Source organism: Sus scrofa, chromosome 4 (genome assembly GCF_000003025.6).
Source record: "Sus scrofa isolate TJ Tabasco breed Duroc chromosome 4, Sscrofa11.1, whole genome shotgun sequence".
Classification (NCBI taxonomy): Eukaryota; Metazoa; Chordata; class Mammalia; order Artiodactyla; family Suidae; genus Sus; species Sus scrofa.
The window spans coordinates 95,383,948-95,453,874 of NC_010446.5; the positions used below are offsets into that span (position 1 = coordinate 95,383,948).

Below are 69,927 nucleotides of genomic sequence, written 5' to 3' on the forward strand. Positions count from 1 at the left end.
TTCCCCTCATTGTCCTACATTCCACTTACCCTTAAAAGTTGGCTGGGATGTCTCCTCCAGGGAGGTGAGGTGTCTTCTCTCTTCCTTGCCTCCCTGGACGCCTATCATCTCCGAGGTCGGATTAGGTGGTCTGTCTCTGTGCCACCTCAGAACCCCACGCTGACTTTGTTCACCACCCCATTATCTGCACTGCTGAGCAGGGCGTGGTACATGGAGGGCATTTGTCTGGGATGTGGCCTTCCCTGGAATAGAGTATGGTCAAGCCCCACCTGAACTCTGCAACAGGTAGAGGTTCAAAATTCCTGAACCAACATTCCAGGCTGTGTTATGAAAAACACTGCTAAGCAAGAGAAGAAAGCCTATGTGCTCAATGCAGTCTGACCTGCCCTCTCCCAGACCTGGTTCCTGATGCCAGCCCCCTTGGGGGTCACCAGTGTTCCAGGAAGAGAAGACTCAGGAATGTGGGAGATAGAGACTTTTCTTTTTCTTTCTTTCTTTTTTTTTTTTTTTTTTGCTTTTAAGTCCGCACCTGCAACATATAGAAGTTCCTGGGCTAGGGATCCAATCAGAGCTGCAGCTGCCAGCCTTCGCCACAGCCACAGCAACGAGGGATCCCAGCCTCATCTGCAACCTACACCACAGCTCATGGCAACGCCAGATCCTTAACCCGCTGAGTGAGGCCAGGGATCAAACCCGCATCCTCATGGATACTAGTTGGGCTCATAACCCACTGAGCCACAGTGGGAACTCCTGGGGGGGGGGATATAGATTTGGTAAGAGCTCCGGGGTGAATTGCAGAGTGCGGATGAGGACATCAGGTCACCAGAAATTGGAAATGAGGACCAGACAGGACTGAAGCACCCTGGGGCCTGGGAAGTGAGACACCCTGCCGTGATCCTGCAGTCGAAGGGTCAGCGAGGACTTTAACCAGGGCACCTCTCTTGGGTAACTGTGCTGCTTACAAAGTGCTTTCACAACTGCTCTGAACTTTTTTTTTTTGGTCTTTTTGCCTTTTCCAGGGCCGCTCCTGTGGCGTATGGCGGTTCCCAGGCTAGGGGTCTAATGGGAGCTGTAGCTGCCGGCCTACACCATGGTCAGAGCAACACGGGATCCAAGCTGCATCTGCGACCTACACCACAGCTCAAGGCAACGCCAGATCCTTAACCCACTGAGCAAAGCCAGGGATCGAACCCTCAACCTCATGGCTCCTAGTTGGATTCGTTAACCACTGTGCTACGACGGGAACTCCAGAACTACTCTGAACTTCTTAACCCAGAAGGCTAGGAGATATTGTCCCCAGTGTTCAGAAGAGCACACTGAGGCACAGAGAAGTGAGGTGACTTTGTCCAGACTGCACAGCTGGTAAGTGGTACCTCTGGAGTGAGGACTGGCTCTTGACCCAAAACTCTCACTGAGGGAGGGTGCTGTGCGTGAAGGACCAAGGGCACCGCAGGACCAAGGGCACCGCAGGACGTCTGTCTACCCCATCCCAGCAAGGCTCCGGGGTAGGTGGGTTGGGAGGGGAGGGGGGCTGGGACACCGGCTTCTTGGGCCTCCCACACTCTCACCCACTCTGCGAGTGTCCTTGCTGTGGACCTGGTTTCCCCTAGAGGGGGAAGCTCTGAGCTGGTGTTGCTTTATCAGGCTCCTTCCCAGCAGGCAAGTCCTCGCTCACCTTTGACCTGAAGAGATTAAGCTTCTTAAAGTTTGCCACAGTCTGTTGGAGGCCCCATAGAATAAATGCATAGATTGTTTTGAATCCAAAAGGTACTTATTCATCACCTGCTCCTCCTCCCTCAGGCCTCCTGAGGTGGAGTGGTTTGCCAAAGGTGACACAGGCAGTGACAGCTGGTCAAGATCCCAGATAACCCGACTCAAAGGAGTCTTTTTTTTTTTTTTAATTTGCCCTGCCCTTAACCCCCCAGGCTTGGGCTGATGTGTCAGGGCGATTCTCTACTCTGAGAGTTGAGAACAATACCCTTTGTGCTCTATTCACCTTCATGGGCAATGACAGACTAAGAAGGGTAACAGGCTGACCTGCAGACCCCCCACCCCCACCCCAGCCTCTGGCCCTAACTCATCAATAATTACAGAAAGATGCTCCTTATTCCCCGAAGCCTTCCCTTTGCCTCTCTCCTCCGCAGAGAGGAGATTGATAGCAAGTGGGCAGCTGGGGTCTAATGTGGGAGTTCCCATCCTGGCTCAGCGGGTTAAAGAATCCAGCTGGTATCCATGAGGATGCGGGTTCCATCCCTGGGTGCGGAATTGCCACAAGCTGCGGTGTAGGTCACCCATGTGCTCAGATCTGACACTGCTGTGACGATGGCTCTGGCGTAGGCTGGCGGCTGCAGCTCCGACTCAACCCCTAAATATGTAAAAAAAGACACAAATAATAATAGTATAATAATAATATGGGGGCCCCCCTCTCATCAGCAGAACTCAGGCGAGCAGCACTCCCCAGTTGATTCTGGCACCCTTGGCCAGCCTGGGGAGAAATCTCCACTTCCACAGTAGGAGGAATGCAGCCTCCCAGCTCCAGCAAAACAGTGAGCCTCTCCCCATTCACCACCTGCAGCAGAGTTGAATACATTTTCTGTTCCATTTTTCATCACATCTCCAGCTGAGTTTACCCCAGAAGGGATTTTTTTTTTTAATTTTATGGCAGCACCTGCAGCATATGGAATTTCCTGGGCCAGGGGTCCAGTCACAGCTTTGACCTACACCACAACTGTGGCAACACCAGATACTTTAACCCACTGCACCAGGCAGGAGACTGAACCTGAGCCATTGCAGTCAGATGTTTAACCCACTGCACCAAGACAGGAAATCCAGAGAAGTGATTTTTTTTTTTTTTTTTTGGCTTTTTAGGGCTTCACCCGTGGCATATAGAGGTTCTCAGGCTAGGGGTCCAGTCAGAGCTGTAGCCGCAGGCCTATGCCACAGCCACAGCAACGTGGGATCTGAGTTGTGTCCACGACCACAGCTCAAGGCAACACCAGATCCTTAACCCACTGAGCGAGGCCAGGGATCAAACCCACATCCTCAGGGATCCTAGTCGGGTTTGTTAACCATTGAGCCACAACAAGAACTCTGTGATTTTTTTTTTAATTGAAGTATAGTTGATTTACAATATTGTGTTTTTCAGGTGTACAACATATGACTCAATATTTTTATATATTATAGTCCATTTAAAGTTATTATAAAATATTGGCTATATTCCCTGTGTTGTACAATATATCCCTGTAGCTTATTTATTTTACACATGATGGTTTGTACCTCTTAATCCCCTGCCCCCATCTTGCCCCTTCTCCCTTTCCTCTCCCCACTGGTATCCACTAGCTGTTCTCCATATCTGTGAGTCTATGTGTGTTTTGTTTGATTTTTTAGATTCCACCTATAAGTGATAATATACAGTATTTGTCCTTCTCTCTCTGACTTATTTCACTAAGCATAATACCCTCTAGCCCATCCATGTTGTTGCATATGATAGAATTTCATTCTTTTTTATGGCTGAGTAATATTCCATTGTGTGGGAGTTCCCATTGTAGCTCAGTGGGTTAAGAATCCAACTAGTATCCATGAGGATGCATGTTCAATCCCTGGCCTAGCTTGGTGGGTTAAAGGATCCAGTGTTGCCATGAGCTGTGACATAGGTTGTAGATGCTGCTTGGATCTGGCATGGCTGTGGCTATGGCATAGGCTGGCAGCTGCAGCTCCAATTCAGTCCCTAGCCTGGAAACTTCCATATGCCATGTGCAGCCCTAAAAAGACAAAAAAAATTTCACTGTATGGAGATTATTTATATATATATAATACTATAATATTATATTATTAATATTAATAATGTTATATTAAATATTACTATTGTATAAATAATAATATTGTTTAATGTATGAATATTAATAATATTTATGTTACATATAATGTAAATATTATATATACATATGAAATCTCACATCTTTGAGAAAGGATTTTGGTACCATTCTCAGAAAGGTGTTATTAAATCTCTTCTTGCAATATTTATAGAATGTTAAAATTTTATAACTATTAAAAGCAGCACAGTTAAATTAAATATAGAATTACCATATGATCTGGTAATGCTATTTCTGGGTATATGTACAAAAGAATTGAAAGCAGGGACTCAAAAGATATTTGCACGCCCACGTTCAAAGCAGCATTATTCACAATAACCAAAAAATAGAAGCAAGTGTCTATCTATGGATGAAGAGAGAAGCAAAATGTGGTATCGCTATGCAATGGAATATTATGCAGTCTTTAAAAGAGAGGCAATTCTGACACATGCTATGACAAAGACAATATGCTAAGCAAAACGAGCCAGACACAAAAGGACAAAAACTGTATGATTCCACTTATATGAAAAACCCAGAGAGGTCAAATTCATAGAGACAAAAAGTAAAGTGGTGTTTACCAGGGGTTGAGGGGAGACAAAATTGACATTATTGTTTATTTTTTTATTTATTTACTTTTATTTTATTAAAGTGTAGTTGATTTACAATGTTTCTTCAATTTCTGTTGTACAGCCAACTGACCCAATCACACATAGTTCCCTGTGCTGTACAGTAGGGCCCCATTGCCCATCCAGTCCAAATATAAGTTTGCTTCAAAAAACCCTGAATTGCCCATCCATCTCCCTCCCTCCCCTGGGAACCACAAGTCTTCTCTCCTTGGCCGTGATCTGTTTCTGTTTTGTAGATAGATCATCTGTGCCATATTTTAGATTCCACAAATAAGTGATATCATATGGTATTTGTCTTTTTCTTTCTGGCTTATTTCACTTAGTATAAGGATCTCTACTTCCATCCATGTTGCTGCAAGTGTCATTAGTTTATCTTTTTTATGGCTGAGTAGTATTCCATTGCATATGTATACCACATCTTCTTAATCCATTCATCTGTCAATGAACATTTAGGTTGTTTCCATGTCTTGGCTATTGTGACTAGTGCTGTGATGAACATAGGGGTACCTGTATTTTTTTCAATGAAAATTTTGGAAATTATTGTTTAATGGGTATGGAGCTTCAGTATTGCATGAAAAGAGTTCTGGAAATGGCTGGTGGCGATGGTTGCACAAAATGTGAATGTGCTTAATGTTACTGAACTGCAGACTTAATTATGGTTAAAATGGTAAATTTTATATCATATGCATTTTACCACTGTTTTGGTTTTCGGCCATGCCCACTGCATGCAGAGGTTCCTGAGCCAGGGATCAAACCCACACCACCACAGCAGTAACCAGAGCCACAGCAGTAACAATGCTGGGTCCTGGATCTGCTGAACCACCAGGGAACTCTCATTTTACACATTTTTTAAAAGCATCACAATTATGGAGTTCCCGTCGTGGCGCAGTGGTTAACGAATCCAACTAGGAACCATGAGGTTGCGGGTTCGGTCCCTGCCCTTGCTCAGTGGGTTAACGATCCGGCGTTGCCGTGAGTGAGCTGTGGTGTAGGTTGCAGACGCGGCTCGGATCCCGCGTTGCTGTGGCTCTGGCGTAGGCCGGTGGCTACAGCTCTGATTAGACCCCTAGCCTGGGAACCTCCATATGCCGCGGGAGCGGCCCAAGAAATAGCAACAACAACAACAACAACAACAACAACAAAAAGACAAAAAAAAGACAAAAAGACAAAAAAAAAAAAAGCATCACAATTATAACATTAAACAAACCAGGCTTTAAAGTTCAGATATGTAAAACAGATGCAATAAACAAAGTGGGGGGGAAATCTGTGCCCTCGAGGAGTTTACATGGTAGTATGGACAAGAGACAATAAAATAAAAGAGAAGAATATATAGTATGTTATCTGGTGATGATTACCTTAAAGGAAAAAAAGAAAGAGTAGGACAGGAAGTGGGGGAGGTAGGGTGATAATTTTAACTAGGGTCTCACTGAGAAGCGGGCACTGGAGTGAATAACCAACAAGTGAGCCTTGAGGGGGTGGCTGGGGGAGGCCTTCCAGGTAGAGGAACTAGCAAGTGCAAAAGCCCTGTGGTGGGAGGGGGCCTGGCCCATGTGGGTAATGGCAGAGTGGCCAGCTTACTGGAGGAAGTGAGTGAGAAGCAAAAGAGGGAACAGGATTCTAATGCATATAGGGCTCCATAGAATGACATAAAGTCTCAGGTTTTCACCCTGCAAGAGATGCTGAGCTTTGATGGGAGGCGTGGCAAGAACCAGCTTTTCAGAAGTGAGGGCTGGAGTACAGGGGAGAGAGGGAGACCAGTTGGAGGTTCTGCAATAATCTAGGCAAAAATGTTATGGTAAAGATTAGTCCAGCACCTAGTGTGAGGCCCGGCACAAAAGAGTCATTCAAATGAAGTCATTGTTAAGTGAAAAAGGTCATCTAGGAGTTTGCTGATGGCTCAACAGGTTACAGATCCAGAGGTGTCATTGCTTCGGCTGAGTCACAGCCATGGAGCCGGTTCTATCCCTGGTCTGGGAACCTCCGCATGCCTTGGGCGTGAGGCCAAAAAAATTTTTTTTCATCTAACATGATTTATTTTGTATGGTTTCTTTTCTTCCCAAAATAATTTTTAGAGAGTTCCCGCTGTGGCACAGTGGGTTAATGATCCGGCTTGTCTCTGTGGCGGTGCAGGTTCAATCCCCAGCTTGACATCGTGGGTTAAGGATCCAGCATTGCTGCAGGTGTGGCGTAGGTCACAGCTCTGGCTCAGATTCGATGCCTGGCCCGGGGGAACTTCCATGTGCCACAAGGGCAGCCAAAAAAGGAAAAACAAAAATAATTTTTTGGGGCCACGCCCTTGGCATGCAGAGGTTTCTAGGTGAGGAATGGAACCCAAGGCACAGCAGTGACCAGAGACGCTGCAGTGACAATGCTGGATCCTTAGCCTGCTGTGCTGGAGAACTCCCCAGATGATTTTCATTTCTCATAATTTTCAAGTCATTCGATGTATTTCATTGGGTCTCCCTAGGTTACTACTCTTTCTAGGATATTCTCTCAACTTTAAATCACGAAGCTTTCTTTTTGTATCCCACTAGTGTATAAATCTACTGAAAACACATGCATGTCTTTTCTTCAGTGTAAGAATTTTCAGAGCATTGCTATTTCTATTCTACTCTATTTCCAATATATGTTTTTATCTGGTTATATCGTCCAGGTACTAGATAATGCTCAAAAAAATAAAATACATGCATTATTGAGTAGGTGGGGAAGGGAGATGGCCCATGTTATTAAAGGATTTAATTTGAAACTCCTTAAGAGTGTGGACTTTTTAAAACGCAATATACAGGAGTTCCTGCTGTGGTACAGTGGGTTAAGAATTCAACTGCAGCAGCTCGGGTTGCTGAGAAGTGCGTGTTACATCCTCCATCCTGGAGAAGAGGGTTAGAGGATTGGGCATTGCTGCAGCTACAGAGTAGCTCACAAATGCAGCTCTGATTCAATCCCTAGCCCATGAACTTCCATATGCTGCAGATGTGGCCATTTTTTTTTTTTAATAATGGCAATATGCAATATAATTCTATGTACACCGACTCTGGAGCCAGACTGCCTGGGTTCACCCTCCAGCTCTGCCATTTATTAGCTGTGTGTCCTTAGACAAATTACTTAACATCACTGTGTTCCAATGTGTCCATCTGTAAGACAGAGGAAATAAAAGTACCCTGATAGGATTCACATGAGAATTAAGTTATAAAGGTAAAAGTAAATATTCCCAAAGTATATCTTTTTGTAGACCGAAGAGTCTATCTGAAAATGTTTTTAAATTGTATCTCATTAATATCACTCATAAAATGAACAGGTTGCAATAGAAATTTGTTATTAGGTGCTGAGTCCCCCTCTAGTGGGTTAAACAGTGTTCTGGATGAGAGAGCAATTTACCAGCAGACTTAAAGTTTCCAGCCAGGTCTGTCTCTGTTGTCAACAGTATTCCTTGTCCGGGCTGGGGCCCCTGCAGTTACTACCTCTGTCTGCCATTTCATCTTTCCTGGAAGATATTCTAAACTTGGATTTCATGAGTACGTGTGAGCTGTTTGTTCTTGCACTTCCCAGCAGAGGCTGCATTACCCTCTGGATTTTCACAGAAGGGTTGAGTAATGATTCTGCCTTGCGTCGCTGATTATTTGCTCCATTTGCGTCCATAAGCTGGCTCTTTAGCAATGATTCCTGTATGCATAGCTGTAGACATACGTGCAGACATACATGTGTAAGCAGATTCCTGAGCCAAATTGCCCGAGTTCAAATCCAGCTCTGCCATCAGCCGGCTGAGGACCTTGGACACTTCCCAAACCCCATTTCTCCAATCTCATTTTTATCTTTAAAATGAGAACAGGTAAGAGTTTCTATGGCACAAGGTTATTGTGAGGATTAACTGAGAAAATGATCTGAAGTACTGAACTCAGTCCTGGCCTCCAGTTAAGTGCTCAGTAACTGTTAACCTGATAATGATAAAAATCTACATGTGTGGTAACCTCGATCAGCCTGTGAAAATGGGTGTTAGTCGTGGAAGAAGGTGGGTGTTACTTCTATTTTATTTTCCTGCTACCTGGAAATTTCCCTCCAAGAAAAAAACCTTATATATATTGACCATTTTTGTAAGTCTCTTTGCTAAATATATTATACATTTTTGGGGGGATCATGTTGAATGTAATTCTATTAAATTTGAAATGACATATCAGACAGATTAAAAGCTAGACCTCTAGTGGCCAGAATTAAAAGTCAGATAACAAGTGTTGACAAGAATGTGAGGAAATCAGAACCTCATACACTTCTGGTGAGAAGGTAAAATGATACAGTCACTCTGGAAAACATTCTGGAAGTTCCCCAAATGATTTCACAAAGAGTTACCATATGACCCAGCAATTCCACTCCCAAATATATACCCAGAGAAATAAAAACATTTGTCCATACGAAAACTTGTACATATGTTTAAAGAGACATCATCCACGGTAAAAGGAAAAACAGCTCAAATGCCCATCGCCAGAAGAAGGGATAAACAAAATGTGCTATCTCCATACAATGGACTATAATTCAGCTATAAAAAGGAGTAAAGTAGTAATACATACTACAACATGAACGAACCTTGAAAACATTATGCTATTAACAGAAGACAGTCACAAACATCTATATACTGTTGGATTCCATTCATATGAAAGTCCAGAATAGGAGTTCCCTGGTGGCCTAGTAGGTTAAGGATCCACTGTTGTCACTGCTGTGGCATAGGTTCAATCCCTAGCCCAGGGACATCCGCATGCTGTGGGCATGGCAAAAAAAAAAAAAAAAAAGTCCAGAATATACTTCTTTTTTCTTTCTACAGCTGCACCTGCAGCATATGGAAATTCCCAGGCTAGGGGTCAAATTAGCTTGCAGCAATGCTGGATCCTCAACCCACTGAGCGAGGCCAGGGATCGAACCTGCATTCTCACAGACACTGTCAGGTTCTTAACCTGCTGAGCCACAAGGGGAATTCCCCAGAATACACTTTCTATTCTAGGAAATCTACAGCAATAAAAATTTAGTGGTTGCTTTGTGCTGGGGGCGTAGGGGATGGATGAAGAAATAGAGGGGTGATAGCTAAAGGTTATGGTGTTTCTTTTTGAGGTAATGAAAATGTTCTAAAATAGCCTGTGGTGATGGCTACACATATCTATGAATATACTAAAAACCCATTGAGTCATATACTTAAAATGGAAGAATTCTATGTTATGCAAATTATATCTCAATAAAGCTGTTTTGAAAAATAAATAGGGGGTTCCCTTCATGGCTCAGCAGAAACGAATCTGACTAGCATCATTGAGGACACAGATTTGATCCCTGACCTTGCTCAGTGGGTTAAGGATCCTATGTTGCCACAACCTGTGGTGCAGGTCAAAGACTAGGATCCTGCGTTGCTATAGCTGTGGTGTAAGCTGGCATCTGCAGCTCTGATTTGACCCCTAGCCTGGGAACGTCCATGTGCCTGCAGGTGTGGCTTTAAAAAGACAAGTAAATAGGAGTTGCTGTGGTGGCTCAGTGGTTAACGAATCCAACTAGGAACCATGAGGTTTCGGGTTCGATCCCTGACTTCGCTCAGTGAGTTAAGGATCCGGCGTTGCCATGAGCTGTGGTGTAGGTGGCAGATGGAGCTGGGATCCCAAGTTGCTGTGGCTCTGGTGAAGGCCGGCAGCTACAGCTCTGATTCGACCCCTAACCTGGGAACCTCCATATGCCACAAGAATGGCCCTAGAAATGGCAAAAAGACAGAAAATAAATAAATAAATAAATAAATAAAAATAAAAAGACAAATAAAACAAAATAAATTTTTTAAGCTTTTGAGCCAGATTCAGTCTGAAATCTTTGTATTATTTACTTAATCTTACCCAGTCTTGATTTCCTTGCCAGTAAAATAGGGCCACAGTAGGACCCAAATCACTGGGTGGACATGAGGATTACATGAGATAACATACTTGAATTTCTCAGCACAGTGCCGGGCGCGTAGTATTAACTCAGCATATTGCTAGGAAATATCATTACGTTTCTTTTTTTAAAAAATTTTTTTATCACTCAAATGAATTTATCACATCTGTAGTTGTATAATGATCATAACAATCTGATTTCACAGGATTTCCATCCCTATCATTATGTTTCTGACAGATATTTTGGGGATGCCGATCATGTGCCAAACATTGACATTGGTACTACAGCAAATTCAGAGATAGGTAAGACAGAGATTGTGCCCCTCTTGTCCTAAGCTAATACCCTCAAGGATCCCACCTTGCCTTCTCTGGAACCTTAGACCACCTCTTCTCCTGTGTCATCAACCTGTCCCTCTCCAACGGATCCCACCCACTACACGCAGCATGCTCTGCTCTCACCCACCTTGAGAAACAAAGAACTTCCCTACTCCTTTCCTCTCACTTCCCTGTCTCTTCTCTACTTTCAGCCAAACTGATAGTACTTGAAAGCCCCTTTTTCCCCATTTCCTTCCCATCCTATCTAACCTCTGCTTTGACACCCCTCTTCCCTGAAACTGCCTTTCTTTCTTTTTTGTTTGGTCTTTTTAGGGCCGCACCTGCGGCATATGGAGGTTCCCAGGCTGGGGGTCTAATCAGAGTTAGAGCTGCTGGCCTACACCACAGCCACAGCAACACCAGATCCGAGCCACATCTGCGACCTACACCACAGCTCACAGCAACGCCAGATTCTTAACCCGCTAATCGAGGCCAAGGATCAAACCCGAGTCGTCATGGACACGAGTCGGGTTCGTTAGGCACTGAGCCACAATGGGAACTCCGAAACTGCCCTTTCTAAAGGCACCATTCACCCTACAACCCTTCATGGAGGGCCACCTTAGCGGACAAGAGCAGCAGTGACGGAAACCAAAGACAATTAACACCCACAAAGGAACAAACTAAGCAAAAAAATCATCCCAATGGTGACAAGAGTCATGAAGAAATCTCCTCCAAGCCACTTAATTCAGTGGACAAAATCTTTTTTTCTTTCAAATGATTATCTTCAATCCTCTTCTTTTATCATTATTATTTTTAAACGGCCGCACCTGTGGCATGTGGCATTTCTCAGGCTAGAGCTCAGATCGGAGCAGCTGTGATCTCTGCCACAGCTTGCAACAATGCTGGATCCTGAACCCACTGAGGGAGGCCAGGAATCAAACCCACATCCTCACCGAGACAACCATCGTTCTGTAACCTGCTGAGCAACAGCAGGAACGCCTTCAATCCTCCTTTTTTGATGTTTCTAGAGATTCTTAATCCTGATTTTCTTTTCTTATATGCAATACTTAATATAGAAACATCAGGGAGCTCTCCTGTGGCAAAATGCATTAAGGATCTGGCATTGTTCACTGCAGTGGCTACAGGCCTGGCCAAAAAAACAAAACCCGTATATATATAAATGGTTAAACATCAATGATGTTTATGATATACAAACATAAATATAACCAATATATGGAGTTCCCGTCATTGTGGCTCAGCAGGTTAAGAATTCAACTAGTGGAATTCCCCTTGTGGCTCAGTGGTTAACGAATTCGACTAGGAACCATGAGGTTGTGGGTTCAATCCCTGACCTCGCTCAGTGAGTTGAGGATCCGGCGTTGCCGTGAGCTGTGGTGTAGGTTGCAGACACGGCTCAGATCCTGCATTGCTGTGGCTCTGGCGTAGGCCGGCGGCTATAGCTCTGATTCAACCCCTGGCCTGGGAGCCTCCATATGCTGCGGGAGCGGTCCCAGAGAAGGGGCCTCTGTCATCCAGTTCTTTACATTGCTGCGATCCAGAGCAGATCTCAAATCCATCTGCCCCTCTCTCATTCACCACACTGGTCCACATCTATCACATCTCGCTCGCTTTTTCTGTTTAAAACCCTTCACAGGCACTGTGTCTATCTGGTCATCACTGTATCCTCAGTACGCAAGACAAGTTCCCGGCACAGAGTGGACACGCCATCACTATGTATTGCATGAATAAACAGATGAATGTTCACGACCTTATTCAAGGAGTCTTTGTTTTCATGAAAGTGGAAGACGGAATGAAGGCCGTGTTTGAAAAACTCACAGCTAACATCATACTCAGTGGCGAAAGAATGAAAGCTTTTCCTTAAGATCGGGAATGAGATGAGGGTGCTCACTTTTGCCACTTTTTTTTTTCCTTTTTAGGGCTGCTCTTCCTGGGTTAGGGGTCAAATCAGAGCTGCAGAATGCCAGCCTACACCACAGGCACAGCAATGCTGGATACTTAACTCCCTGAGTAAGGCCAGGGATCGAACCCACATCTTCATGGACACTATGTCAGGTTCTTAATCTGCTAAGCCACAATGGGAACTCCCCAACATCATTTTTTGAAGACAGAGAAAAACCCACTCTAAAATTTACATAAAATTTCTGGAGTTCCCTTCATGGCTCAGTGGTTAACGAATCCAACTAGGAACCATGAGGTTGCGGGTTCGATCCCTGGCCTTGCTCAGTGGGTAAGGATCTGGCGTTGCCGTGAGCTGTGGTGTAGGTCGCAGACTCGGCTTGGATCCTGAGTTGCTGTGGCTCTGGTGTAGGCCGGTGGCTAAGACTCCGATTGGACTGCTAGCCTGGGAACCTCCATATGCTGGCGAGAGTGGCCCAAGAAATGGCAAAAGGACAAAAAATAAAATAAATTTCAAAGGATCCTGGATATTCAAAACACTCTTGAAAAAACAGAACACACTTGGAAATCTTAACCTTTTTTTTTCTTATGACCGTACCTGTGCATGTGCTAGTTACCAAGCCAAGGACTGAATCCAAGTCACAGCTAGGGCAATAGGAAATCCTTTAGCCTACTACACCAAGCCAGGGATTAAACCTGCGCCTCTGCCTAGACCCAAGCTGATGCAGTTGGATTCTAAAACCACTGTGCCATACAGCAGGAACTAAAGACTTACAGGGTTTTTTTGTTGTTTTTGTTTTGTCTTTTTGCCATTTCTTGAGCCGTTCCCGTGGCATATGGAGGTTCCCAGGCTAGTGGTTGAATCAGAGCTGTAGCCACCGGCCTACACCAGAGCAACAGCAATGCGGGATCCGAGCCGTGTCTGCAACCTACGCCACAGCTCACGGCAACGCCAGATCCTTAACCCACTGAGCAAGGCCAGGGATCAAACCCTCAACCTCATGGTTCCTAGTCGGATTCGTTAACCACTGAGCCATGATGGGAACTCCCAAGACTTACAGTTTTTTATTTTAAAATTTGCCAAAAAAAAAGATTTTTTTTAAAGCAATAAGCCAAGTTTATTAAGGGGAGTATGCTTGCAAGACTACTCGATTTTTTTCAACAATATTGAGGTAAACATAATTGATATGGCCAATTTCTTTGTTTCTTTCTTTTGCCTTTTTTTTAGAGCTGTATTCTCGGCAAATGGAAGTTCCCAGGCTAGAGGTCAAATCGGAGTGGCAGCTGCAGGCCTACACCACCGCCACAGCCATGCCAGATCTGAGCCAAGTCTGTAACCTACACCACAGCTCACTGCAACGCCAAATCCTTACCCACAGATCAAACCCACATCCTCATGGATACTCGTCAGGTTCATAATCCACTGAGCCACAATGGGAACTCATGCAAATTGATTTCTGACAAGGGTGCCAAGACCATTCAAAGGGGAAAGGACAGTCTTTTTTTTTGCAGTGGGCGGGGGGGTAGGCTCCACCCGAGGCATATGGAAGTTCCTGAGGCAGGGATCAAATCCAAGCTGGAGCTTTGACCTACACTACCAGCTCAGCAAAGCTGGATCCTTAACCCACTGCATCACAGTGGGAACTCCAGGGAGTCTTTTTTTTTTTTTTTTTTTTTGCTTTTTAGGGCCGCACCCATGGCATATGGAGGTTCTCAGGCTAGGGGTCCAATCAGATCTACAGCTGCTGGCCTACGCTACAGCCAGAGCAATGCAGGATCCAAGCCACATCTGCGGCCTACACCATTGCTCACAGCAATGCTAGATCCTTAACCCACTGAGCCAGGCTAGGGATCAAACCCACAACCTCATGGTTCCTAGTCAGATTTGTTTCCACTGCGCCACAATGGGAACTCCCTTTCCAGGACAGTCTTTTTAACAAATGTCTCAGGAAACACTGGATATCTACATGCAAAAGAAAGAAGGGTCATTACCTAGAAAGAACCATCTAGAAAAAATTAATTCAGTCTGGATCAAAGATCTTAATGTAAGAGCCAAAACTATAAAATTCTTGGAGTTCCTGCTGTGGTGCAGTGGGTTAAGAATCTGACTGCAGCAGCTTGGGTCACTATGGAGGTGTGGGTTCAATCCCTGGCCTGGGAACTTTCATATGCCATAGGTGTGGCCATTAAAGAAAAACTATAAAATTATTAGAAGAAAACATACAGAAAAATCTTCGTGATACTGGATTTGGATATGACACAAAAAAATAAGCTAACAAAAGAAAAAATAAATGAATTGGACTTCATCAAAATTAGAAACTTTTGGAGTTCCCGTCGTGGCACAGTGGTTAACGAATCCGACTAGGAACCATGAGGTTGCGGGTTCGATCCCTGCCCTTGCTCAGTGGGTTGAGGATCCGGCGTTGCCGTGAGCTATGGTGTAGGTCACAGATGCAGCTCGGATCCTGCGTTGCTGTGGCTCTGTCGTAGGCCGGTGGCTACAGCTCCGATTCGACCCCTAGCCTGGAAACCTCCATATGCCGCAGGAGCAGCCCAAGAAATGGCAAAAAAAAAAAAAAAAAAAAAAAAATTAAAAACTTTTGTGACAGGTTTGAGGGTGGGGGGATGCACTGAGGGTTTGGGATAGAAGTGCTGAAATATTTGGTTGTGATGACTGTTGTACATCTATAAATGTAACAAAATTCATTAAGTAATTTTTAAAAAGATAATGCACTAGGAAATGTTGAATAAAGAAATTAAAAACGTTTGTGCATCAAAAGGTACTATAAAAAGAATGAAAGGACAACCCACAGAATGAGAGAAGATATTTGTAAAGTATACATTTGATAAGGGATTAATATTCAGAATACACAAAGAACTCCGACAATGCAACAACAGAGAACCCGAGTTCCCTAGTGGTTTAGGGGTTAGGATCTGGCACTTTCACTGCTGCAGCCCAGATTCAATCCCTGGTCTGGGAGCTTAGATGCCACATCAAACCGCCACCTCTCCACCGCCCCCCTCTTCAAAATATGCAACACTCTCAGTCTCCCTCTTCTACCTTCTATTACAGGGACACTGACACCTGCAGGTTTAATTTTCTGAATGGGGCAAAACAGAGAGTCTCTAAACTGGGAGGATATTTGAGCGCCTAAGCATGGTATGGAGAAGAGGACTAACTGTGTGTGTGCTTAATGCTACAGCTTGAGGCCCCAGCCCTCTGCTCCTTTCGCAACAAGAACACTGGAGGCCAGACCAATGTTCTCTCCTGGAAGGGAACTGTTGGGATTCTTCTCCGGGAAATCTGACAAGCCTGAGAGGAAAGATCCATCCAGACATTTGGGACTTTTCCCAGCAAAGGGCCCCACCCAGACATCACTGCCCCCCACCACAGAGCTTCCAGTCAGCATTTTGTTCCTGTGTCACATTATTTCCCATCTGCTCCCCCAAAAGTCCTCTCAGCACTGCCCTCTGTCTGAGGAAGCTCCCAGGTATGGATGACGAGCTCCCCCACCTCCAACTTCTGGGCAGTTTGGCCAATGAAGAGGAAGAGAGGGGAGGGAAGAGAGTGAGGTCAGGCCGTTTGCTCTTCTGTTCCTATCTGATGTCACCTCAGGCTCCCTGTGTCTCTCCACCAGGGGCTCAGGTCCTCCACTCTGCCTTTGTAAACAGCCACTTTATTATAAATAAATCCCCCACACACACAAATTATCCTGAGTGAACCAATGTTTACCATTGCGACCTGAATGATAACAGTTTGCCTCTCAGAAATAGTCGGACAGAAATTCTCACTGTGAGAGTTCCTGTTGTGGTTCAGTGGGTATGAACCTGACGAGTAACCATGAGGACACAGGTTCCATCCCTGGCCTCACTCTGTAGATTAAGGATTCGTTATTGCCACGAGCTGTGGTGCAGGTCAGAGACACGGCTTGGATCCCGCCTTGGATCCCGCCTTGGATCCCGCCTTGCTGTGGCTGTGGCATAGGCAGCAACTGTAGCTCCAATTCAACCCCTAGCCTGGGGCTTCCATGTGCCAAAGGTGTGGCCCTTAAAAGGAAAAAAAATTAAAAAATAAAAAAGCAGTGGATTAAGGATCCGGTGTTATTGCTGCAGTGCAGCTGCAGCTCAGATTGGATCTCTGGCCCTTTCTCTTCCATATGCTGCAGGTGCGGCCAAAAAAAGTCAGACAATCAAGGATTACAGCCTCCAATGAGGAAGACAGAAACAAAAAACAGAATGAAAAGCAACTTGTAGAAACAGAGTCTGTGTAGGAAGAAGACTTCATTTGTTTGTTCTGGCCACACCTTGGCATGAGGAAGTTCACCAGCCAGGGATCTAACCCATGCCACAGCAGTGACCATGGATCCTTAACCCATTATGCCATGAAGGAACTCCAAGAAGACTCTTATTTTTTTTTTTTAAAGTATCATTCATATTCTCAGATAGACACTAAAAGCCATTGTGTTTGTGGAACAAAAATGGGAAGCTATCTAAAAAGAGGAAGAACATTCAGGAGTCAAAAAAGCACTCTTGGAAATTAAAAACATGACAGTAGAAATTTAAAACTCAGTAGAAGAGTTCTCTTGGGCTCAGTAGGTTAAGGATTTGGTATTGTCACTGTCATTGGCAACAGCTCTCATTGCAGCTGTGGTGCGGGTTTGGGTTCTACCCCTGGCCCAGGAACTTCTGCATGCTGACAGTGTGGCCCAAAAACCCCCCAAAATTCAGTAGAAGAGTTGAAAGATAAAGAAATGTTCTAGAAGCAAGAGCCAAAACCCCCTTTAAAAAAAAAAAAAAAAGGGAGAGCGAAAGAAAGAAAAGAACAAAAAACATTTTTAAAAGTGTGAGAAACAGGAGTTCCCATCATGACTCAGTGGTTAACGAATCCGACTAGAACCCATGAGGTTGTGGGTTTGATCCCTGGCGCCTTGCTCAGTGGGTTAAGGATCCAGCATTGCCGTGAGCTGTGGTGTAGGTCGCAGTCTCGTTTCAGATCCTGTGTTGCTGTGGCTGCGGTAAAGGCTGGCAGCTTACACCTCTGATTAGACCCCTAGCCTGGGAACCTCCATATGCCGTGGGAGGGGCCTAGAAAAGGCAAAAAGATTTAAAAAAAAAAAAAAGTGTGAGAAACAGTCCAAGAAGAACACTATTTGAATAATAAGAGAGAAAAGAGAAAATAGAGGAAGAATACTTGAAATAATTCAAGATTTCTCAGAACTAAAAGACATTTTCTAGACTGAAAAAGCAAGGTGAGCACCTAAAACAAGGAATGAAACTAGACCCACACCTAGGGGACACTGAAGACAAAGAGAGACTTTTACAAACTTTCGGCGAGAAAAAAAAAAAAAAGCCCCTACATAGAATCAATGTGCCACTTACCAATGTATTGTTTCTCTGCTCCAAATCCACCTTTTAAGGCCTTCTCAGTGATGGTGGATGGGATTCTTTTAAGCATCTCTCCTTCACAGCAAGCAGTGTTAAGCTTTTTAGTTAGAAGATGCCGGAGTGACTTTCCTGCTGGAGGAAGGGGCTTCTTGTTGGTTCCAGTAGCCTCACCATCGGTCAGAGATGGGGTGGAAGTTAATCTTGGGATGCTTTGCCCCAGACATGCACCCGACCATCCTCGCAATGCTGCAACCCCTCACACATGGACTCTGTGCACTGCAGGCTTACTACACTAGTGCCCCACCCTCTGTGTGCTAGACTAACAGCTGTGGCTCAACTGTGCCCTTGATTTGGTAGAGGCAGCAGTTAAGTGATGGCTTGGGGCAAGATCTTAATTTTTGCTCAGGAATTGAACCTGGGCAGCCCAGCTAAAAACCACGAATCCTAGCCACTAGAAGCTAAAAGCAGAATTGCCCGGATTCTTGCCCCCTCTTGAAAGCAAGAATGTTTCAAGGAGGCAAAGACTATGAAAACAGTTTTAAAGTTTATAGAGACATAGTACAAGGTGTGGGGGCGCACACGGAGTAGTTTATTTCAGAAACAAAGAAATAATACACACCCTGAAGAGGAGTGTGGGTTCTGGGGTCCCCCTTGAGTGAGAAGCACGCCAGAGAGGCGATTTATTTATTTATTTATTTATTTAGGTCTTTTTGTCTTTTGTTGTTGTTGTTGCTATTTCTTGGGCCGCTCCCGCGGCATATGGAGGTTCCCAGGCTAGGGGTCGAATCGGAGCTGTAGCCACCGGCCTACGCCAGAGCCACAGCAACGCGGGATCCGAGCCGCGTGTGCAACCTACACCACAGCTCACGGCAACGCCGGATCATTAACCCACTGAGCAAGGGCAGGACCGAACCCGCAACCTCATGGTTCCTAGTCGGATTCGTTAACCAGTGCGCCACGACGGGAACTCCCAGAGAGGCGATTTAAATCTCTCATATAGGACAGTGCTTCCGGGTCTTTGTTTGCCTTTAGCCAATTATTTTATTTCTCACACCTGACTGGACACAGGACCCTCCCTGATATGCCTGAACATTTTTTGGCAAAGATGGATTCCAGAGCAAAGGGTGCTGGGACGGTATCAGAACTTATTATGGCCTGGCACCCTCTCACTTTATGACCCCTAGGAGTCTTACAGCACATGTGTAATTGGGGAGATCGCCTTGACCCCAGGGATGATTGAAGTGGTCATCTCATCTTTCTACTCCAGAGAGCTCAGTTCCTACAATTAACTTTTTCCTTGACAAAGAGAAACAATTTGCTCAGCCTAACAAGTCCCAGCTGTTCTTTGCCCAAGGGCCCATCTACCTCCTACCTCACCCTGAAGGGTGGCTCCCTGTCTACACAGCAAACCAACACACTTCTCTGCCACCCACTGGGCTGCAGCTTCGCCAGTGGGTCTGATCCCCTGCCCTGGGGAAAGACCCCTTCCAAAGGTATTCTCCCTGGGAAACCTCCCTCGGCCCTCAGATACCATAAAGTTTTCGTACCTCTTCGAATTATTCTTTTGTCTTACTAACATACTTTAATACAGCAAACTTCTCTGTTTAAATCACTCTGTATTTCTGCCTCCTGATGGAACCCAAACTAATAGAACCAGGAATCAGAATGGCTTGATCTCCACAGCAACATTAGAAGGAAGAAGGCAATGGAGCAATGCTTTCAAAATTGTGATGGGAAAGTACCCCTAATCAGGAGTTCCTTACTCAGCCCAAATCAAAACCAAATAGGAAGGTAAAATAAGGACATTTGAAATAAACCCCTGAGGAGTTCCCGACATGGCTCAGCGGTAAAAAATCTGACTGGTGTCCATGAGGACTCAGGTTTGATCCCTGACCTCAATCCCTGGCCTCAAAGACCCAGTGTTGCCGTGATCTGTGGTGCAGGTCGCAGACGTGGCTCAGATCCAGCATTGCTGTGACTACGGTGTAGGCCGCCACTGCAGCCCTACCCCTAGCCTGGGAACTTCCATTATGCCGCTGGTGCAGCCCTAAAAAGACAAAAATAAATAAAAATAAAAAATAAAAATAAATTAAAAATGAAATATACCTCTGAGAGTTTGGAGCTGCACAAACTCCAAAAATGTGGCCAATAACAGAACAGGCCTGTGGGATCCGTAGGAGGGAGAAAGCAGCCGCAGAGACCCTGAGACCACCGGAGCACGAGGAGACAGCTCCGTCTGAAAAAGAGGTCCACACCCACCCATGTACAAAATGCCTGCAGCTCTGCTACTACAGACGACTCCTGTGGAGCTGCCAATTGTTTCCTCCTTGCTTTCATTTTTTTTTTTTCTTTTTTTTTTTTTTTGTTGGTGCCTGTGTTAGGCAGAAGTTCCTGGCCCAGGGGTGGAACCTGCTCCACAGCAGTGACAAAGCCAGATCTTTACCCCAGTGAGCCACCCAGAACACCCCTTCCTTGTGTTGGGAATCAGGCTCTCCTCTCTAGTCGCACTTCTCTGTGGTCTGTGACCTGCTAGGCTCAGGGGACTTTCCAGGGTCTTCCTTTCCCCTCCCCACCGGCCAGCTCTCTGACCTCAGGGTTTCCAAGCTAAACAATCAAGATGCGTACTGGCTCCAGGCAGCACACCCCATCCTCTTCCTGGAGCTCCACCCTTCCCAGGGTGATGGAGGGGAGGGGGTTAGAGAGGAAGAACTCTGGATTCATTGAATAACTTAAGAAATCAATAAATTATTGGTCTATTGTAATCTTTGAACCACAGGAAAGGGCAGTGTGAGAAGAAGGACCCAAAAAGCCATTGAGTTGGGCTGGGGCAGGCTCTCTTCCACTTAACACCCCTCAGGGGCTTCGGCCTATTCCCTGGATAAGGCTGAACTGCCTTGGCAGAGAAAGGGTTCTCCTAAAAAAGCTCCTGCTTTTATCTCTGGCCTCACTCCTGGCCACTTTCTTTTTTCTTCTATCTTTTTATGGCTGCGCCAGCAGCATATGGAGGTTCCCAAGCTAGGGGTCAAATAGGAGCTGTAGCTGCTGGCCTACACTACAGCCACAGCAACGCGGGTTCTGAGCCGCATCTGAGACCTACACCACAGCTCTCAGCAATGCCGGATCCTTAACCCACTGATCAAGGCCAGGGATCGAACCCGTGTCCTCGTGGATATTAGTCGAGTCATTACAGCTGAGCTACAAAGGGAACTCCATCCCTGGCCACTTTCTCCTTGCCTTGTCTGGGCTCCTGCCACAATTAGCAAAGTTCTTGCATTCAGGAACATTGACTTGTGGAATTCCCATCATAGCTCAGTGGAAATGAATCTGACTAATATCCATGAGGATGCGGGTTCAATCCCTGGCCTCGATCAGTGGGTTAAGGATCCAGTGTTGCTGTGAGCTGTGGTGTAGCTCACAGATGAGGCTCAGATCTGGTGTTGCTGTGGCTGTGGTTTAGGCCAGCAGCTCTAACTCCTATTAGACCCCTAGCCTGGGAAACTCCATATGCTACAGGTACGGCCCTAAAAAGCAAAACAGCAACAACAAAAAACATTGACTTGTTGACGTTCCCAATGTGGCACAATGGGATTAGCAGCATCTCTGCAGCACCAGGATGCAGATTCAATCCCCATGCCAGCACAGTGGGTTAAAGGATCCAGTGTAGCCCACAGCTGCGACATAGAGTTGTGGCTGGGATCTAATCCCTGGCTGAAGAACTCCATATGCTGTGGGCGGCCAAAAAATGAAAAATAAAATAAAACGAGGATTTGAAAAAAAAAAAAAACAACATTGACTTTTTATGAGTATGTGGAACTCCTGCCCTGGGGCCCCACATTTAGAATGCCCCACACCACACACACACACACACACACACACACACACACACACACACACATACACGCGCTGCATAGCATTTGCCTGGTTCGGTTTGAGGACAGACATGATGGCACAGGAGAAACCTCCTCCTTCTTGTTCTGGCACGCTGAGTGTGAACATGAGGGCTGAGAAATGGCAGAGCTGTCCCAGGAGCATTGCCCTCTGGCACCACCATCACCCAAAGGATATCTGAGAATGATGAAGCTGAAGCCCATTCACAGCTATTGGGACTTTTATGATTATCCAATCCTGGGTCAACAAACCCCAGCCCTCGGGCCATGTCAGGCCCACTGACTGTTTGTACAGCACAAAATATCACAGAATACCTGATTCAGTTAATATAAAGTATAAAAACCGGCAAAGCTGATCTATGGTGTTAGGGATCAAAATAGAGGTTACCTCTGGGGAACTGGGGGCAAGTGTCTGGAGCAGAGTACAAAGGAGGTTAGAGATGTGATGGCATGGATAGTTCACTTGTTAGAGTTATTTCTAGATATTTCTTTGGGAAGCTCATTATAAATGGTATTTTTTTCTCTCTCTCTTTTTCTTTTTTTCTCTTTTTTTGTCTTTTTAAGGCCACACCTGAGGGCATATGGAAGTTCCCAGGATAGGAGTCAAATCAGAGCTACGGCTGCCAGCCTACACCACAGCCAGAGCAATGCGGGATCTGAGCTGTGTCTGCGACCAACATCAGAGTTCATGGCAACTCTGGATCCTTAACCTACTGAGCAAGGCCAGGGATCGAACCCGCATCCTCATGGATACTAGTAAATTCTTAACCCGCTGGGCCACAATGGGAAAACCCATATTCAGGGCTCCTGGAAATTTCCATATGCCATAGGTACAGCCCTAAAAAGCAAAAAAAAATTTTTTTTGTATTTATGATGTTGTACCAATTTCTGCTGTACAGCAAAGTGACTCAGTTATACATATATACACATTCCTTTTTTATTAATTTTTTCCATCATAGTCTCTCACAGGAGATTGGATATAGCTCCTTATTAGTTACTTTGGACCAGAAATTCTTAAGCTTTTCGGCTGAAAGACCGCTTTATACTCTCAAAAATCATTAAGAACACAACTGGATATCCACATGTAAAAGACTGAATTTGGAGGTTTATCTCACATTACATACCCAAAATTAACTCATAATGGATCAGAGACCTAAATTTAAAAGCTAAAGCTATAAAAAGTATTAGGATAAAACACAGGGGTAAAGGAGTTCCCACTGTTGTATAATGGGATTGGCGGTGTCTCTGAAGCACTGGGATGCAGATTCAATCCCCAGCCTGGCACAACGGGTTAAGGATCCAGCATTGCCACAGCTGCAGTATAGGTTGCAACTGCGGCTCAGATCTCACCCCTGGCCCAGGAACTCCATATGCTTCAGGGCAGCAAAAAATGAAAAAAAAAAAAAAAAAAAAAAAAGCATAAGGGGTAAATATTCATGACCTTGGATTTGGTGATGGTTTGTAAATTACGACACTAAAGTTCAAGCAACAACAGAAAAAATAGATAAGTTGGACTTCATCAAGATTAAAAGCTTTCATGTATCAAAAGACACTATCAACAGAGTGAAAAAATAAACCACAGAATGGGAGAAATATTTGTAAATCATTTAAGTGATATGGGTCCAGAATACATAAAGAACTCTTACAACTCAAAAAGAAACACAAGAAGAACAAATGGGCAAAGACTTGAATAGATATTTCCCCCCAAAAGTTTTACAAATGTCCAAGAAGCACATGAAAAGATGCTCAGTGTTGTTAGTCAGTAGGAAAATACAGATCAAAACCACAATGACATACTACCTCATACTTATAATGAATGGCTGTAATAAAACAAACAACTTTAAGGGAAAAAAACAACTATTGGAAAAACGTGGAGAAACTGGAACATACATACACTGCTTATGGGAATGTCAAATGGTGGAGCCACTGTGGAAAAGAGTTTGGCCATTCCTTGATAAGTTAAACATAGAATCGCCAGTGTGACCCAGAAATTTCGTTCCTAGCAAGGGCTCAGAAGAATGGAAATTGTGCGTTCAAAAACTTGCACACAAATGTTCACAGCAGCCCCATCCACAATAGCCAACGTGGAAACAACCAAAATGTTTCTCAGCAGATGCAGGGATAAACAAAGTGGGTCTAGTCCCACGATGGCGTATTACTTGGCCAAAAAAGGAATCATGTAACACACCACAACACCGAAGAACCTTGAAAACATCATGCTAGGTGAAAAGAAGCAGAGACACAAAGGCAATATAGTACACGTTTCTATTCATATGAAATACCCAGAATAGGCAAATCCATAGAAATGGGAAGCATGTTAATGGCTGCTGAGGGCTCAAAGGTGGGGAAGTCGGAGCGACTGCTTAATGGTACAGGGTTTCCATCTGGGGGGATGAATAGGTTCTGGAATAGATAGTGTACTGGCTGAATAACATCACCAAGGTCTTAATGTCATTGGACTGCACATTTTTAAGTGGTCACAATGTTAAGTTTATGTTAATCTATTTTACCACTGTTTAGAAAGATACTGAGAAAGGCTGAACTTTTCTCAAGTTTTCACTACTTGAGAAATTAGTGAAACACCAGCCACCCTACCTTTGCACCCTAATAAAGACAGACACTGGTCCGCACTCTCTCTTACTCACAGCCTCCCTGTGCGGCCCTTGGGTGTCCATGTACCTTACAGGACCTGTGAGTAATAAACTTCATTAAAAAAGAAAAAGTTATACAGAACAGCAAAGCTTTTCTTTCTTTCTGCCTTTCTTCCTTCCTATCTTCCTTCCTTCCCTCCTTCCCTTCTTTCTTTTCCTTTCTTTCTTTCTTTCTTTCTTTCTTTCTTTCTTTCTTTCTTTCTTTCTTTCTTTCTTTCTTTCTTTCTTTCTTTCTTTCTTTCTTTCTTTCTTTCTCCTTCCTTCCTTCTCTCTCTCTCTCTTTCTTTCTTTCATCTTTTTAGGCCCTTGGCATATGGAAGTTCCCAGGCAAGGGGTAGAATGGCAGCTACAACTGCCAGCCACAGCCACAGCCACAGCAATGCAGGATCTGAGCCAAAATCTGCAACCTATACCACAGGTCAAGGCAATGCTGGATCTATAACCCACTGAGCAAGGCCAGGAATTGAACCCATGTCCTCATAGATAGGAGTTGGGTTCGTAACCCAATGAGCTACAATAAGAACTTTTTTTTTTTTGCTTTTCAGACAGAGCATTTCTTTATATGAATTATATTTAACAATATCACATTGGAAACTAAAATTGAGAGGAATTCCCCTCGTGCCTCAGCGGTTATGAACCCACGTAGTATCCATGAGGACTAGGGTTCGATCCCTGCCCTCGTTCAGTGGGTTAAGGACCCAGCATTGCCATGAGCTGTGGTGTAGGTCACAGACACGGCTTGGATCTGGCATTGCTATGGCTGTGGTGTAGGCCGGCAGCTATGGCTCCGATTCGACCCCTAGCCTGGGAACCTTCATATGCCATGGGTATGGCCCTAAAAAAACCCAAAAATAATAATAATAATAAAATAAAATGATAACAAATTAGACCATTACAAATAACATTATTTTATTTGGGGGTTTTATTTGTTCACTTGTTTAAAATAAAAAACAGAAATACAAATGGCATTGTTTTACCCTTTTTCAATTTTACTTTAATGTCTGGCTTATAAAAACTTGGGAGTTCCCACTGTGGCTCAGAGGTGAAAAACTTGACTAGCATCTATGAGAATGCAGGTTTGATCCCTGGCCCTGCTCAGTAGGTTAAGGATCTGGCATTGCCTTAAGCTGGGGTATAGGCTGCAGACTCAACTCAGATCCTGCATTGCTATGATTGTGGCAAAGGCTGGGAGCTGCAGCTCTGATTTGACCCCTAGCCTGGGAACTTCCATATGCCACAGGTGCAGCCCTAAAAAAAATTAAAAATAAAAGTTTGATTCTGATGTTGGCTTCTGACTCCAATCTGATACATGATGTTTCAGTTGAAGTATATAAAGCTGGCACACCCATTGGATGGCTGCTACAAAACAAAACAAAAAAATTAAACGAACAAACAAATAAAACCCCCAAAACCTCAGAAAATAAGTTTTGTTGAGGATATGGAGAATTAGAACCCTTGTGCTCTGTTGGTGAGAAGGTAAAATGGTGCAGCCGCTATGGGAAACAATATGAAGTTTTCTCAAAAAATTAAAAATAGTTATCATAAGATCCAGCAATCCTGCCTCTAGTATGCCCCAAAGAACTGAAAGCGGGATATTGAAGAGATATTTGCACACCCATGTTCACTGTGGCACTATTTATAACAGACAAGAGGTAGAAACAACCCAAACATCCATTGACAGATAAACAAAATGTGGCATGTACATACAATGGAATATTATTGGCCTTTAAATAGGAGGAAATCCTGACACAAGCCACAACGTGAATGAACCTTCAAGACATTATGCTAAATGAAGTGTCAGTCATAAAAAAGACAAATAGCCAGGGTTCCCATCGTGGCTCAGCAGAAATGAATCTGACTATTAACCATGAGGACACAGGTTCGATCCCTGGCCTTTCTCAGTGGGTGAAGATTCGGCGTTGCTGTGAGCCGTGATGTAGGTTGAAGATGCTGCTCAAATCTGGCATTGCTGTGGCTGTGGCATAGGCCAGTGGCTACAGCTCAGATTCGACCCCTAGTTGGGAACCTCCATGTGCCCCGGGTGCGGGCCTCTAAAAAGCAAAAAAAAAAAAAAAAAAAAAAAAAAAAACTAAAGACAAATTGTGTATAATTCCACTTCCATGAGGTATCTGAAACAGTGAAAATCATAGAAACAGAAAGCAGAACGGTGGTTGCCAGGGGAAAGGAAAGGGAAATGGGATACTGTGGTTTAATAGGTACAAGCATATCTCGAAATAAAGTTAGTCACATAGGAGTTCCCGTCGTGGTGCAGCAGAAACAAATCTGACTAAGAACAATGAGGTGGCAGGTTCGATCCCTGGCCTCGCTCAGTGGGTTAAGGATCCGGCGTAGCCCTGAGCTGTGGTGTAGGTCGCAGATGAGGCTCGGATCTGACTTTGCTGTGGCTCTGGCGTAGGCCAGCAGGACACCTAGCCTCAGAACCTCCATATGCAGTGGGCGCAGCCCTCAAAAGACAAAAATAAATAAATAAAAATAAAAAATTTATGTGCTTACATTATACTGAGATATTAAATGTGCAACAGTATTATGTCTTTTTAAATGTACATAGCTTTTTTTTGTTTATTTATTTATTTATTTCTGTCTTTTCAGGGCAGCACCCTTGGCACATGGAGGTTCCCAGGCTAGGGGTCTAATCGGAGTTGTAGCCACCGGCCTACACCACAGCCACAGCAACACGGGATCCAAGCTGCATCTGCAACCTACACCACAGCTCACGGCAATGCCGGATCCTTAACCCACTGAGCAAGGCCAGGGATTAAACCCACAACGGCATGGTTCCTAGTCAGATTCGTTAACCACTGAGCCATGACAGGAACTCCCCTAAAGTTTTTTTTTTAAGCAAGAAAAAAAAGACAGTACACATTGCTAAATGCTAACTGTCCATATTCACATAGAAACAGTGTAATCTCTAAGCCCAATGTCAGAGAAAGGAGGAAAAAAGCTAGAATTCTGTGCATGACTTCACAGAGGCCTAGCACCCTCCAGCTTCCAGCAGAGCTAAAGGACCAGAAGCTTTTTCTTTTTTTCCCACAGAGCATAGTGGTATTGATCCATAAAGTTTTTATTGAGACAGGAAGGGATAAAAATGAATTTGGAACAGAAAGGGGTAGAGATTTCTTTTCCCACAGAATTCTGCTCAAGGTATTTCCCTCCAAAATAAATTGAGAAGCACGGTAAAGAAAAGAGACCTCAAAAACAGGGCGGCTAGGATTTCCCATTGTGGCTCAGTGGGTAACGAACCTGATTAGTATCCATGAGGACGAGGGTTCAATCCCTGGCCTTGCTTAGTGGGTTAAGTATCCAGCATTGCCGTGAGTTGCAGTGTAGGTCGAAGACGTGACTCGGATCTGTGTTGCTGTGGCTGTGGTGTAGGCTGGCAGCTGCAGTTCTGATTTGACCCCTAGCCTAGGAACTTCTATATGCCGCAGGTTTGGCCCTAAAAAGCAGCAGAAAAACAACAATAACAATAACAAAAGTAAAAAACAGGGCGACTGAGCACAAGAGGCGGGGGTGGGGGGAAGGCTGCAACTTGCTCCCAGGGACTGGAGAAAATTTTAAAAAGGGATGTTGGACTCCATCAGTGTTCCATTAGTCATCTCCTTCATCTTCCTCTTCTTCCTCCCCCTCATTATCATATTCATCCTCTTTACCTTCATCCTCATCCCCTGCTTCATCAATGTCTTCCAATCCTTCTTTCTCTTCATCATCATCATCACCTTTCTCTCCTCCCCTTTCCTCATCATTCATGTCGGGAATCAAGCAGTACTGTCATGGTTTGGCCAAACATCATCTTTGATGACCTCTCCTAACTCATCTGCACCTGCATCAGAATGGGGAGTTCCCGTCATGGTTAATGAATCCGACTAGGAACCATGAGGTTGCGGGTTTGATCCCTCGCCTTGCTCAGTGGGTTAACGATCCGGCGTTGCCGTGAGCTTTGGTGTAGGTTGCAGATGCGGCTCGGATCCCGCGTTGCTGTGGCTCTGGCGTAGGCTGGTGGCTACAGCTCCAATTGGACCCCTAGCCTGGGAACCTCCATATGCCACGGGAGAGGCCCAAGAAATAGCAAAAAAAAAAAAAAAAAAAAGAATGATCAGTAAACTAGGTGAAGAAGCTGTCTGGTGCCTCATGCTGTCTCTTCCTGCAGCTGGCTTTTTTTTTTTTTCTTTCTTTCTTTTTTCTTTTCTTTTTCTTTTTTAGGTCCACACCTGCAGCATATGGAGGTTCCCAGGCTAGGGGTTGAATCCGAGCTATAGCCACTGGCCTACACCACAGCCGCAGCAGATTCGATCTGTGTCTCCAACCTACACCACAGTTCAACGCCTGGATCCCTAACCCACTGAGCGAGGCCAGGGATCGAACCTGTGGCCTCATGGATCCTAGTCAGATTCATTTCCACTGAGCCATGACATGAACTCTTTCCTGCTGCTGGCTTTAGTCTGCATTTGATTTGAACGTTTTGTCAAATCCTTTCCAAACTGGGTTTCAGTGGACTTTGAAGATGGCTCACCACTCTCATTCAGATGAAATTCTTTGGCAAGATCTTTATTTTTGAAGTAAGGGTTTTCATCAAAATAAAAATCTATTCTGTAGCCTGACTTAATATCTTCAAATTCTGTCACTTAAACTCTTGTCAGATAATGCAGCACCTCTTCATCCTCCTCCCCAAGCAGTGCAGACACTTGTGGGTGGTTGACAAATATTGTTACCCCAAAATCTGGGGGTTTAGCGATTAATTTTGACCTCTTCTGAAAAAATGATCAGTGCAGTTTGTTGTATTTCTGTTCTGCTTTCAAAATCTCTTTGGCTTATTCATTAAATGTCTATTTCATTTTGCAATCCATCAATATGTTCAATTGTTTCTTGCTGTTCTTTTTCTTTCTTTGGCAAGTAGGAAGTTTCCTCTGGCCTGGGTACAGGAATCAGTTTCTTTCTTTTTTCTTTTCTCTCTCTCTTTTTTTTTTTTTTAGGTTTTTAGGGCCACACCCATGGCATATGGAAGTTCTCAGGCTAGAGGTCTAATCGGAGCTGAATCTGCCAGCCTATACCACAGCCACAGCAACATCAGATCCAATCAGCATCTGTGACCTACACCACAGCTCATGGCAATGCCAGAGCCAGATCCTTAACCTGCTGAGCAAGGCCAGGGATTGAACTCAGAACTTCATGGTTCCTAGTCAGATTCGTTTCTACTGCTCCACGATGGAAACTCCTCTTTGGTTTCTTTGTTTGAGGCAGAAGTGCACATCCTGTTTGGGGGCCTTGCTATGAGAAGAAGCGAGAATCCGCTAAGGGGAAGAAGCCCATTGAAGAAGCTCTGAGAACTCTGAAATGGGCTTTTTCAAACATGCAATTTATTTTTTTTTATTGTTTATTAGAGAAAAATTTTTTAATTACTCTAATGCATTTATCACATCTGTAGTTGTATAATGATCATAACAATCTAATTTCACAGGATTTCCATCTCACAGCCCAAGCACATTCCCCCCACCCCCCAAACTGTCTCCTCCGGAGACCATAAGTTTTTCAATGTCTGTGAGTCAGCATCTATTCTGCAAAGAAGTTCATTCTGTCCTTTTTTCAGATTCCACATGTCAGTGAAAGAATTTGATGTTGGTGTCTCATTGTATGGCTGACTTCACTTAGCATGATAGTTTCTAGGTCCATCCATGTTGCTAAAAATGCCAGTATTTCATTCTTTTTAATGGCTGAGTAATATTCCATCATGTACATGTACCACATCTTCTTGATCCAATCCTCTGCCTATGGACATTTAGGTTGTTTCCATGTTTTGGCTATTGTAAATAGTGCTGCAATGAACATCGGAGTACATGAGTCTTTGTGAGTCGTGGTTTTCTCTGGATAGATGCCCAGGAGTGGGATTGCTGGATCAAATGGTAGTTCTATTTTTAGTTTTCTGAGGAATCTCCATCCTGTTTTCCACAGTGGTTGCACCAATTTACAATCCCACCAACAGTGCACTAGGGTTCCTTTTCCCCATCCCCTCTCCAGCACTTATTGTTTGTAGACTTTTGGATGATGGCCATTCTGGCTGGTGCAAGGTGGTACCTCAGAGTGGTTTTGATTTGCATCTCTCTAATAGTGAGCAATGTTGAACATCTTTTCATGTGTTTCTCAGCCATCTGTATGCCTTCTTTGGAGAACTGTCTGTTTAGATCTTCTGCCCATTCTTTGATAGGCTTGTTTGTTTTTTGGTATGGAGCTGCAGAAGTTATTTATAAATTTTGGAGATTAATCCCTTATCCATCGATTCACTTGCAAAGATTTTCTCCCATTCTGTGGGTTGTCTTTTTGTGTTGTTTAGGGTTTCCTTTGCTGTGCATAAACTTTGAAGTTTGATTAGGTCCCATTTGTTTATTTTTGTTTTTGTTGTCAATAATCTGAGAGGTGGATCTGAGAAGACGTTGCTGTCATTTATGTTGGAGAGTGTTTGGCCTATGTTTTCCTCTAGGAGTTTGATAGTGTCTGGTCTTATATCTAGGTCTTTAATCCATTTGGAGTTTATTTTTGTGTATGGTGTTAGGGAGTGTTCTAATTTCATTCTTTTCCATGTGGCTGTCCAGTTTTCCCAGCACCACTTATTGAACAAGCTGTCCTTTCTCCATTGTATAGTCTTGCCTCCTTTGTCATAGATTAGTTGGCTGTAGGTGGGTGGGTTTAATTCTGGGCTTTCTATCCTGTTCCACTGTCTTTGTGCCAGTACCATGGAGTTTTGACGACTGTTGCTTTGTAGTATAGTCTGAAGTACAGGAGCCTGATTCCTCCAGCTCTGTTTTTCTCTTTCAGGATATCTTTGGCTATTCTGGGTCACATGCAATTTATTATTATTACTGTCTTTTTACAGCTGCACTTGGGGCATATGGAAGTTCCCGGGCTAGGGGTTGAACCATAGCCACAGCAATGCTGGATCTGAGCCACATCTATGACCTATACCACAGCTTCGAAGCCAGGCCATATCCTTAACCCACTGAGCAAGGCCAGGGATTAAACCCACAACCTCATGGATACTAGTCACGTCCTTAGCCCCCTGAGCCACAATGGAAACTCCAGTGTATGATCCTTTTAGTGTGCTATTGAATTTGTTTGGCTAGCATTTCGTTGAGAATTTTTGCATCTATATTCACAGGGATATTGGCCTATAGTTTTCTTTGCTTGTGATGTCCTTATCTGGCCTTGATATCAGGGTAATGCTGACCTCATCAAATGAGTTTGGGAGTGTCCCCTCCTCAGTTTTTTTAAGTTTGAGAAGGATTGGCATTATTTATTAATTATTTTTTTGCTTTTTAGGGCCACACGTGCGGCATATCGAAGTTTCCCTAGCCTGGCTAGGGGTCAGACCAGAACTGCAGCTGCAGCTGCCAGCCTATGTCACAGAACCGCGGGATCTGAACCATCTGTGACCTATGCCACAGCTCAAAGCAATGTCGGATCCTTAACCCACCAAGTAAAGCCAGGGATTGAACCTGCATTCTCATGGATACTAGTCAGGTGCATTACTGTGTTACTGCTAAGCCATGGAAATTCCCTGGCATGACATCTTTAAATGTTTGGTAAATGGCTCTCGGGTGCGGCCCTAAAAAAAAAGACAAAAGACCAAAAAAAAAAAAAAAGGTTTGGTAGAATTCATCAGATAAACCATCTGGGCTTTTCTTGCTGGGAAGTTTTTGATTACTGATTCAATCTTCTTATTTGTGATTAAGCCTTTTAGATTTTCTATTTCTTCATGATTCAGGCTTGATAGCTTATATATTTCTATGAATTTATCCATTGCTTCTAGGTTGTCCAATTTGTTGGTGTATATTTGTTCATAGCAGTCTTTTCTGATCCTCTGTAGTGCTGTGGTATCAGTTATAACTGCCTCTTCTTTTTTTCTTTCTTTTTTCCTTGTTCAGTCACACCCTTAGCATATGGAAGTTCTCAGGCCAGGGATCGAATCCAAGCTGGAGCTGTGCCCCATGTCACAATTGGCAACAATGCCAGATCCTTAACCCACTGCACCAGGCTAGAGATCAAACCAGCACCTCCAAAGAGAAAGGCCGGATCATTAACCCACTGTGCCACATCGGGAACTTCCGTTTTCTTTTCTTTTTTCTTCTTTTTTTTTTTGTCTTTTTTTTTTTTTTTTCTGTCTTTTTGTCTTTTCCAGGCCATACCTGCAGCATATGGAAGTTCCCAGGCTAGAGGTCGAATCAGAGCTGTAGCTACCGGCCTACGACAGAGCTACAGCCACAGCAACGCCAGATCCGAGCTGTGTCTGCGACCTACACCACAGCTCATGGCAACACTGGATCCTTAACCCACTGAGCGAGGCTAGGGATTGAACCCACAACCTCATGGTTCCTAGTCGGATTCATTAACCACTGAGCCATGATGGGAACTCCCCATTTTCTTTCATTTATAATTTTATTTCAGTCCTATCTCTCTCTTTCTCACTTTCTTTTTTTTATATACTAACCTGACATCAGTTTGAATTCTTTATTTATCTTGTAATCTTGCAAACAGCCATTCATTTAATTCATAGCTAAGCATTTCCCCCCTCAATTTTACCTTCACTGAATGTCTAAAATTTTCTTAAAAAGAAACACATTTAAAGTATAATTTATTTCTTCTCTAGGAAATCTTGAGCTCCATTATTTTTAGATTTATAGAAGTACTTACTAGTTTCTATAAGGTAGTCAAAATAGAAGCTTCTTTAAATTTGAGAAACTTCTACTTTCCTCAGGTACCAAAACTCCAGGAGTGGCTCTTTGCTCCAAAGGAAAATAACCCTTGTGTCTGCAGAACCATCTCCATTCCCTTTCTTCCCAGTAGGCACACCTATCAGTGAAGAATTTTTTTTTTTTTTTAGGGCTTCACCTGAGGCATATGAAAGTTCCCAGGCTAGCTGTCAAATCCGAGCTGAATCTGCCAGCCTATACCACAGCCACAGCAATGCAGGATCAAAGCTGTGTTTGTGACCTACCTACACTGCAGCTCACGGCAATGCCAGATCCTTAATCCACTGAGTGAGGCCAGGAATCAAACCTGCATCCTGATGGATACTAGTCAGGTTCTTAACCTGCTGAGCCACAATGGGAACTCCCAATGAAGAATCTTCATCTGCCCAGGATGAGGGTATTTTTACCTCTTTCACTCTGTGATGCATGCAACAGCTCCTCTCCCTCCCTCCATGGCCCAGTTGGTGACAAGGCAGACTCTGTGGGCAAGGGCCAAGCTGCAGCTGCCGGAACCCTCTTTTCAGCATTCCCCTCACTGCCTCTGGAAGCCCTGCAGAGCCTAAGTCATTGCTCTGGCCCATCAATGGGAAAGTTCCAATCGTTCATGATGGTGGCCATTCTACCTCACATCTCAGCCCACCAGCCTTTGCTGCCTTCCCTTCTTCCTTCTGGCTTTTCCATAAGTCACTGTGCTATGATTTCAGTAGATTAAGTAAAAAAATTTATTACAGAAGATAGCAATGCTGGAGTCCTCTGGTGGCTCAGCAGGTTAAGGATCTGGCATTGTCACTGCTATGGCTTGGGTCGCTGCTACAGCATGGGTTCTATCCCTGGCCCAGGAATTTCCACCTGCCACAGGCACAGCCAAAAACCAAAACAGAACAACAACAAAAAAAAGACAGTAAGTAATGCTAGAAGGAAAGAATGAAGAAAACCAGCACGTGGTGATTAGAGCCCATATTGGCATAACCAGAGTCAAGCAATGACACAGAATGAGCAATCAGCTGTGACTGGCAGCTGACACCATAGCAACTCCAGCCAGGACAGGGCAAAAACAAAACAAACAAACAAAAAACAGTCAGCAACCCCATTATGGTACCTGAATATCTTACATTCTAGAGTTTCTAGAGAGCTCAAATTTTATTATGTTGATTGCTGTTTACCAGTAAAGCTTTTCTGTTATAGAACAGATTTTCTTATTCACGCATACGTCATTTGTCTTTGATTCTCTTGTCTATCCTTGGCCACTGGCCCAGTAGAAGCCTTGTACCATGATGCAGGATATACCACTCTTTGACTCAAGCAAGAAAGGCAACTGTCCTGAGCAGATCTAAAGTACTCCTCCTAAAAAAAAAAAAAAAAATAAATAAATAAATAAATAAATAAAGTACCCCTCCTCACCTTCCCACCCCAGGGACTTGCTTATCTGGAGCCCACATTGACTCCTAGACCTGGGCTACTAAAGTGGTTTTCTAATCATTGCCAACCAGAAAACTATGTGTTACTGGTTCACAACATGCTAAATATAGAAACTGAAGCAAGCATTTAGAAACTTTTATCATAATTTGACCTTGCAGCAACTTCCAAGCTCCCGATCATCTTCCATTGTATTGTTGGTTTTTTGTTTTTTGTTTTTCTGCTTTTAAGGGCCGCACCCACAGCACATGGAGGTTCCCAGGCTAGGGGTCTAATGAGAGCTACAGCCACCGGCCTACACCACAGCCACAGCAATGCAGGATCCAAGCCTCATCTGTGACCTATACCACAGCTCACGGCAACGCCGGATCCTTAACCCGCTGAGCAAGGCCAGGGATGGAACCTACAACCTCATGGTTCCTAGTCGGATTTGTTTCTGCTGCGCCATTACGGGAACTCCAGTACAATACATTGTATTGTTAGTTCCAATGCTTGTAAAATACATTGCGTTTTGCGAAAGCTGGCCATTCACCAGAAGCACTGTTTTAGACACTGGTGTTTTCTGCCCAAATAGCCCTAAACCCACATCAGGGTCTCTGCAGGCCTCTGCCTGGGATGTCCTCCGGTGGATAGACCCCTCTACAGGTTTGAACACCTGGCCCCAATAGATGGCCAGGAACCACTGTTCATAGGGATGCAGATGGAGCTTGAACTTGTGAGCGTGAAGCACCTCACAGTGCAGAATGGAGGGTGGGGAGAGGAATGCAAAGGAAAATGGGGCAGGCTGAGGCTTGGGGAGCCCTGAGTTCTAAATCCAAACCTGCCCTTCCAAGTTGTTACAAAGATGTATCTGTCAAGATGGAAGGAGAGAACATACTTGAAGAGACTGTCAGCCTGCTTTCTTAAGGCCTCAGGACTCCGATAAGTGGTACATGGGCTTCCATCTGTTACTTGTACTGGGGCGCATAAATGTACCAGGAGTCCTGCCTTGGGCATCCCTGGATAGACAGCTGAGAAGCCCGTTAAACTGCATGTCCTCTGTAAGGACACATGAATAGTTTCTTGCATAGCTTTCAAAGGGATCCTGAGACAATATGATTAAGAACCACTGGCTGAGATATTGCAGGAAATTTGCTGGACAAATTGGCCTGTTCTACTATGCTAATTCCAAAGGCAGAGTCAAGGGCTGTCTCTCCCTCTTCTTGCCGTGGGGCAGAACTAGATAGAGAACAGCCTTCATCAGTAGTCAGCATTCTTCCTAGATCCTTCGTATTTCCACCTCCCAATGACAAATTGAAATTACAAAGGAGTGTCGACTGAAAAAAAAAAAATCCCCCCAAATGCACAGCTTAAAAGTGTCAAGGTGTGTTTTATTCACAGATCTCACTGAGGACAATAGATCAGGACACAGCCTCTCATATAGCTCAGAGGTAAGGGAGGAGCCAGGACATATAGTTTTTGCTGAAAAAAAAAAACCAAACAAAAACAGTAGTCAAACATCCAAAGATTACTGCTAATCACAAAAACACAAACATCTCAAGTTAATGGCTTTAGTGCTTTTGTGTGTATGGGAAGATGCAAGCAATTGGGCACACTGAAATTATTCCTTTGATATGCATCTTAACTACCTACGGTGTGTTTTTCTCCATCCCGAATCCCATGAGGGTGCAACACTGCACAGGCTGCAGTGGCTGATGACTTGATGGTGGCAATATTCATTGTTTACTGAAATGGCAGGCAACATTTTTTTATCAACAAGAATAATCACAGTTCAGGCATTCAAAAATGGAGTCTTGGAATTCCCTGGTGGCCTAGTGGTTAGGACTCAGCACATTCACTGCTGCAGTCCAGGTTCAATCCCTGGTCTAGGAACTGAGATCCCAAATTAAGCTGCTGCATGCTGCAGACCAAAAACAAACAAACAAAGAAACACCCAAAAATGGTGTCAGGAGGCCATTGAGGATCTAGCCATCGAGACAGATCTTTGCTTGACTGAGAACTTCAACTTTTCTTTGAACCGTTCTAAACCCAAGGACCATTGCCAGGGTATTCAAAACAACACCTGCCAGCTGCAATCTTATGGTCTCAAGGTCTTCTCCTGTAATTATGCAGCCCTTTCAGACTCCATTCAATCCTTACATAACCAGTTTCCTTACTTCTTGACAGCTCCAACTATAATTTTTTTTTTTTTACAGCCATATCTGCAGCATATGGACGTTCCTGGGCCAGGGGTCGAATCAGAGCTGCAGCTGCAGCTGAGTTGTGGCAGTGTTGGATCCTTAACTCACTGAGCCACAATGGGAATTCCCTCCAACTATAATTCTTGATTAATTCAGGTAACTAACTGCAGTCTTACAGTTTTTGCCCTTTAGAAGCTTCCACATTTTTCAGTCCCACAGAACATAATTCAAATGCTTCTTGAATCTCTGTCTCCTAGGCTGCAGTTCTAACAAGCCCCAAATAAATACTTTTTAATTTCAACCAGGTTTCTGTTTCTAAAATTTGGGTTAACACTCCCACAGATCAGACTTGCTGCATTTCTAGGAGTCATCTTTCCCCTCCAGCAAAAAGACTTAACCCTCAGGTCCAAGCTCCACAGCAGCCGCTGGCCTTCTGCCATGCAGGTGGGTGAGCCTGGGCAATGTGAGAAACAGAGGCATACATGGCTTCTAGCATCTCTTCCTGAGCCGGGAGCAGGTGTTTAGACCTGCAGCCCTGGCACAGCAGCTCTATACTGAGGCATTTCCTGCTGCACACAAGGCGGAGGGTGACTGCGAAGAGAGGCACAGGGCTCGCACAAGGAAGCTGAGCAGAGACAAGATGGTTGCACACAGAAGGAGCGAGACGGTCTTTTCCTTCCACCTGCACCCCCTCCTCACATCCATCAGTCCCTGCGTAAACCTGGGCCTCTTTTCCGTCTCTTCCCAGTACTTTTCCCATACGAGTCCCTGCTGGGTCCTAGGAGACAGAAAGCCAATCTTTCCCAGGATGGCTGGGGCCTCTGATTCCTGCAGTTGCGGCAGAATAGATTTCTGCAGTCTCCAGCCCAGGCAGAGTGCAAGCTGACTTAGCTAAGGGGGAATCTCATTCTCCATCCAGAAACACTTACTTTTTTAGCTTCCCCCACCCCCACCCCCACACCTGTAGCATGCAGAAGTTCCCAGGCCAGGGATCTATCTGGTCACAACAACAAGCCAAGTCACAGCAGTGACACCACCAGATCCTTAGTCTACTGCACCACGAGGGAACTCCAGAAACACTCATTTCTTTGTGTATGTGTGTCTTTTTACGGCAGCACCTGTGGCATATAGAAGCTCCCAGGCTAGGGGTTGAATTGGAGCTGTAGCCGCCCGCCTACGTACACCACAGCCACAGCAACATGGGATCTGAGCCACAGCTGCGACCTACACCACCGCTGGCAGCAACGCCAGATCCTTAACCCGCTGAGGGAGGCCAGGAATCGAACCTGTGTCTTCAAGGATACTAGTCAGATTTGTTTCTGCTGAGCCACAACGGGAACTCGGGAAACATTCATTTCTTAAGGGGAAACACTCCATAATGTTTTTGTGGAGAGACAGATTCCAGGCCCCAGGAAATGTTTAGGGAAGACTTCCCTGCCTCAACCCAGCAAGATGAAGGCTACACCTTCCAGAGCTGGCCCAGCAGCTGCCTCTGCGAGGCATCTCCCAGGAAACTGGAAAGCTTCCAGGAGGTGTTGGGAGAGTCAGACAGGACTCTCACTGGGGTTGGGACATAGTCCTTCAAGATAAGATGAAGCTCCAGAGGAGAGTCTGTCCTGGAGCCTGGAACAAGCCACCTTTTCTTTCACTGGACACGGTCAGAGCCACCCCCACCACTCTCATCGCTGACCTTAGGATGTAACTCCCCTACACGATGTAAAAGCTTGGGTGCAGCCTTCCTGAGTTCCAAGAAATGAGATAAGAGGGAGGAATCAGTTCCTCCCTTTAGCTCCAGAGCTCGGGCTGCAAGTGCAGGGAATCTCCTAATAACTGATCCCTCCTGAGTGGCGATCACAGTCCAGAGTCCTGGGCCTTTATAGTGACTCCCTCCCCTGTGCTTGAGGGGGTGGTGCCAGGGGGATGCTGCAGCCACCAGGCTGTCTGACCTGAGCACCCTGGTCTCTCCCCATCGCCTCCTGCAGCACCGAGAAATGTGCTATCACCCAGGCTTTCTGGCCAAAAAATGTCTTTGTGTTTTGAATCCCAACCTAAATGGCCCCTCCTTGGGAGCAGAAATTTGTTCACAATCACTTAGGAAATACTGGCTCAGGACATTGCAGTTTAACTCATTTCGTGCTAAACATCAAGACGAGATAGACAACATGGAACGTGGTGGTGCCAGAGCAGATGTGTGGTGTCTTCTCCAGGACTTGTGTGTCTGGCTTTGGTGACTGGGAGGTAGAGCATCACTCACTGAGATAGAGGATGTCGGAGGAGGAGCAGGTGGGTGCTGGGGGAAGTCATGTTCACTGGGGGGCGTGTTGAATGTGAGGGCTGCTGGGTCATCCAAGTGGAAAAGTCCAATGGCTGGTTGAACACAGGGGCTAGAGCACGAGGGGGAGCAGGGAGAAGTCCAATCTGGAGGTGAATGATGGTGACTCTCCCCCCCCCTTTTTTTTTTTTTTTTTGTCTTTTTGTCTTTTTCTAGGGCCGCACCCGCAGTATATGGAGGTTCCCAGGCTACGGTCTAATCGGAGCTGTAGCCGCCGGCCTATGCCACAGCCACAGTAACGCCAGATCCGAACCACGTCTGCGACCTACACCACAGCTCACAGCAACGCTGGATCCTTAACTCACTGAGTGAGGCCCGGGATCAAACCTACAACCTCATGGTTCCTAGTCGGATTCGTTAACCACTGAGCCACGATGGGAACTCCTCCCAAATCTCATTTAACCAAAGGGTTTAGATGGGGCCCTTTGAGGACCCTGCACAGAGCAGAAGGGCTCAGAGCCATAAATGGCGCCCTGAGGGAAAAGAGCAGAGGAAGGGGCTCCAGGAAAGGAGACCAAAAGGGAGCAGCCAGAGAAACAGAAGTGAAACCCAGAGAAGGTTTTTGTTTTTTGTTTTTAAACCCCACGGAGGGCAGAGTTTCAAGGAAAAAAGTCAACCAAATCAAATGACTAAGAGATTGCAAATTAGATCAGACTTGGAAATGTCGACTGGACTTGGCCACAGGAAGGTCAAAGGCAGTTTTGGTGAGAGCATTTCAGGGGTGGGTCAAGGAGGAGCCAGACCGCAGGGAGTGCAGGAAGGGGTCAAGGACACAGACACAGATCCTAAGTGGTTTGGGGGGTGGGGGCAGGTGGAGAAGAAAGCTGAGCATTATTTGGTAAAGGTCGGAACCGTGGGGGAGGGGACAGGGAAGGTAAAGAGGACAATCTGGGAAGGTGAGAGAAGCCAGGAGCCAGAGCACAGGCTGCGGTGCATTCAACCCCGCCTCTGAGGAGCGGAAGGAGTTCTTTTCCTCTGTGAAGTAGGAGGTAGAGCCATCTGCTGAGGGGAGGGTGGGAGGTGGGGGAAGGAGGCGAGCAGAGAGGTGGAAGGCCTCGTTAGCGAGGCAGAGAAGGAAAGTGAGCAGAGATGCACAGCCTCGCCTTGTCTTGCTCGGATGGGCCTGCCGAGGGGCAGATGTGAACGCCCAGCTCCTCTTCGCAACTCGGCCACGCGGCTTCTTCCTTCCACGTGGACGCTCAGCACAGCGATGGCAGAGGATCCAGCCTCACAGTGTTGCTGGGCCAAGTGGTTACTATCAGACTCTGAGCTGGGATGGGAAGCAAGCGAGAGCCCACCCAGAGCTGTGTGACCAGAAGAAAGGGAAGAGTTTGTAATGCGTATTGAGAGGTGAGGTGAAGGGCCGGGGAGCTTTTGGAGGTGACACCCATGACAGTGGGTGCCCAAGGGAGCATGCTCTTTCGTGGAGAAGAGGCGAATGCCCTCAGAAACAAGGCCACAGAGTTCCCGTCGTGGCGCAGCGGAAACGAATCCGACTAGGAACCATGAGGTTGCGGTTTTGATCTCTGGCCTCACTCATGGGGTTAAGGATCGGGAGGTGCCGTGAGCTGTGGTGTAGGTCGCAGATACAGCTCTGGTTAGACCTCTAGCCTGGGAACGTCCATACGCCGCAAGCGCAGCCCTTAAAAAAAGCAAAAAAAAAAAAAAAAAAAAAAAAGAAAAAGAAAAAGAAATAAGGAGGCCAAGGAAGAACAAAGCCAGGACATCAGACAGCTCTTTTACCCACACAGTCTTGACAAGCAACCAGAAGACAGTCAGCCAGGAGCCCAAGTCCTCATGAGCACAGGGAAGGAAGAAGGAAATCAAGGAGAACAAGAAGGTTATCTGAGCGGCAGGAGACTCAGACTCAGGCTTACAGAGAGATGGAAGAAAACACGTCTGGAGGCGGCAGGAGAGGAAAGGTCATGCGGTCCTTGGAGTTCCCATCACGGCTCAGTGGTTAAAGAATCCGACTAGGAACCATGAGGTTGCGGGTTCGATCCCTGGCCTTGCTCAGTGGGTTAAGGATCTGGCATTGCCGTGAGCTGTGGTGTAGGCCGCAGACGCGGCTCAGATCCTGCATTGCTGTGGCTGTGGCGTAGGCCGGCAGCTACAGCTCTGATTACATCCCTAGCCTGGGAACCTCCATATGCTGTGGGAGCGGCCCTAGAAAAGGCAAAAAGACAAAGAAGAAAAAAAGGAAAAAAAAAAAAAAATCACGTGGGCCTTGCCCCTCAGATGCATAAAGTGGGATCCTGGGAGAGGGGAGACCTCACCCCATCATTTGAGGAGGAGTAGGGAGAACATGCTCTCCCTAGTTAAAGGGCATTGCCTCCACCCCCTGAAACCTCTCCTGCAGTCAGCATTGGGGATGAGGAGCAGGGCTGAGGATGCAAAGTAGCTGTCACAGGGTCAGGGGGCATCAGCCCTTGGTTGGGTAAAGGAGACAAGAACAAGAAAGCTGGGAGCCTAACCAGCCTCAAGGGACTAAAGCCTGTTTCTATGCTCTAGACGTGGGGGGATTGAGACCACTTGCTGCCTGAGACTTAGGGGTCCAGAAAGACCCTGGAGAAATGCTGATTTGCACCTGGACAGGCTCCTCCTGTATGGAGGTAGGTACTAGGTGGTGTCCTGGGGTCTGTATGTTTTCCTTGCCCGGGACTATTCCTCATTAAGAGGAAGAGTGACCTGATGTCTACATCTTTGCTCCAAGCTTAAGCATCTACCTGGAAGTCTATTTTTGAGAAGGAAGAAGGGGAGGAAGAGGAAGGATTGTGATGGTGACAGAAAGGACTGGTGAGGTCAGAAGAGGACAGGTGGGGGTGGGGGGGTTAGATGGACATCAGAGTCCTGTGCTAGCCCTGGGCTCTCCCCGGTTCCCCGACCCCAGGAGCAAAGCTCACCTTAGCTGCTAAACTTCAATTCCTGCAGTCTTGCTCTCTAACACTTAAGCTCCTTAATGTTTAGTTCTGTGAAAAGCCAGGAAGATGGGAGGCTGAGACCTGTGCCAAGGGGAAAGGCAAGGGGTGGGGGTAAAAGGAAAAATCAAATATTTACCTGGTGCTTCTTCCCTACACATACCCAACTGTCTAGTGCGTATTAGGAACGAGAGTTTGGCTTGTGCCTGGAAAAGCAAACGGTCAAGGTCCTAAGCACCCAGCTGAACACAGAGTCCCGTGACCTGCCGCAGTCCCACCCCCTGCCCCATCTCCCAGCTGAAGCTCAGATCGCTGGAGGTGTGCTGACAGAGGGGCGGCCCTACCCACCAGTCAGACCCCGTTGTCTCCACTTCTGCCCATATCTACCCACTCACCTTCATTTAAGAAAGTTTCTGTCTTTACTTTTACCACCAGTCTTGGTTAAACCTCAGAAAAGAGACAAACTGCACACTTCTCAGAAATCGGAATTTTATAAAAAGGCATTTTTCTCTTATATCCATAAAATGATATAATTTTTGCAAGTATAGAAATGTGTCATAAATTATACAGAATGTTCCTTAATTACAGTTCAATGCAACTTGGTACTTTCCTCCCTCCCTAAAAAATGAGAGAGAACCAAAAAAATAATATATATATAACTGTATATATATATATATATTTATATTTATATAATATAGACAAACCAAATATGAAAAAAAATCTTTTCCTCTTTGGTATAAAAATCAGACTCTCACCTTGAGAGACACACAGACAGACATGATGTTGGGTTTGTAAACCGTGTGGCCTAAAGGAATTTCCCTGTCACGCTTTCCCCGCCCCCACTCCCTGCCCACCCACCCGCCTCACCACGACCCACCTCCAATTCCCTTGGGACCCCCACGTCGACCGTTTGAGATCTCCATACCCCACACTCCCAGCTCCACACCATTCCTGAGTAACTCCCTCCACTACCAAAGACAAGGAAGCAGTTCTTCCCAAGACAGATTTGGCAGCCAACTTGGGAGACACCGAACTTGGGGAAGAGCTTCCTAGGTGCAGATGGAGACGAAGGACAGGCGAGCCCAGGCTCTGCTGTGCAGACTAAGCCGGGCACGGAGCGGAGCGGCCGTCTCCCCTGCTCCGCCCCCACCAGACCCCCCAGCTCCTGCCCAATGACAGGCCTGGAGCGGGTGGGACCCCTTGTTTACCAGAAGGGAGAAGCAGAGGTCAGCTTCCCTTCAGCCTCACCTCACAGTGCTCAGCTTCCCCTTTCGGGCCACTTCAGGTCCTGGGGGGCAGGTGCAGGAAAACACCAATGAGGAGGGAGAAGGGAAGTCGGGACGGACTCTGCTAATGAACCTGGGTCTAAATTTAAAATTAAAGAACATGTTTTTCGGCCTACATTTCATACCCAGCTTTAGGTCACTGAGACGGATGGGGCCACTTTCCCAGGCTCCAGCCCAATACCAGCAGGACTTACGGAATCCAGGAGTTGAGATACACGTGTTGGGGAGGGGGTGGCACTTCACTCTCAGGGTGAGGAAGGACAGGACCAGACCCTCCTGTAGACTCTGGCTGACAGGCACCTCCCTCCTTGGTCGGCCTCTTTGTCCCTCACGGGCATCAGCCGCTGGAGGGCTCCTCCCCAACCATTCCACATCCAGCCAGGCTGGGACACCCGTGTGTGCCAGCCTCCTCTCCCCCAGGAGAGTTAAGACACCAACCACGACATAAAAGTCACACAAAGGCCTCCTCCACTTGCCAAATAAAAAAGACAAAACCAAACTGGACACAAACACAAATCAAGGAGAGACACACACACACACACTGTGAGGGGCCCAGGGCCCCAGCAGGTCTCTGGCTTCCCGGCATGATACATTCTTGTGTAATTCAGGAACGGGGGCTCTGGGGCCCCTCTGGGGAGCGGGAGTAAAAAAATACAGAGATTATCGTCTCCCTGTGGACTCCCAGGCAGGGCAGAGGCAGACAAAATCTCTCACAGTTTTTTCTTCTGTTTTTGGTTCCACATCTGATCCCCCACTGGGGCTGGTTCCCAATGCCCAGCCCCGACTCTGCCTTTGGGGCCTGCCCCCTCCACCCTCCCAGCTGCTGGGAGGACCCTCAGCTGGGGACGCCCCCGTGGCTCCTAGAGGGACCAGCAGGACAGAGTCTACAGGGGAGACGGGATGAGGACCTAGGCAAGGAAAGAGGACCCGCAGTTCCGAGACGCTGTCCCCTCGGTGGCCGGCCAGCCCCACGTGCGCTGATCACCAGCACGGGGCGTCCCTGTCCCAGCCTTTACCCCTTGAGGGGCTTGTCAGCCCCTGCACTGGGGCTGCTGGCGCTGTCACTCTTCTTCCTGCGCAAGCTCTCAATCCAGCTGGAGCTGGAGCGGGTGGTGAAGCTGGAGAGCGCCAGGGAGCTAAGCCGCATGTTTTTGCCAGACATGATGAGCTCCCCGAAGCCCTCCTGGTGGGAGAAGGCGTAGCCGGAGCGCCGGGAACCCGTACGGCCCACCCGCCGCATGCAGCGGTGCTGGGCCTTCTGCTTCTTCCTCACCAGCTGGGTATAGCGGACCTGGCGGGGCAGCGGGAGGGAAGCAGCCTGTTAGTGGGGCAGTATCTCCACGGAGAAGGGATCCAGAGCCCCTGCCCAAGGGGAGGGCTGAGGACCACACCCACACACTTAGCAGAAACTGCAGCCTTGGAGTTCCCAGCATAGCTCAGTGGTTAACAAACCCAACTAGCATCCAGGAGGACGCGGGTTTGATTCCTGACCTCACTCAGTGGGTGAAGGATCCGGTGTTGCTGTGAGCTGTGGTGTAGGTCACAGACACGGCTCAGATCCCAAGTTGCTGTGGCTCTGGCGCAGGCTGGCGGCTGCAGCTCCGATTCAACCCCTAGCCTGGGAACCTCCACATGCATCGAGTGCGGCCCTAAAAAGACCAAAAAAAAAAAAAAAAAAAAAAAAAAAAAAAGACACTGCAGCCTCAGGCATGTTTAAGCCCAGATGCTTTCAGACACCCCGTCCGTCTCCAGACGGCCCAGCTTCTCACCGTGTCCGAGAGATCGGGCTTCAGGTTCAGCCTGAGGAATCGAAAGGCGACCACAGGCATGATGCAGACGACTGTGGTGAGCACGATGGTCAGCCACACAGTGGGCTGGGCCAGGGTGTTCTGGGCATTACCTGTGAACAGAGGAGTCAGCGGTCTCACGAGTCACAAAGCAGGCGGAGGGCAGCCCCCTGGGTTTCCCATTTCTTTTTCTGGCAGCCCCACTTCCTCAGTCTCAAAATCTATGTCATCCCTGGATCATTAACATGCTGAGCCACCAGGGAATACCCCTGCTTGATGTTCCCTATAGGACTTAAAAGTTTCTGGCATTCATATCTGTTAACTTGTAAATAGTTTGTCTCTCTCTCTTTTTTTGGTCACCCTGCAGCACGTGGAGTCCCAGGCCAGGGACGCCGTTGATCCTGTTGAGTCACAGTGGGAACTCCTATTTGTCTCTCTTACTGAAATATACGATCCAAGAGGGCAAGGATTTTGCCTGTTTTGTTAACTGCTGCAGCCCCAGCATCCAGGAGGGTGGTGACTGAATGCCCCCTGGATGAGTGAATGAAGAGATCTAGTACAGATGCCAAGATTGGAAAATCAGCCTTTCACCTCATACCTCCCAACCAGCCCCTCTTGGCCACCCACGCAGCCCCTGCACCAGTTCTGAAGAGTCTTGCACTCGATCGCTACAGTAGCTTCCTCACTGGCGGTCACTGAAACATTCATCTTTCTAAAGTAATCCTTTGATGCCATTCTCCACTCTGTCCTTTAAAAAAGAGCGAGAGACACTCCTGGACGTCAAATGCAAACCTGACAGCCTGGCATTCTGGCACCTCAAGCGGCCTGCCTTCCTGGCCTCTCTTCCACTGCTCCTCAGTGGGTACTCCTGCCTCACCCTAGCTGGAGCACTCTCTATTCCCTAGAAACCACCGGCCTTCTTACACTTCCAGCTCTCTGACATGGGATCTGGCTCCCCAGTTCTGGCTGCACTCTCAGCAGCCCCCTCTGTGGGACCATCCCATAGTCATTTCGGGGACCGTGAAGCCTGCTGACCATTGGCCTCCCACGCCTGGCAGGGCTATTCTTCCTTTTCATGAATATGGAGGTCTCCAGGGGGCAGCGTCTGGGTTAGATACACCTGATTCCCACAGCACCTTGCGGAATACCTGGCACATAAGTGTTGAATAAACACCTACCTACCCTGTTAGTTCCAGAACAGCTGGGATTCCTCACTGATTCAAGAGGAAGCCACGGGGACTCACCCACAAACCGGAACTGGTTCGGAAACATGTCAAAGAGCCCATTGCTGTGCATGGCAAAGAGGATGGCAAAGTAAACGGCCAGGCTACCCCAGATGAAGAAGTGGTTGATGGCTGTCCAGTAGCCAGTATCCAGCCCAATCTGCAAAAAAACAGTTGTCACAGGCAGAAGGAGCATCTCCCCAAAACTCCGTCCCCCCCTCCCAGACACAGAACTGTAGTGCTCAGGGCAGCCCCAGGGACAGGAGGCTCACTCCTTCCAGAGGTGCGGGGTCTTCCTGGATCACCTCATACCTGCACGCTGACCACGATGACCAGGGACGTGGCCACCGTGACTGCAAAGGACTGGTAGTCAGCCAGCTGGGTACCATCATCCCGAGTGGCCTCAGCAAACACCCCATAGGGGATGAAGAACATGAGCACGGATGTATAGATGCCCTGGGCGATGCAGATGAAGAATTCCCGCTTGTTGAAGAGGAGGTTCAGCTGGCCTGGCTCATACAGCTTGGGGTACTCCATGCTCCGCTGCTCTGGGACATCCTGTGGGCAGAGGGCCGGATGGCACGGGAGGCCTCAGACGCTGTCGTCTTAATTCAGGATGGCCAAGGGCAGACTCCATCCCTGCCTCCTTTTCTCTAAATTCTTCAACAGCTAAGCCCAATCTCAAGCCAGCTACCCCTCATCAATCTTTGCTCGGCGGCCCAGGGGAGTTACAGGGCAGGTGCGGCTGAGAGGGAGAACCAGCCACACCCTGCCCAGCCCAAAGAACTGCCTTCTCAGGGACCACAGGCTTGGGCACAAGTGCCACACACCCACCACTACCAGGTGACTCTCAAAGCAATGTCCTTCTCCCCAACCCGTACGCTCATCGAGCTCCCCCGTACCTGATCGAAGACCCCCATAGCCAGGACTGGGAGGGAGGTATACACGATGTTATAAAGGGTGATGAAATACTGGTCATAGACAGTCTAGAAAGAGAACAGGGAGCAAGAGAGGAGTGAACTCACAGCCTTTCTACAGGGCACCTCAGGCGGAGGCAGACAGTCAATTTGGCATATGTGGAGGCTTAAGGAATTTTCTGGGACTCCCTCTCCAATCCTTCAATAAGCATTTTTTAAAATGCACGCATCAGACAACAGCTAGGCCCTAAGGGAACCAAGTGATGAATAGGACAGACACAATCTCCGTCCTCAGGGAGCCTACGGACAGGCAAGCCAGGGAACCGGGGAGCTCACTACCTGGGCCGAGAAGCCGCAGAAGAAGCCAAACCAGAAGTGGACCATGGTGAAAGCAAAGTTCTTGTAGAAGAAATAGCAGAGGAACTTGCACATGCGCAAGTAGGACCAGCGCCCATGCACCAGCAGGAGGCGCTGCAGGAACTTGAACTGGGAGAAGGAGTAATCGGAGGCCAGGACTGCCTGGATCCCTTCCTGCCCACTGATGCCCACACCAATGTGAGCCGCTGCAGAGACAAGAGATGACAAGAGGAAGGAGATGGCCACACACTTCCGAACCTCACCACATTATGGTTCCATCCCCATCATTCCTCCCCGGGCCCCTCTCCCTGCCCCAGTGCCCAGGCAACACACCTACGTGACCACACTTACTTTTGATCATGCTGACATCGTTGGCTCCATCCCCGATGGCAAGGGTCACAGCCTTCTTGTACTTCTTAACCAGTTCCACCACTTGTGCCTTCTGCAAGGGGGTCACCCGGCAGCAGATGACAGCTTTGCAGGCACAGGCCGTCTCCAGAAACTCCAGCTCCATGTCTGCCTCTAATGCATGGGCCTGGAACACAGAGAGCACTGAGAGAGCCCCAGGTTTCTTCAGGAGGGACTCTTTAAGACCACAGCTTCTCTGAAGTCCAGGCAAATGGACACAAGGTAAGATCTAAGAGCTGCTCTCTGAAAAGATACTGCCACGCATAGGATGGTGACACTTACCAGGCTGTGCCCATTGATGACCAGGGCATACTCCCCAGCCACAGCTTCTAGGACAGAGCTGAGCTTGGAAGAAGAAAGTTTCTCCTGGTAGGTGAAGCCATTGCCTACGCTGCGGGACGAGTCCATCATCTTCTCCCGGGCTTTCCTGTGAGGGGGAAATGAAACCTCTGTCTGCCAGGGTAGGAGCGGGGATTCAAGCCCAGTGGTGGAGCCTCTGCCCAACCCCTGCGTGCAGTGCGGGCATCCACCTGCCTCAGGCCTGTTTACCTGAGCTCCTCTCGCACCTCCAGGACTGTGTGGCCAGTGACGATGAACACCTCTGTCATGTCGTCCGTCAGCATCTTGCAGGAATAGCCAATGTTCACGGCTGTCTCTACCAAGAGAGATCGCAGGAGCTATGGACGGGCCTCCGACAAGGTCAGCGCACTCTCTGGCCCGACGTCCGAGGCTCACGTGAGGAGCCAAAGGGGGGGTGTCCAGACGCCATCTCCTCTGCCCTCCTGCAATCTCCTCCCTCTCACCTTGCTTGTCTCCCGTCAGCACCCAGATCTTGATGTTGGCCAGCGTCAGGAGGGCAATGGTCTCCGGAACCCCTTGCTGAAGCTTGTCCTCAATGGCCGTGGCTCCCAGCAGCTGAAAATACCACAGGGTCCCTGGCATGAGAGTCCCAGGCACGAGCCCTCGTGCCCGGCCTCGGCCCGTCCGGCAGCCCATACCATCATGTCGCTCTCAACCTCCTCATAGACGCTGGCCAGCCGGTCCTCCCGGCTGTCCTGGGCCAGGCTGGCTTGGAGTCGTCTCTCGGCCCACTCCTCATAGTACTCTTCATCCAGATCCTTGTAGGCCAGGACCAGGGTCCTTAGCCCTTCGCCTGCATACTCCTAGGGAAGGAGTCCAGAAGGTCAGCCCCCCACCCTCCCACCGCACGGAGAGCAGAACCACAGCGCCCCCGACTCCTCACACCTACATTCAGGTGGTCAGTGGTGGTGTTGAGCAGCTCTTGGGTGGAGTGGTGGAGTCTGTCCAGCAAGATGGTGTCAGCCCCTTTGCAGTACAGTCGAATCTTCCCCTCTGGATTCCGCACTGTGAGCGGGGCGGGGGAGAGAGTCCCAGAAAAACTCAGGCAGCTGGAGCCCCTTGACCTCAGCACACCAAGGGTCACCCGGCACATTGCACCCATCCTGGGCCTGCACGCTGCTCCCGAATCCCCGGGACCCTGGTCCCAGCCTCACCTATGACCGACATCCGTTTTCGGATGTTGTTGAAGTCCAGGATGGCCAGCAGCTGATAGGTGATGGCCTCGCCCATCTCGTGGACAGTGATGGTTTTGGGGGTACGAGAGCGGAACACGAAACCAAAGTTCCTGGCTGCAGTGACCAAGGCCCCCTCGTCCGGAGACTGGGCTTTATAGTACAGCTCCCCTAGTGGGGAGGAACACATGGTGTCAGTGGCCAAGCCCTTGGCGGCAGGTCCTGCCCAGGAAGCCCCAGCAGCCGCACTGCAGAACGTGGCCCAAGCACAAAGGAGCAGGTTGGGTGGGGAGAGCGCACGCCAGCCACTTGGCTCACCTTCGTTCTTTTCCTCCGACATGACGGTGTGACACAGGGAAAGGAGGCGGAAGAACTCGTGCGTATGGGGATCCCCCATCTTGACAGCCTCCAAGAGGGTGGGGTCCCAAAATAAAAACTTTTTGTCGGCCAACGGATTGAAGGAGAAGTCCACAGGTTCAGGCCTCTGGAGCAGGTAACAGGGCAATCAGAAAAGGGGGGGTCACCAGACTGCCTCCCAGGGAGGGGCTGTCCCCAGGATCCTGTCCACTGTGGACCTCAAGATTCCCACTTCTGCTACCAAGTGTTCCTTAAAACACCCATCTCCTCCAAGCAGCTTCCATTTTTTGACCAGACGACACACAATGGCTAGGGGCCCTGGGTTTATTGTCATATAGAGTCACTATGGAGGCTGGACCTTACCTCTCCTAATTCAGCTTTGTGTCCTGGGACATCGAACACGTCACCTACACGCAGCCAGGACAGAAGAAGCAACGTCAGAGCTGGAGCTCTCAGAGCAGGGGGAGAAGCCTCCAGTACAGAACCCCTGCAGGCACCTGGAACCCACAACCTTAACCGCTGCGTCATTGTCACACGATTCACACAGTTGACTTGAGGGACAGGAGGCACAGGCACCCTGGATCCTCAGAACCCCTGGACTGAAGGGCCCAACACCCACTGCCCCTGATACCATCCCCACTTCAGCTCTCCCCCCCTGGGGTAGCTCCAAGTCCACAGCCATGCCCCCAGGAGTCCTAGGAGTCCTAGGCCCCCTTGGGTGCCTTTCGCTCTTCAGACCCACAACAAACAAAGCCTTACACACTAGCCATGAGGCCTGAGTTAGTACAGAAAGCAGTTAGGAGAGGGGCTCACTGCATAAAAGTCGACCCCACACACCCTGCCCCAAGCCATCCCAGCAGCTCAGCCACAAGGTCACTGCAGCGGGGCCACACCAGAAAGCCCACGGTCACATTCCAGAGACTCACAAGGACCCTGGACAGCAACATGGGGAGAGTCTAGCCCTCTGCCAGGGCTGACAAGGTCCAACCTGGCTGGGGTGCCCAGGGGCCAGTGTCTTGGGCTTCACTTCAAACAGCCAAGGAGCTCCCCTACCACCTGGAGCTGAGATGGGGGATCGGGGTGGGGGCACCGGCAGAGGAGACGAGAGGCACCGTCAGCGTCTGCTTCCTGACCCGGGGCACCCCGCAGACCCTTTCAAGGCCCACAGACCCAAGGAGGGAAGGGGTAAAACCCAAACGGCGAGACAACTGTGGGTGTGGCAGCAGCATGATCCTTCCGGGTGAGACGCAAGCCCTCGGCCCCCGTAGGGCAGCCATACCGTAGCTGCGGCCGTTGATGGAGCACTTGTTGAAGACCATGATGTTCTGGGTGAGGGTGCCCGTCTTGTCGGAGAAGATGTACTCCACCTGGCCCAGCTCCTCGTTGAGGGTGGTGGTGCGGGCCTCCGCCGGCGTCCGCTTCTTTGTGCAGAACATCTTCTTGTCCCAGTTGATGAAGTAGCTGTGGCCCAGGCGGATGACCTCCACGCTGCACAGGGGACAGGAGATGAGGCTTGGGGTGGGCAGGGGAGGAGGTGCCCCCCACCCCTCGGGCCTTGGCTGCAGGCCCTCCGCCTGGGGAGAAACGAGAACGGAGCAGACACCTGGGCACGGACACCTGGGCGGGGGAGGGCAAGGAGAGCCTGAAGGTGGAGGTGGCCGCGCACAGCCGGCGCAGGGGCTCCCCGACCCCGACCCTCCAATGCTCTCTGGACAAAAAAGGTGCAAAGGGCCTAGGCAGGCGGGACAGATGGCACAGGCAGAGGAGAAGGGACTGCAGACAAGGCGCTCAACCAGTTCTTACCTCAGGACTAATAATACAGAAACCATGCAGAGAAAACAAGAGAAAGTGCAAGAGGGAAGGAAGAGAAAAAAAAAAAAGAGAAAGAGAAATGAGGGTGTTGCACGTGCCACAGCAACACAGATGCCCCTGCAGGGAGAGGAGCCCGGGGAGGCCCTGAAGCCCGCCCCTCGCTGCCCGCACACAGGCTGAGCACGCTCCTTCCACCCGGCTCAGAGCTCCACGCCCCGACCCAGGGTGTGCAGAAGGAAGACGGGGCAGACTGAGATGCTGACTCCAGAAGAGAGCAGGGCCTCGAGCGTCTTGGAAATGATGCCAATTTACAATGGCACACGTTCTCGACATCCCAAGGGCTGTTCACATCGTCTTCTGTACTAGGCATTACCTTTGGGATATGGGTGTCAGCATCTCAGAAAGGGCCTCGTGTTTAGGTCCAGCACAGCCAAGCAAAGGGGCCACATCTGGAATCCTGCTTCCAACCTGACTGAGGCTGCCGTCAGGATCCAGTTACCACGCAAAAATGAGCTGGCTGGAAAAGCCCTCCTGGCCTTTTCCCCTCTCAGCTGGTCAAGCTTCCCCTCCGCCCTCCTCCCAAACATACACACTGTAACCTGATGAGATTTTAGAAACTTTCTTAGGCAGCTACCATGGGCTTCCAGTGAACTTGGATACAAAACTTGGACAACACACTCCAAAGATGGGAAAAAAAAAAATCAGATTGCAAACAAGAAAACATTTCAATAGTAATGAAGAACCAGAGTTGTGCTGATATGGATGAACATGCTACCACCTGAAATTTGTAAATTAATTTTTAAAATGTATTTCCCAAGCTAGTACCTTATATCAAGATGTCCTTAGGAAGAGGATGGGGGGTGTGTTATTATTCCTATTTTACATGAGAAAACTAAGGCCCCAAGTGACTGTCTGCCCAGGGTCTCATGGCTACTGAGTAGGCAGGACTAAACCTTGAGTCTTCTGAGTCTCCTCCCAATGCTCAATAAAAGCCCCACTGTCCACCCACAGCACAGAAACTCCTACTCACTGTCACTAGGACTCAAGGGCTTAGTGGGGAGATCTGAGGACTACCTGGGGAATCTGGGTGAACAAAAATCAACACATGGGAAGAGTTCTGAGCATCTCTGTAAAGTATTTCCTTAACAACGTCACAGTTTCCCTTGTCTCAAATGCAAGGCACTAAGTACAAAAGAGATCTCGCTTCTCACCATTCTTCCTTCCTCTGCAGGCTTCCCCTTCCTGCTCATTCTCCCTGTTAACACTCTCTTTCCTGCAACCATCCTGGACGTGCTCTTACTCCTACTCATGCCATATGCCACTGCCAGCCAACACTTCCTAGAGCATTCTTTAGATTGTATTTTATTACTATTATTTTTCTTTTTACGGCTGTACCTTCCTGCAGCTTATGGAAGTTCCCGGATTAGGGGCTGAATAGCAGCTGTAGCTGAAGCCATGGCAACACCGGATCCGAGCTGAATCTGCGACCTATGCCACAGCTTGCAGCAACACTGAATCCTTAACCCACTGAGCCAGGCCTTGGATCAAACCCGAATCCTCACAGACACCTCAGGTTCTTAACACGCTGAGTCCTAGATTTTTTTTTTTTTTTTTAAGAATCTTTTAACGGTTTACTAAGTGAAAGGCCAATGGCAAAGATTCAAGACCCTCCACAATTGGGAGCAAGCTTATGTTTCTACATCTCTGTCTCAAAGCCCCCCACTCATGGTCCCTGCTCCTGCCAAAATGTCCCAGAACCATTCCAAGGACCCTAACTCTGTGCCTTTGTTTCCAGCCCTCTCTTCCAGGCTCTACCTTCACCCATCCCAGCCACCACGAAAAGCCCAGATCAACAGCCACCTCTTCAGAGATGCTCTCCTTGATTAACTGCATGGGGAGTAATGCTCTTCCAACCCTCATGGCACTTTGTGCCTCTGTGGTATCTCGGCGGAACTGATGGTATTTCGGTTTCTTAACTGTTTGCATCTCTCCTCCCCAACCTGTCTGCTGCTTCTGAAGCCAAAGGCTATGTTAAACGTCTGTCCCCTTGCTTCACCTGAAAGCATAAGACTACAGGCAGAATGACTTTCACAGCACTTGTGTCCATTTCGTTTTGTTCTGTTTTGTCCTGCTGTGTTTTTTACTTTGGCTGTACCCACAGCATACAAAAATTCCCAGGCCAGGAGTTCCCACTGTTGCTAAGTGGAAACGAACGCGACTAGTAACCATGAGGATGAGGGTTCGATCCCTGATCTGGCTCAGTGGGTTAAGGATCTGGTGTTGCTGTGAGCTGTGGTGTAGGTCACAGACTTGCGGCTTGGATGCCACGTTGCTGTGGCTGTGGTGTAGGCCGGCAGCAGTAGCTCCAATTAGACCCCTAGCCTGGGAACTTCCATATGCCGTGGGTGCGGCCCTAAAAAGACACAAACAAAAAAAGTTCCCAGGCCAGAGGTCAAATCTGTGCCATGGCTGTGACAATGCAGATCCGTAATCCACTGAGCCACAAGGGAACACCCCATTTTGTTTTAGAATATGTTTAATGTTTTATTTTTTATTAGAGTACAGTTGATTTATTGTTGTGCCAGTGTCTGCTGTACAGCAAAGTGACCCAGTCATACATATGCATACATTTTTTTTCTCATATTATCTTCCATCATATCCTATCCCAAGAGACTGGATATAGTCCCCTGGGCTGTTTTATAGTATGTTTAGATTTACCTCCCCTGGCTAGGCTAAAGCTCCTGGAGAGAAGGCGATCCATTCCTAATATATCTTTTTGTTTGTTTTCTTTGGCCACTCCCAAAGCATGCAGAAGTTCCCAGGCCAGGGATCGAACCTGTGCCACAGCAGTGACAACGCTGGGTCCTTAACCCACAGAGCCACCAGGGAATTCCATTCCTAATATATCTTTGTATGTGCCATGGCACCTAGCATGCGATAAATATGTGCTAAATAAATCAATGATTTTTTTTTCTAATACAATCCAAAGTGCCAGGAAACCATGAGGAAGTTTGCTTTGCACACGAAGATAAATGGAGAACATAAAATGCTCACAGCACAGGAAGAAGAGGACCCAAAGGATTTCATCTTTACAGAAAAGAGAAGTTTGCCGAGGGATGACCTGAGCTCCCTGGAGAGATCTTAGGGCAGAGAAAGCACATACCTGACGTAGAGTGATATGGGCACGACGGTGTTGAGGATGATGATGTAGGACCAGAAGGAGAGGAAGCCGGAGAAGAAGGCACTGTCCACCGCTTCATCCCAGGGCAGGTAGACCTGGAAGCGTGTCCCAACCTCATGCTCCCAGATGGCATTGCCAATGGCCAGGATCACCCCCATGCAGACCAGGAATCCAAAAATCTATGGAGGAATGAGAAGCCGAGGCTAAGCTGCTGCTTAGGAAGCCCTCCAAACCAAGTGCATCCCTGAAGGCCACCACTCGTGCTCAGGTATCTTTAAAACGGTGGCATGCACTAGAGTTCCTGTTGTGGCTCAGTGATGACAAACCCAACTAGTATCCATGAGGTTGTGGGTTCGATCCCTGGCCTCGCTCAGTGGGTTAAGGATCTGGTGTTGCTGTGAGCTGTGGTGTAGGTCGCAGACATGGCTCAGATCCTGAACTGCTGTGGTTGTGGTGGAGGCAAGAGCTACAGCTCCAATTCGACCCTTAGCCTAGGAATTTCCATATGCTGCAGACGCAGACTTCAAAAGATAAAAGACAAAAAAAAAAAAAAAAAAAAAAAAATGGTGGCATGCTCTAATGGGAAGCTCCCAGAACTGGTGACAGGTCCTAGTGTGCCACCGACCATCGAATGGCTTTCTCACTGATGCTTTTCTCAGCTGTATGTTGGGGAGGCTGAAACAGCTGTATAGCTCCCACTCTGACATCCTAGAACCCTCAGGAGTCCTCAAAGATGGTAAGTGTGGGGGTGAACTACTTTCAACACACCAAAGAAGCTTATTGGAAGGAATCCGTTTACCTGAGCTAAGCTCCACAAGTCAACAAAAAAGCCAAGTTTCTGTCATGTTCATTATCCCATACAGATTGCTAAAAAAAAGTTTTTAATCAGGATCATAAATGTAGATTTCTTGATAGTCAAAAAACTTATAAAGCTTACAGTCCCTGAAGAAGGATCATAAGAAAGTTTTGGTGGTTAAAATAAAAAAAAAAAAAAAAACCAAAAGACAAAAAAACAAAACCACTATGTGATTTCAGACATCTATCTCCATAGCTGCCTCCACTCTGGATGCTTTAAAACAAAGCAGGAACCATCCTGATGCCAAAGGACCACCAGGGGGCGATGAGAGCCTTTGCCTGAGAGCTTCTCCGGCTGGGTTTCTGCAAACCCTTTAAGGCTAGGAAGGAAACAGTCTCACTAGAAGCTGGCCCAGCCTTCCCAAGCTGGCATGTGGGGGGCAGGCAGTAAGGGTGCAAAAAGGGGAGGAGAGCCTGACAAGGAGCTCAGATTTCTAGCCCAACAAGAGAAAGATTCAGGAATTGCCAAAAACTAAAACAGAAACTTTTCCTTTGGGATCCTCTGCTCTTGGAAGTCAGAGGAAAAGACCCCGTTATCCGTCCTCCAAATGGCGATTTTTCTTTTAATTCCCACTCCATCCCCATGAAGGCCTCCTTGTCCCCAGCAAAAGCAAACAGAAGGTCACATGCTATACTAAGTCATCATCATAACTGGAATCCAGAGAAGGAAAGATTTGTCTTAAATTTAAGTTGTTGATTCATGCACGTTCCTAAGGTTTTAAAAATAACATCTTCCAAGTCCAAAAGGAGCCTGAAATAAATACTGTCTTTGAGTGGTTGACCTGCCAGTGGCTTTAAGGCCAAAACCTGAAGCCTGACTACTGACCAGGGAGGAGAGGTGGCCGGAAAGGGACCTGCCCAGGGCGGGGGCAGGAACCATATGTGGGAAGCCTTACCCAGAGCACCAGTGTATTCATTAGGCGATCAATGCTTGTTCTCTTAAATTTTGTCCTGCCGCTGTTCTGCATCAGCTTAGTGTCAGGACCTGGAAAGGAATGGCGAGGGCTGGGCAAGCCAAATAACAAATCTGCCTCTGGGCTTCTGCCAGGGTCCCCAGGCTATGGGACATCAGGGTGGAAGAGAACACTGGCTGGACAAGAGGCTTCGATTCGGGTCTGGAGGGTTTTCACCTTACACGCCATACCACCGTTCCTGATGGAGGGTACAGGTACCAACGCTTACTCCTCTTTCCCTGGACCCCTGGAGGCTCACCTGCAAAGATGACGAGCCCGAAGCACCACTCGGTGTTTCGCAGCACACAGCCCCGCAGCAGCATGTTCTGGTTGCTCAGGGGGAACTTGTTCTCCTTCCAGTAGAGGGTTCCACTGAACTTGTCCAGTTTGTTGTTGGGAGGTTCGCAGATCACTTCACCTGCACGGACGACAAGAGTGCCCCCCCTCGAGGTGCCATCTGTGTCTTGACCAAAAGACAACAACACAGAAAAAGCAGCTGAGGATGGAAAGTGTCAGGATCTGGGCCCATCCACACACTGCTGGTGGGAGTGTGAACTGACGCAACTTTCTGGGACAGGAATGAGGCAGCATCAACTCCCATTAAAAGTTCCCATACCTTGGACCCAATAATCCCACTTTGGGGACTCATTCTACAGAAATGGCAGCATAGCTCATGACAATTTTATTGAAGCATGTTTTGAAGAACAAAAGAATGGAAACAGCTGCATAGTCAGAGAAGAGCCGAGTAAATTGATGTATCAATTCTATGAAACACATCATTAAAAAGAACGACGTAAGTTTCTCTACCTGACAATGTGAAAAGATACCTATGATGAATTGAATAAGTAAAGGCAGGCTGCAGAGGTTTTCGTACAGTAGGACCCCACTGACCTACGCTCACATGTCTGTATAAACACAGAGAAAAGTGTGGATGAAGACACATGAAACTGCCAGTTACCCTGGCTACCTAAGGTGGCCAGAATTGGAGGGCAGGAGGCCTTTTTCTCATACACGCTACATAGTTTGTCTTTCAGAGGAGTGTATATGAATAAGAAATAAGAATGAGGAGTTCCCGTCGTGGCGCAGTGGTTAACGAATCCGACTAGGAACCATGAGGTTGCGGGTTCGGTCCCTGCCCTTGCTCAGTGGGTTAACGATCCAGCGTTGCCGTGAGCTGTGGTGTAGGTTGCAGACGCGGCTCGGATCCTGCGTTGCTGTGCCTCTGGCGTAGGCCGGTGGCTACAGCTCCGATTCAACCCCTAGCCTGGGAACCTCCATATGCCGCGGGAGCGGCCCAAGAAATAGCAACAACAACAACAAGACGAAAAGACAAAAGACAAAAAAAAAAAAAAAAGAAATAAGAATGAGCTGAATTTCTCAACATGTACAGCAAGGAAGGCGCTTTCAGCCATGAAGATCTCTTGAAATGATCACCAATTCGAAAGTGACAGCCAGCCGCCTGGCATTTCTGACCTCCTTGAACCCCCCTCTCCCACCCACCAAAAAAAAAAAACCTCAGGAAGCTGCATAATCACAGCAATAAAAAGCCAAAAACAGAAGGTATTAAAACCCCCAAACCCAAACCCGCCTCCTCTACCTGAAAGCTGCTTCTCCAAAACTACTCACCATCAAACTTGGCAAGCTTACTGATGTCTCCCAATTCCGAGGTGATTGGAATCGCCTGCCGTACTTTCATGTTGGTCTCTCTGGAAGGACAGTGTTCCTGAGTCCTGGTTCCCTCCCTCTCCTCTAGATTCTCTCTGGGGGCACCCGATGGTGGAGCATCACCGTCCCCACGCATTGTAGGGGAGGTCATACTTCCACACTCCCACAGCCTTCTGTGCCCCTAAATGTTCCAAAAGGCACAGATCCCAGACCTCAGAACCTCTTTCAAAAACAAGCCTGTTACCCCTCAGGAGGCAGAAGGAGAGGGTGACACTGAACATGGGACCTACCCATCGAGTTCTGCTGTCTCTATGTAACACAGCCCATGGGGCTCACTGCTGGAGAGGAGGAGGAGATCCGCCTAGAAAGAAAACCTAATGAGAAGGCCAAAGACCCAATCCTTCACCCCCAGTGGACACTGTGATGATCCCTCCCTCCACTAAGCACTCTTGGTTTGCTTAGTTCAAGGCACGTGAACGGCTAGAAAGGAGGCATATTAACATGACACAGAAACTTCCCTCTCAAGAAGGTTTCCTTCCATGGGTGTTTAAGAGGCAACAGTCAATCACGAAAGACCCAGCCTTCTCTGCCAAAGAAAAGGGAGAGGGGCCTAGAGGGGCACCTTGTCCCTTACCGCCACAAACTGGTTATTTTCTAGCTTGATAATATCACCAACACAGACATTCATCCACTGCTCCTGCTGGAGGCTGAGGCAATGAGAAAATACGGAGAAGAGGCTGTCAGTAACTAGAGAAGCTCCCAGAGGACCCCCTTCCTCCCCAAGGCCCTCGGTCCCCAACAGGCACTCACATTCCATTGATCAGCACCTGAGACTGACGGTTATTCACCTGGTTATCACTCTTATGGCGGAACTGAAAAGAGAGGAAAGAAAGGTACGACACCTTTTCCAAGGAACTTAGATGATCTGTGGACTGCAGCCCATGCTGGTACCACCTGTCCACAGGTCTATGCTCTCCCTGAAGCCCCCACCCTACTCTCAGCCAAGATATCATGGATCTAACTGGACTAGGTAAGGGATGGAAAGGTCACCAAGGAATTGTGCTGGGTGCAGGAGGGTGAGTCGGAGGGTGTAGGGTGGGGGGTGGAAAGGTATAAATTAAGAAGGAAAACAACTCACATAGTCATCAGTGGCATCTTTAACAGCTGTGATGGTGAGGACAAGGACCAAAGGCACAATGGTGGTGAACCAGGACAGGGAGGAGATCTGTGGGATCAACTGAGAAAAGGAAGAGAATGCATACCTCTGAGGCCCCATCCTACGCCCTCTTTCCCTCTACACCTTTCTCTTCCTTGACTTTATTTGGCCTTGTGAGTTACTTGCAAAGGGTCTACCACCAGTCACTTACCTGCAGAATGAGAAGGAACAGGAAGTAGGTATTGGCAACTTCCTGGAACTGCTCAAAGAGGTTGACAGGCAGGAAGGTGAGAATATTATACTTGGAGGTCTTGATGCAGTTACTCTGTGGCAGTGGGAGAGAAGATAATGAGGCAGCCTCCAGCCTCAGCCCAGAACCAGATTGGTTCCAAACCTATCTACCCTTTCCAAACCTCTGTCCCCAAAAGCCAACTACCTACCACAGGTGTGGGAGGGGGAAGGAGGAGAGAAAGGAGTCTCATGGGGGTCAATGTATCCTGCTTCACTGACAGGTGAAGGCATGAAAAATTCAGCTAGTAGCAGATGGAGTGTGGGAAGGAAGCTGCCCCCCATCCCCAACACCCCCCCCAGAGGCTCCCCCCGCAAGCATTCTCCCAGTCGGCCCTCCATCCCAACCTAGGATGCTCCTGCACCTCTCCCCTTTCTGACTCAGAAGGAGGGCAGAGGCAGTCACCAGCCACTCACCGCATACTGGAATTTCTCATTGTATTCTCGGTCATTGGCCCGCGCCCTCCTTTCTTCTTCTGCAACAGAATGATGCTACAGTCAGGAGCAAACTGAGGCCTGGCCCAACACCTGGTCAGACCCACCCCACTTTGTGCGGTTTCTCCTGAGGGCCCTTGGTTCTTTCCATAGTAGTCCTAAGGAGTTAGCACCACACCTGAGGTGTCACTAAATGCTTCCCTCTAGTCCCCACCAGCCTGACCACTTGGTTCTGCGGGCATTACATTCACAGGACAGGACAAAACGCCTTCTCCTTTCCTCCCCAACAACTGTCAAGGTCTTCCACTGGGGGCACTCCGTTCCTCTCCCCCATCCCTTTGATTAATGCTGTAGGAATTAACCATCTTGGGAAGCTCCAGTGGAACAACGGCTGAAGACACTAAGCCTCCTTCCCCTGGGAAGCCCTGCAGTTCCAGCCACGGTACTGCCCTCCTCCTAACCTAAGGGGCGGGCTGGGTGGCAAGACAGAGGGTCACCGTGCCCTGAAACTGCTCTGCGGCAGCATCCCAGCCCCACGTGCAGTCCTCTCTACAGAAACCTCTGCTTGTCACATGTCACCAGCAGCAGCTTCTGACTGGCCCACAATGACATCATCTTATTTCAAAGCTCATCTTCAAGTGTGTGTGTGGGGGGGGGTCGTGGATATGGGTCACGCAGACTGAGACAGGGATGAAAGAGGGAGGAATGGGATGTACTGGAAGCAGTTGCTCCAAACTGTATCCTTTCTTGTGCCATCTGCACACATTTCCCCTCAACGACACATCAGTCGCTGAGTAACAAATGAGCTACACCTATTCTGAACACTGGCACGTCTGGGACTGCAGGCACAAGTTCAGGTCCCAGAACATGGGGGTGTCCTAGGAAAGCTTCTCCAGCCATCTCCTGTGGTCAGGACCAGAGGCCAAAAAGGGGGGTGCTCTGGTTAGGCAGTAAACATAATGACAAACCTGTCCTGGTGCCAAAGGCAGCATTCCAGGCGCCTTCCCACACTCCCTCCCAAGCCCCCTGCAGAGCACACTGCATTAACAAAACCTCAGACCACGGCATCCTCTGCCTACCCAGAGTGCTCCTAACCTGCACGGTCACTTTGCTCCCAAAACTTCCCCAGAGGAGACCCCCTCAGGCTGAGTCGCCTGCGCAGTCACCAAAGACCATGCAAAGGGAGAGGTAGGAACGGGACCCTCCCGAGCCCAGATCTCTGGGTCTGGAGAGGAGAGGATCAGAGAAGGCTGGGGGAGGCCCAGGACAAGAGAATGTCAGGGTGGGAGGGGGAAAATTTCGGGCTCGGAGAGCTACCAGTCGCTGCCTCCCGTTACCTGTCCCCCAAGAGGGCTTCTTTCGGCTCCAGGTGGGGGGCGCCCCGGCCCGGGCCCACTTCTCGGGCATCTCCTTGGGGACCGTCATGATCCCAGTTTGAGCGGGGAAGGACGGACTGCCTGTCGGTCTGTTTTTGGCCTCAGCGGCTCCGATGGGGCGGCCCCCCAGGAAGGCACAAGAGCTGCGGCCGCTCAGAGGGGAGCCCCGGCCGTCGGGCGCGCGCCCCACCTGCAGCCCCGGCCATCCTCGTGGCCGCCCGCACCCGGCAACGCGGCTCTCAGCAGCGCCGATACCCCCGCCACCCCCCTCCACGGACGCAGCGCGCACGCCCCGGGCTCCGCCCCCACCCGCTCCCCCCGACTGCAGGGGCAGCCTCCTGCCAGCGCCGCGTAGGCGAAAGCCAGCGCGGAGCCCCGCCTCCCTCAGCCCGGCCAATGCGGGTGAGGGGCCGGCCAGTGTTGTCCCGGGCAACTGCTCTCATCCCGCCGCCTCCCACCCCCTGCCCCCACCCGCAGGAAAACAAGGAGGACCTGCGTATAGGGAAAAATGAGGGGAGATGTAGTGTGAGGACAGAGGGGAGAAGATGGGAACACAGGACCCCGGGCTCCCAGACCAGAGAGCTGAAGCTCCAGGTGCCCCAAGATAAGAGTCTGGGTGTTAAGGGGTGAGGGGCAGGTACTAAGCACCCTCCTGGGGGAGAACCCCGTTTAGGGATCAAGAGGAAGAATTCGGTTTCCTAAGGCTCCTCCCAGGATGGATAAGGGTTGCAATCTACCTTCCTTCAGCTCATTACCGGTTGTCCCTCTTCCCTCTGCTTCTCCAGCCATAACACCCACTCTTGAAGGTCCCAAGGGTTCCCCCTCCACCACCCCCCTCCTGCCTGTCTTACCTGGGGGGCGCTTTTTTGCACACAGTGCCATCTCACCCAGCAAGGTCCCAGCAATCCCATGGGAGACCCTGCAGGAAGGTAACACATGCATGAGGTCAGGAAGCTGAGGGTAACTCTTCACTCCCCTTTTCAGACTCCTCCTGAAGGTTTTCTTCCCCAGTTCTGACCTTGCCCCGCCCCCAGCCTTCCCACAAACTCCACATCAACATTTTGCTCTTACTGACCTAATGGGTCCCCGAGAAAGAAGAGGAGACTTCCCCACCACCTTCCCCAATGCCTCTACCTTGGATAACATGGACTGACGATTTGCAAAAACCAAGATCTGCACGGCAAGGAAGTGGGCAGAGAGAAAAGGCCAGATATTGACAGGAGGGGCACAGCTCTCAAGGTACCCATCCCAGGGACAATGGATGCCCCCATGTGCCCTCCTGGTGCAATGAGTGGGTTCCTGTGTTTACTGAAAAGCAGAATTTCCACCAAAGGGTGGGGTTGAGGGAACATGAGCCAGGAAACACCTGGCAGAGCATCAGGAAACAGGGTGGGCAGGCTCCACCCTTCTCAAAAAGCTTATAGTTGTCCCATCCCCCCAGTACTGGGGGCTTCCATTATCACCTCCTCCAGGGGAGCTCACATTAAAGGCAGGGCCTTCACTTCCTGCACACAGTCCCTAAACCACTTCCTCTCAGTCTGGGTCAGCTGCCCTTCTGGGCCAGCAGAGGGGTCTTCTCAACCCCAGTGGGGAGCCACCCCTCTAGCTTTCTCCCACCCCAAGCCCAGTCCAGTCAGTAGGGCACTGGGTGCAAGTTCAGGGAGCATCAGTCAGATGGGCCTCTGCTTCTTTCCATCTCCCCATGTCCTTCCTTTCACCTAAAAAGGTAAAAGGCCTGGACTACAAGACAGGGTCACAGAGCCTCATCCCAGAAACTCCCAGCCAGGTCCTGGTTCCTCTTGTCACCTCCTCTTTCTTTGGATGGAAAGCCTTTCTCCCCCTTGGCCCCTGTTTCCTGCCTCCTGGGAACACCCCGCCAGCCTGTCAGCCCCAAGAGATACTAATTGCCTGTCTGCCCAACCTCTATAATTACACACTCTGGCCAAGGCCCTGTCACCCACGCCATCTCTTCGTGCACTAACCCAGACTCCCTTCCTGAACCCCGATCAGGCAATACAGAGCCAGAAGTCCTTTTCCTTTCTGACCCTTCCCAACCCTGGCAACCAAGGGTGCCTGGCTTAGGAAGAAAAACCTCAACCACGTTTCAAGATGCCAAGCCCTCCTCCAGGGCCCCCAGCCAGGGTCTCCACCCAGGCTAGAGTCTGAGTCATAGGAGGGTGGGGCAAGGAGAGAGAGGTTAAAAGAGAGGATGCAAGGGTGGGCATCACAAGTTCCAAAGCCAGCCCCGCCCTGGTAAGGGAGGCAATCAAGAATCGCTTTAAGCCTGAAGATCTGGGTTTGAGTCCTAAGAAAGAAAGAGTTAACGAAGGAGCCACATGGGTTCTTAGGAGTCAGGAGCCTGGACACCAACCAGGAAAGTTGTTTTACCTCTAAGACCCTGGGGAGGCTGAAAGCTGGCTTGGCTGAAGACTTCATCCCTCTGGGGGGCCGTATTAGGGAAGGAAAAGGGAGGTGGGAGACCTGGGAACAGGAACTTTCTCTCACTTCTCCTTCCCAGTCTCATACAGCCTGGCTTTTCTGAACCCAGGCCCATCAGCCACGTTGCTCTGCCCCGTCACCCTGCCCCAGCCCCCTCTGCAGCCACATTTGGGATAAAAATAGCCAGCTCTGGGAAGAAGGCAAAGCTCCACGAAGGAAAACGGCTCCTCCTCTAGGCCTGGCCCCTGCTCCCTTCCAACCCAAATCCAGGAAGACTGACTCCTTTTTTTCAGAGAAAACCCGCAGGGATTTATCGGCAGGTCAGGGAACAGAAGCGAATGGAATCCAAGACCCCCAGCTCACTTGCCACCAACACCACACCTGGCCACCTTCCATCGCCAAGGACAGACCCAGGACTCACTCCCAGCTCTGAGCTCCCAGAGAGGTTTGCACCCTTGGTTTTCCCGCACGCACAGAGATCGTCACCTTACAAAGCCGACATCCCTAACTCCCTTCTCCAGAAACCCACACCCTCGGACCCGGGTACTCCTCTCACCCCCACAACTCTCTGGGCGCTTCTCCTCTCTCCGCTGCTCCATAAACTTCTCCTCCGCACTCCTGTGCCCCTTTCCTCGTCTCCACGCGCCCCTTCAGCACCCCACCCTCCCATCCTGAGGACGGCCTCCAGAATCTCCCCCCACCCTCAGGCACCCAACACCGTCTTCTCTCCAGTCATCCACTCCCGGTCCTCCTCCGTCTCACCGCAGCTCCGACTCCCTGTCCCCTGGCCTCCCCTGCCCACACCCTCCGCCCCGGCTCCTCCAGCCCGGAGTCCGCGTCCGCAGCCGCATCGCCCCTGCCCTCCCGGCCCCGCGCTCCTGGGCTGCTGCCCCCGCCTCGCCTCGCCTCACCTCAGCGCTCAGCGCTCGGCGCCCGCCCCGGCGGCCCCGTCCTGCCCATGCCGGGGGCTGGGGCGGGGGGCGCTCGGCTCAGCTCCCCGCGGGCTCCCGCCCCCCCAGCAGCAGCCCCTCTCCCCCCGGGGCCTCGGCCCGCTACTTTGTGTCAGTTTCGGCCACGGCGGGGCGGAAGTGACGGAGGTGGCGGGAGAGGGCGGGGGGCGGGAGGGGGTTTTGGGGAGGGATGAGGGCGAGGGAAGGCGGGCGCCGCCATCTTTGTGCGGGGCAGGGGGAGGGTCTTAACCCCTGCGATGCTCGGCGGTACGCGGCCGCGGTGCCCGCCCACCCACTCCCAGATTTATCCCGCATTAAAAAAAAAAAAAAGTCTGGAGGCAAGGTAGGGCTGAGTTTTGCTTTTTAAAGAGTGGAAATAGAAGGACGCTGCTTCTCTGCTAAAAGAGCGTCTTCTTCAAGGAGGTGTGTGAGAGTTGGGAAGCGGTGAGCGACGAGATTTTTCCTCCGCGCCAGCTGTCCCTTGCCCCTACACTGATTTCCCTCGGAGCCCTCTGTCCCTTCACCTTCTCTCCTCGCCCTGGCTCATGTCATTGTAGTTCACCCGTTGATTGAATGACACCGTCTGGAAAGTCTAGGCATTGGCTCGTGCCTCACTTTCTCCGCCTAGCTCCCCCAGACTCTAGGCGCTTGAATGGCTGTGTTCCACTGGCGGCTGTGTTCCTTCTCCCCGTACCACCACGCCCCCTTGGTGGAGGCTGTTCGCCCACTCCTAACTACTGTCTGGGGGTGGCTGAATCTAGGCGAGGTGCCCCAGTGAGCATCAAGGCGGACGGCGCTGAGGTTAGGAGAACTGAAAGTCAGGCAGTGGGGACTAAGCTTTGGAGGAGGTCCCCTGCGTTATGCTCCGAACTGGATGGATGGCCTCCACCACCCTGCAGATTCCCTCAGCCTTCCCAATCCGGTTTCCAGGGTGCGCACCCTCTTGCGGCTACTTTGAGGAACTACGTTCCTGGAAGTCCTGGGGTCTGAAAACCTGCATGGGGAAGGAGGGGATGAAAAGCCTGGGTCCTAAACGGGATCCCGCTCTACCTGATCCTCCTCAGTTTAGGAGGAAGCGATGACTAAATGAATAAACAGAGAAGCTTCCCAGGGCCTGGTGTATTAATAAAGAGAAAGAACGTCTTGTCATCAGGCAGAGGTCTCCAGCCGTCTTCAATGTCCATGAGAACTGTCATGTCAGAATCACAGCTTACTCGTCCACATCTGAGTTGCAGCAGGACTTTCTCTGGCTGAGACTTCAGGTTGGGCACAGTTTACTTCCTGAGCTGTCTCTGAGTCCTCAGTATGGTGCAGAGCCACCAGCAGCTGATATGTGGCTGTGCCAAGAGCGGCCCCCACCAGAGGACACACCACAGGCACCCACCACCAACCATTACCAGCGCTGCAAGAACAGGAGGGAGGTATCAGGGGTGAGTCCCTTAGCCTTCCCCCAAAGGACTGGGGGTAATAAGAGAACTCCCTAAAGCAGTTCCTGGGGTGATAGACACCAGAAAGAGGGTGTTTTGGCAGCAAAGCATAGCACTTAGAGAGGAGGAGACCCCAGGAGAGCTCGGTCTAGCCTCTTTCTTTAGAGAATTATATGAATGTAAGCATTTTCTTGATGGGGTCACTAATGCCCAAATCGGTAATGTGATGTGCCCAAGAACACAACCTCTAAATCTTACTGGTTCAGTGAAAAGGTAGAAGGGGAGAGAGGGGACAAAAGAGAAAAGGAGAACTGGGGCTTAGAAGAGGCATAAGAGGCCAAAAGAACTATTTAAGAGGAGGGAACTGGGGCCCAGGGTCAGAGGTCTTGGCAGAGGGATGCGAGTGGAAGAACAGCACCAGGGGAGGCCATCTCCTACCTGAAGACTTCAGGACCCCAGCCGGCCACATAGGTGAAGAGCCGTGGGCCCAGGTCCCGGGCAGGGTTCATCGGGTACCCACAGTTGACACCCATGGATAGCCCAATGGCCAGGATCAGCAACCCCACTACCACAGGCTCCAGACCTGCAGGCACTCCCTTGTTCCGTGTGTCCAGGATAGCTGAGATCCCCACCATCAGCAACCAGGTGCCCAGAACCTTTGAGGCGACAGAGGCAGAGGGGCTCTCCGTTTGCCCCATCTCACCTAAATACTCCAGGCCACCAGCCCCTGTTACTCCGACTTTGTCCAACATAGGCGGCTGGTGAAGGTAGGGTACAAATATAAATCCAACCCCCCATCCCACCCAGAGCTGGAAAAATAGGCTGGGGACAGGGTCAGAGGCTGGGACGTTCCCAAGTCACCCCTTTACACCTACCTGATCCAGGATGCCATTGCTCAAGGATAGATAAGGGGCAGGATAGGTGGCAAAGATGGAGGCTGTCTCCTTGGGACCAGTCACTGTCAGGTTCCCACCTGTATAGTTCTGTAGGGCATCTGCAGGGTAGGGGGACACCTACCTGTAGGGCTCATTCAAAACTGCTCTGAGGCACCCTTGCCCACACACAGGTGCCCCCAACCCATTCTCTCTGTTACCGTAATAGAGTGCATAGGTGACTGCAGAGGCACAGAAAGCAGACACCAACTGCACCAAGGAGTAAATGGGAAACTTGGCCCAGGGGAAGCGTCCCAAGAGACACATGGCCAGGGAGAAGGCTGGATTCAGGTGGCCCCCTTCAAGGATAAAGAAAAGAAAACCAGTATCCATTAAGTGTCAGTGCCAAGCACTGTCACCAGGTAACACTGCTACTCCTCCCCACGATTCTTGAGACAAATGTTACTCTTCCCATCAGATAGATTAGGAAGTTGAGGCTCAAAGAGGTTAAGCAACTTGTTAAGGTCACACAGTGAAGCCAAGTTTGAAGCTGGGTCTGTCTGCTCTTTCAACTATAGTGCTTGACGCAGTGTCTGTCTGGAGGATGAGCAGGTGAGGTCCTGAGCAAACACAAATATCAGGGGCCTTCGGGTGAGGGACACAAGAGGAGAGCACTTACAGTTGATGCCTTGGCACAGATTTTTGCCTATGTGATCGGAGAATGAATGTGAGGAAGGGAGATATCGAGATACAGAGAGGGAAGGGACTGGACCTGGCCAAAGGCATATCTCGGGCCAGGACATTCAAGGATAATGTCTGTGAGTCACATGAGATCTGCCCTTTCACTATTAGCACTCTCAATTGCATGTCCTCCCCCATCCAATGACCAGACTTCACCCTCCTCACCTGAGACATTACCACCAACGTAGATGGCTAGTATAACGCCCAGAGCGCCAGCCAGAAACATGGTGAAGAAGTTGCCTTTAGTTTCTCCACTGGTTACTGCCTGGGCCACAGACCCCTGGGTGAAGAGCTGTTGGGGAGAAGAAAGATAAAGAAGGAAAAAGGAATAGGGAGCCCGGCAGACCAACAGGGGAGTGGCCAAGAGAGATGTAAGGACTTACCGGATCAGCAAGAAAAAGCAGAAAGAGGGACAGGGTGGGGTGGGTGGGTAGTTCCTGTTGTGGCACAGAGGAAATGAACTCGACTATTATCCATGAGGACGCAGGTTCGATCCCCGGCCTCGCTCAGTGGGTTAAGGATCTGGCGTTGCTGTGAGCTGTGGTGTAGGTTGCAGATGTGGCTCGGATCCCAAGTTGCTGTGGCTGTGGCTCCAAATTGACCCCTAGCCTGGGAACATCCATATCCTGCAGGTGTGACCCTGAAAAGCAAAAAGAAAGCAAGAAAGCAAGGAAGGAAGAAGAAAGAAAGGAAGGAAGGAAGAGAAAGAAAGGAAGGAAGGAAGGAAGGAAGGAAAAGAAAGAAAGAAAGTAGGAAAGAAAGAAAGAAGGAAAGAAAGAAAGAAAAGGAAAGAAAGGGGGAAGGGGAAAATGGGAGAAGTGGAAAGGGAAAGACGGAAAGGGACAGGAATAAAAATGAGGGATCAGGAAAAGAATAGAAGGGACAAGAGCAGGGAGGCTTGGGGGATTGGGGAACAGAAATGATAGAGAGTTGTAGCAGGACAGGAAGAGCTAAGGACACCAGGAGGAGCCCAAAACTTTTGCCCACCTCTCCTCTTTCCTTCCCCCAGTTACCCTGCTTACCATGAGCACAAACACACCTAGAAACTCTGCCAGGCACTGCCGGACCAGGAGGTTGCGGATCCGGAGCCGTTCCTTGAGTTTGGCCAGGGACAGAGTGTAGGCCATGGTGAGGACACCCGATCTCTGGTCGCTGCTCCCTCTGTCTGCATAGGCACACTGCTGTCACATAGCTAGCTCCTGTCTGTCAGAGGAAAAGATAAGGAAAAGACTTTAAACCCAATTAGCTCAGCAACAGCAACTAACATCTGTGCAGGAGTGGAAGCTGGGGAGGATAGAGATAACGGAAGACTACCTGTGGGCAGACTCTGCAAAAACAGAGCCTGGAGTTTGCCCAGTGTCTGTCTTTCATCCTCATTCCTCCCAAGAGGAGCCTTCTCCTATGCTGACAAACTGGAGGGAGTACCATGCTTCATATAAGACCTGTAGAAAGGAATGCTATTGTGCCCACTCTTCAGATAAGGATCCTGAGAAAGCCTGAGAATTCCCCAGGCCACACAGCTAGTTAATAGCTAAGTCTGAACTCAAATCCAGATCTTCTGACTCTCTGTCTGATTCCACAGTGCCTCTCAAGTGGAGTGTGAAGAGTTTCCCCAAACCATTCGGATGTTTGGAAAATGCAACATGCGTCCAGAGAGACCGGGCCAAAGAATGCAGGAATAAAACCTACACAAGGGTTTGTACTTTCATGTGGTCTCACCTTGACTAAAGAATGCTCTTTCTCTTGCCATGGCTCCATCTGAGGGCTTCATGCCCATGCGGAGCT

The 69,927-nt window shown here is 48.7% G+C and overlaps 2 protein-coding genes, 1 long non-coding RNA gene and 1 pseudogene across 7 annotated transcripts; 1 reads left to right on the forward strand and 3 right to left on the reverse strand.

Annotated features, from left to right (window-relative positions):
- Window positions 1,183–12,452, forward strand: LOC110260319. The gene is made up of 3 exons (XR_002343432.1): window positions 1,183–1,362; window positions 10,604–10,668; window positions 12,335–12,452. It is a non-coding gene; the product is annotated as an uncharacterized LOC110260319 (long non-coding RNA).
- Window positions 28,079–29,485, reverse strand: LOC100737036 (annotated as a pseudogene).
- ATP8B2 (ATPase phospholipid transporting 8B2) lies at window positions 42,598–65,246 on the reverse strand. Of its 4 annotated transcripts, none has more exons than XM_021089757.1 (28): window positions 65,064–65,246; window positions 62,565–62,632; window positions 60,320–60,378; window positions 59,826–59,939; window positions 59,597–59,695; window positions 59,269–59,330; window positions 59,093–59,165; window positions 58,749–58,819; window positions 58,420–58,499; window positions 57,053–57,211; window positions 56,737–56,825; window positions 54,968–55,164; window positions 51,272–51,480; window positions 50,356–50,399; window positions 49,954–50,119; window positions 49,618–49,806; window positions 49,353–49,468; window positions 49,102–49,266; window positions 48,907–49,018; window positions 48,653–48,758; window positions 48,386–48,530; window positions 48,047–48,230; window positions 47,678–47,901; window positions 47,324–47,407; window positions 46,734–46,979; window positions 46,443–46,581; window positions 45,181–45,311; window positions 42,598–44,702 (listed from the first exon to the last, which is right to left on the reverse strand). In XM_021089757.1, the coding sequence occupies exons 2-28, from the start codon at window positions 62,593–62,595 to the stop codon at window positions 44,424–44,426; spliced, it is 3,573 nt and encodes a 1,190-aa protein (XP_020945416.1). In that variant the 5' UTR covers window positions 62,596–62,632; window positions 65,064–65,246; the 3' UTR covers window positions 42,598–44,423. The 4 variants fall into 4 exon arrangements, with proteins under 4 accessions (XP_020945416.1, XP_020945417.1, XP_013852512.1 ...); XM_021089758.1 differs by lacking the exon at window positions 65,064–65,246 and adding an exon at window positions 64,709–64,824; XM_013997058.2 differs by lacking the exon at window positions 65,064–65,246 and adding an exon at window positions 64,102–64,119.
- Window positions 65,321–69,716, reverse strand: AQP10 (aquaporin 10). 2 transcript variants are annotated; one of them, XM_013997036.2, is made up of 7 exons: window positions 69,457–69,716; window positions 69,165–69,345; window positions 68,308–68,434; window positions 67,623–67,760; window positions 67,405–67,523; window positions 66,968–67,185; window positions 65,321–66,504 (listed from the first exon to the last, which is right to left on the reverse strand). In XM_013997036.2, the coding sequence occupies exons 2-7, from the start codon at window positions 69,267–69,269 to the stop codon at window positions 66,306–66,308; spliced, it is 906 nt and encodes a 301-aa protein (XP_013852490.1). In that variant the 5' UTR covers window positions 69,270–69,345; window positions 69,457–69,716; the 3' UTR covers window positions 65,321–66,305. The 2 variants fall into 2 exon arrangements, with proteins under 2 accessions (XP_013852490.1, NP_001121926.1); NM_001128454.1 differs by lacking the exon at window positions 69,457–69,716 and having other exon boundaries at window positions 66,306–66,504; window positions 69,165–69,269.

What these genes read in the sequence shown, in the direction of transcription:
- AQP10 (XM_013997036.2), bottom strand. Translation starts at nt 69,269, where the DNA reads ATGGCCTACACTCTGTCCCTGGCCAAACTCAAGGAACGGCTCCGGATC. An exon ending in GCAATGGCATCCTGGATCAG is followed by an intron (nt 67,186 to 67,404) that starts GTAGGTGTAAAG and finishes GTCGCCTCAAAG; the next exon opens with GTTCTGGGCACCTGGTTGCT. An exon ending in TGGGGTCCTGAAGTCTTCAG is followed by an intron (nt 66,505 to 66,967) that starts GTAGGAGATGGC and finishes CTGTTCTTGCAG; the next exon opens with CGCTGGTAATGGTTGGTGGT.
- ATP8B2 (XM_005663380.3), bottom strand. Translation starts at nt 61,762, where the DNA reads ATGACGGTCCCCAAGGAGATGCCCGAGAAGTGGGCCCGGGCCGGGGCG. An exon ending in CGGGCTCGTCATCTTTGCAG is followed by an intron (nt 56,826 to 57,052) that starts GTGAGCCTCCAG and finishes ATTCCTTTCCAG; the next exon opens with GTCCTGACACTAAGCTGATG. An exon ending in AGGTTGAGAGCGACATGATG is followed by an intron (nt 49,019 to 49,101) that starts GTATGGGCTGCC and finishes TGGTATTTTCAG; the next exon opens with CTGCTGGGAGCCACGGCCAT.